Below are 72,089 nucleotides of genomic sequence, written 5' to 3'. Positions count from 1 at the left end.
TGTGTACACTCTTACGTTCCCCTTTCATAACTTGTACTGCTTGTACCAGATATCCCCATCACAGTGCTCTGATTACCCCATTAAGTGATGCACTAAGAATACTGGTCTTTAAATGGTCTCATGGCCATGCTAGATCATCATCAACACTTAAAGAAAAGTGAGTCATTAATTTATTGACATGAATTTATTAAATAGAGAATGCGTAAAAAGCAATCAACTTAGTGACACTTGGTACCCTCTAGCATCACCTTCGAGGTAGGCCAGATTGACGTACGCCTGCACATTATACCTTCAACAAAGTCCCTTTCCATACTGGAAAGGGCAAACTTTTCTACCACATCAGCGATGCTCGTGAATCCCATTCTACCTGGGTCTCATAGATCCTCCCATTTGTTCATACCTCTATTGGCTAATCACCGGGAGAGTAGGGGCCTTTCTTGGAGAGGTCTGTGTGGAGGGTCAAATACCTCATTGAATGTCCGAATTACCTACTTAAGAGAGGAGTCGCCCCTTCAATCTTATGCCCCTATCCAGTTGGCTATACTAAGCACATCTTGCCATGCCTGTGTTAAACCTTGTGCGACCTGTGACTATGGGATGGTTAGCTTCTTTCCCGCTAACAGGGTGTTAGTCCAGGAGAGGTTGGGGAGCCCAAGGCTCTTGCTTCCATTTAGTGCTAGCCAATACTTGATGAGGAGCACCCATGGTTGACTTCTTTTCATCCTCTTGGCGATACTGAACAGGAGCGGTCTCGCTTTAGGAGCTAAGCTTGGAATGCCAAGCCCACCTTCAGATTCTCTAGCTATGATGAAAGACCAAGCAATAGCTCTCTAGCCATGTTGACAAGTCTCCTTATCTCACAAGGTTGCAGAGAAAAGCCTCTCAATTCTCGTCCATGTAGCTTATCCAAAATGGAGAACTACGGCCAGAAAGGTGATTGTGGGTGTCAACATTGTCTTAATCACCAATAGCTTCCCAAGAAAGGAGAGTTGCATTCCTCTTCATGTCTCCACTTTGGCCTTGACCTTTGATTCCATCCACTCCGCCCTTTGTTTCGTGGTTAGGCCTACCCCTAGAGAGTAGCCTAAATATCTGAAAACTTGCCCATGCTTTATCAGCTTGAAGCCTAGGTCTTGCAGCTAAGGGGGAGGTTCATTGTAACACCATTTCAATCTTTGTTTGACTGATACGAGAGCCTAATAAATCTAAAAACCCGTCATATTCCTGTAGCACTGCACTGACTGACTGCAGCTCTGCCTTCACTATATTTGAATTATCGTCTATGAAAAATTGTGCAACAAAGTGCTTGCCACTAGGGATTGGAAGGGCATTGATTATGCGACCTTCAGCTCTAGGTTCCTCACCACTGGGTCTGTGATGATAGCAAAGAGCAACGGGGCTATTGGACATCCTTGTCTGACTGACCTCTTGATATTGAAAGGGGGGGATAGAATGCCATTGACCTGTATAACAGTAGAGGCATTGGTGAATAAGGCACCCACCATTTGCAAGAACATCTTCTTGAAGCCCATAACTTGAACCTCAATGATAAAACACCATCCTATCTGATCGTAAGCTTTGTCATAATCCATATTAATAAGTACAAAGTTAGACCTCAAGCTTAATGCATGATCTATTGACAGGATCAGGTCTAGAATCGCATCATGGATCCGTCGACCCTAAACAAATCCGTGTTATTGTGTATGAAATAATCTCCCAAGTATAAACTTAATCCTAAATGACAGTGCTTTCGCATAGATCTTATAGCCTACTCCCAACATCATGAGCGGCCTCCAACTCCCCGATCTGGCCGAGTCAATTGATTTTGGGACAAGGTTAATTAAGCCTCGGTTCATCAATGCTTGGAACTTTCCTTCCTTTTTGATCTTGTTCATCAAGTTGCAAAGATCTAAGGAACATACACTCCACAGTGATTGAATCACTTCCACTGGGGTGCCATCTATTCTTGGTGACTTTCCCTTGGCCATTTTGTCAACCACAAACTTTAGCTCTTCTTCAGAGAAAGGACGACCCATCATAACAACCTCCCCCTGAGAGACCAAGTCCCTACTTGGTTGTAGGAATGCTGCCAGCTTAGCATCGTAGTCATGAGGGAAGTCAACCTCCGAGCCTACAATAGAAGAAAGGTGTTTAATGAAAGCTTGGGCAATCTCTATACTATCCTTTAAGATCTTCTCGTTCCCTTCATCAATCATGGTGATTAGCTCTCTTTGCTTCTCAATTTTAAGTGTTCTAAAGCATATTGCATTAGGTGCATCTCCCAAGACATACCACGTGCTCTTCAGTTGGATCTTAGCTACCTCTACCTTGAGCTTCTGTAGAGTTTCTAGAAATCCTTCCACCTCCATTAACATTTAAGATCGGGTCTTTTGACTGTACGCGCAGTGAGCATAGTATGCATTCTCTAGCATGAGTGCCACCTTCCCATCTTTCCTGTCTCACTACAACAGCCTGCTTTCTACCATGCTGCTTGGCAAGGTCAGTGATGCTTCTTATGTTCTACGCCCACTTTTGTGCACGATTCTTCACAACGGTCCATTCTCAACCCATGTAGTCCTAAGCTACTCACAAAAGGCTTCTTTGTGCAAGAAAGAGACGTTAAACTTGAATAATGGCAGACCCTCCCTATCCTACTACACAATGGCTAGCCTTAGAGTGCATATGAGGGGTGTGTGGTCAGGATGAGCATATTCAAAGAGCATTCTGAGTCGGACATCTGGCATTGCCCACCACCCGCCCCAATTAAGGTAAATCCTATCAAGCCTTGCGGCCTGCCAGTGATCTCCCATTTGTTTGTTGTGCCACATAAAAGGAGGGGACAAGGAGGCTATCCCTACTAAGACTATGGCCACGTCAATTAATTCTTGCTCTACCTCCAGGTCATTCTAGTTTTCTCTTTCTTGTACCATCATCATACATTTTCCATGGGATCGATCCGCTCCCTGCAAGGTCATATTCCAATCACCTAGCAGCATTGCATTCTCATCTCTCCCAATAATAACCAAGCGCTTCCATAAGGCTGCCCTCTCAACGGAGGCATTAGTGCCATAGATGGAAACTAGCAAGAGTTTATCCCCCCTTGATCCGACCATTACCGCAAGCATGCTTCACCTCTTGCAAAGACTACCTTGGGCATTAAAGTCTCCTTGATGATCACTAAGGTGCCTCTTCGACCCTACTAGCAATAGTCCCCCAGCACACAATACCCCTTGAAGATGAGTTTCCTTGCCTCATCCTCCCCCAACTTGACCTCTTGCAATGCAAGTGCATCAAGTTTTCTCTACTTTAGCATGTGTCTAACAGCATCCTTTTTGGCATCGCTCCCCATACCTCTTATGTTCCAAGTGATCGATGTGAATCTCTACATTGGGCTATTCATAAATGATGATCTTGGTATCCTCGTTCTCTTCTTCTCCATCCAATATGGTGAAGATATTTCTATCCACTAGCGGTTTGCATGCAAACTACTTGAGAGATGGCTTTTTTCTCTTAGCCTTTGCATCTTTATGCTTCTGAGATATAGGGTTATCCTTCCCCTCCATCGCACCCTTACTCGACTTTTTGCATGTCGCATCTTGTTGGTTGCCGCCTAGCTCTTCTCTTTTCTCCTTCCCTTTGCCCTTAATATCTTCAATTTGACTAGGCTAATTCTTCTCCCCCACTTCAGAGCTAGCAACCTTTGACTACTGTTGCTGCCCACTCTTGGGTTGCTTGCTTGAGGTAGTACTCTAGAAGCAAGTATGAGGAAAGGAGCCAAACCGTACATTGACCAGTAAGTCCATGTTGTTCGGGTCACAATGAGCTCAATGACTTCTAGTATTTGCTTCTTCTGATCCCACAAGATGCAATCATGCTTCTTGGCCTTAATAGCACCTTCGCCAGTATTGCCACCTCTCCATCGAGCCATGCAGGAAGCCCAGGGAAGCCGACCCACACAGGACATTCAGTCTGCAACACTTTCTCTAGGTTGAAGTTGGCTTGCCAAGGCATAGTGTAGACAAGGTTGCCTTTATACCCAACTGAAGAGCCAAGTACAAGATCTCATTTAGCTTTGGAAGCAACAAGGGCCAGGAAGAACCCCTTTCCCACAAACCTGTACTATACCAAACATGCTTTGGTGCCATAGGTGGCATAGAACCACCTGGCATACTCCTCTTCCATGGGGGGGTTTTACCCATGAAGAACATGTAGATGTCGCAGAGGGCATATTCAGCATACCCCTGCTTGATGCAAGGCAAGGGGAAGGCCACAAGTACTTGTAGAATGTGCTTTGATCCATCAAGGGCAGCCTTCTTGTTGGCGCACACATGCCATTGTAGCTCTGGTTGCATACATGATGATTGGCATAATTTCCTATTATTGTCATATATTTCCTTAAGGTATATGTAAGTCAATTATCTTAAAAGGGGTTACAAAGGGGAAATCAACTATTTTAGCCATAACCTAATCTTGGCCCTAATAAGGATAAAAGGGTTTTTTACACACCATCAAACTTGATCAATAGGCACGGTTTCATGGAAAGCATAGGTTATAACAAAATCATGAAATAAAAAGTAGCAACATTTATTATGTAGAGGTAGCTATCTTAAATCATGCTATACCATAAATACTTGTTGCAATTTTAGTGAAAACTCTACATTAATACACACTCAAGTTTGCAATAAATATTTGGATGCAAATTCTTTTTTGAGAAAACAACCAAACTTAGCTAGGGGTGATTTTTATATGTTGGATTTCTTCAGCAACAGTACCTAAGACTCAATAGGATACATATTTAATGTTCATGCAAGGTAATGGACAAAGCATTATTCTACATAGTGTTGCCTGCCAAGGTCTAATTGTTAAGGTTGCAATAGTCCATATGATTTACAAAGAGAGCCCACCCTTACCAATACCTTTGCTTGGTCTTATGACACTATGCATATTACCTATAGCCCACCCATATGCCATGGTATTAAACCCTACGTACTCACTTGCTCCTTAACTATGGAGAGAAGTTCCACCTTGTCAAGCTTGAGATGTGGAAATTCATGTGCTATTATGTTTAGCACAAGGTTCCATAGTCTAGATTTGCAAAACCCCTTTTTGCAAAGTTGTTTACAAGTAGCCTTAAATTGTGAAGAGTTGTATCCAAGTGGTTATTTGAGTATAATATAGAGCCAACTTGTGATATGATGACCTTATGTGCCTAGCTTGTGGGCATATTGCTCGCACGATGGATGTATCTATTGCAAGCAAAGGGGGGTTTTTTCTTTTTGTCATAGGTCTTTATGATAGTAACGATGTTGTTATAGAATATTTCCATGATAAGAAGGTTAGAAAGGGATATATAATGCCCAGTGTCAAAAAAGAAAAATGAGTTGTCAGTAATGTCCGATTCCAATGGCACATGTCTATAGATAGCAAAAAGTAGGGTCAATTTTAAGAAAGATCGTGGTGTTAAGCACGTTGACCAAAAGCATATCACCATAGTATTTGAAGGTATGCGAGAAATGTTTATGGATATCATATCTATTTGTCTTTGCCAATTCCTTGCAGAAGTTCTACTCATAGCATGCCCAAAAAAGGTTACACCATAGGGGGGAATAACTAAACCCCAAGAGAATCCTACAGATTTGATATTTAATTTAATAAGACAATGTAATATGTGTGTTGTTGATGATCCAAGAGTTAAGATGTATACACTCTTGTAAGGATAATGTGGGATGTCTAGGATCTTTTGTATTAGTCCATCTATGTTTTCCTTTGTAAATGCAGAGCTATTCCTTTTTGTGGTGGTTGAAATCCCATGTAATTAAGGTACCAATGATTTTGATGAGTCCATGTTCATCATTATGAGGGATATTCTCATAACATTTAGTAATGTTTGCTAAGCACATGCTATAAATATCTTCGGGAATATTGATAAATGTGTCTAATCTAAAAGGATTGGATATTGAGTTTGATAAGAATAAAAATTTTATGGTTAAGTTCTTTACACAGTTTTGTCAACATCTCCTTGCAGGAGATAAGAATTTGTGAAAGTAAATCAATATATTGCATGTAAATGCAATTAGCAACATCAGTAAGCCATTTGAGATTATTTTTATGAGCTTTACAGATGCCCATAAGGAAAGGCATCTTGACCTTCTCTTCCTCTATTGGGAGTTGTATGAAATTGAGTTAGTTGCATATGTGATGGCAAATAGTGCTTTCATCTAGTGGAGTATTTTCAAAACCATGTCCATTGAAGAAGTGTTTCTTTGCTAGTTCAATTATAAATTGCTTGCAAAAGAATGATGGATTATTGGGCCTTTTATCTATCCTTGCAATTTTGAACTTGTTCATAAGTAATCTTAGGTCTTTATCATAAGAGTTGTCCTTTAGTATCAAGTAATTTTTATAGTATTTAGACTTTGAATTAATCAAGGCAATTTTCCTTATCAATTTTGAAAATTGCCGACAAGGATTCAAAGCCTTCAAATAGAGAATCCATTGCTTCATGGATCATAAGATTCGTTGAGGGAATGTGATTAAGTCCTTTAGCAAGTAAACTAGCTACTTGTGTTTTCTTGACAATGCTAATTTTCCATAGTACCAACATCGATAGAATTAGAAACTTAGGATCATATTCATGGCATTGGAAAAAATATGGGTTTGGAATACAAAAAGTATTTCTAAGGCAATAAAGTTTGTCTTTCAAGGAGGGGCAAAATTTCCATCCAAATCTAATCTAAGCAAATAGCATGAGGTAAATTGGGTGGTTAAGAAAAAGAGAAATTCACTATAGGCTTTCTTTGGCTTGACAATATCAAGTAAACTATTGCAGTAACCAATATGGATAGTTATCGTAGGAGGCTTTGTGCTTATAATAGTTCTTCTTCCATGATCATGTAGAGAATGATCCACAAGATTAGTCAAATAGTAGCCTCTTAGCCGTTCAACTACATTCTTCAAGTAGCACACCTTTTCTTTTAAGAGCTTGTGAAGTCTTAGTGCTATTATTGGAAACATGTCCAAAGACCGAATTCGACCACTTGCCAAAAATTTTGAGTCTATAGTGCCCTTGTGGGCACTTGCTACCACGAGACAAGGTTTGCCTTAGATGTCTTAGATCCACTGAAGCATTTCTCTATCAATCTTACCCCTTCACCCTTAATGTTTCCAAGGAAGTTATGCGAATTCCTATTTAGCATGAGATTCTTGGCTGCTGAATCACCATTTCATGAAGGTATGAGAATAGTAATGATGTTTTGATGGCATCATGTGCTTCTGTTGTGCCACCCATTTGAAGAAGAGCAACATGAATCCTCTTAAATTTTTTGTTGGGAAAATCAATTCAACATTGTGCATAATAGACCAAAGGCAATGATCAAACCAGAGAATGGAGTTACAATTGCAATCAAACTTTTGGCTTGCAAGATCATAGCAACATTTAGCAAATGGCATTAGATAGATAAAGACCCCATATATGAATTTTGCATCATATTTGCCATCAATGGGTTTGGTAGCTTTTGTTGAAACACAAAGTCCAAATGGTGATGTACATCTGTTGGGCTCAAAGAGATTCATAGTGAGGGGGTCCATTAAGTATTGTTGTCCTAGAGAGAGAGAATACCCAATCATGTGCTAATTGGGAGTAGTATTTCTATGCAGCAGCTGTGTCCTCTTCCCTAAGAAATAATAGTTGCATCTCACTCGGGATAAGGACCGTTAAAGTAAACACGCCATAGGACCAAGGTTGATGTCCACAAGCATGTAGGTAAATTTCCAACATTCTAGGTGGAATAAAAGCATCCACATAGGGGCTTTGATCATGTCTTTTGACCCACCTAGGACTGTCCCAAGTAGTGTTTAGGAATTTTGCAGCTACCTTTGTACATTCCATTGGAAGTAGTGTCTTCCATTGGGTGGTATGAGTGGGGGACTAAGTAGCCACATTGATGGATCTTTTATGGTGAGGGTTCTCCTTTGCAAACATGACATTTGTATGCTTGAAGAGGTTCTTTATGATATTCTTGGAGGAGTCAAATCCATTAACTTAGGTTGGACTCTCATCTTCCTTTATCATGATTTCCATGCTATCAACCAGTATTTTCAACTTGGAGATAGCCTAAGCAGGGTTACAAAGGCTGATATAATATTAGCTTTAGCCAAAAAGTAGTATCCAACTACATTAGTAATAACTTTTCCATACGGGAGTGACTCTCAAGAGCAACAAAATCCAATCCTATAATGATATGGTGGAACTCAAGTTGGTCAATGCAACATATGATGCCTCAGGTGAAGATTTAGGGTGGTGGTAGCGGCTCACAATACCCCATTATGGTGAGGTCATGATGCCATGAAATAGACTATAAACCCATCATAGTAGCAGGTTAGAGATGAATCTAGAATTTACACTCAAAGGGATAGACTGTTACATGTGTCTTCCCACAAGAGAGTGTTATCAAAAGACATTACTTTAGCATACATCAACTATAAACCAAATTAATTATTCATCTCATCAATAACAGCATTATTTTGAGATCAAAAAGTAAATTTGCTGCAACATCTGGCATTGGCAATAAGTTTTGAAGAGACAATTTGTATTAGTAGTAAATACACGCAAATACAAAGAGCATGGATTCCTTAAAAGTACACCAAGATATGGATAAGGAAGCGGATTGGTATCTGCAAGCCGATCGAAACCATAGATCAGTAAGAACTAATAGGTAGAATTGGGTTGCACAAAGTCCTCTTATGGTTGCTATCCCGTTTAACCCATATACAAGTTTTACCTTAGTGGAGTTCATACGATCATGTGTACTGCATGTATTTGTTGCTTGCTGTTGGCTGAAGAGATCGCTCGCAAACTGGAGCTTCGTTCCAGAAGTGGTAAGCAACCTGTGCTGAGGGGATTTGGTAGTGCCAAGTGAGGTAGAAGATGAAAAAAGAGGGAGGATGCAGAATGGATTACAGTTGTGCTCCCTTTATAGCCTGTGAGAATCATACATTATGTCTGGTTTTTTAAAAATCGGGGGTGGTGGGCTGTTATTCAATTACATGTATATCTATTTTTATTTTGCTAGCTCCGTTTATGTAGAGTAGCGGTGTACCATTAGCTTACTATTAGGAAGTCTATATCAGTGGTGTAGTCATAACAGACTACAGGAATCCTGGGCGGGCAAAGAATATACCACAATGGAGGCCTTACAATCAAGAGGCCAAGTGTATTAGCATAAAGGGTGCATAGCTATGGAAGGAGCTCGGCCTGAGTCACAATGATCACTCAGTCAGAAAAGGACGAGAAGCATGAATATCCAAATTTCAGCAACTAGGCAGGCTCATTAACCCATTATTATCCTTACAGTAAACACATATAGGAGGCGCCATCCTTAGTATTATCGGGTAGGGGAGATTTATGGCTACACAAGGCCAAACGCAACCAAGGGAGTAGCAATATCGGAGTTTTGAAAAAGCACAGACAGGATCACAAGCAACAGTTGCAATCCTACATGTCTTGGCTGCCTTTATCATCCATGACTATCCTGCAATCACCACCTATAGGAGGAGGTGTTGTGGATATTCTCAGATAGGGGGGGTGTAATGGGTACACAGATCATTATTGCAAAGGATGGTAATAAAAGATAAATAGACCATTGACAGCAGAAAATGGATCACAGGTGTTTTCAAAACGATTGGTAAAAGAGGCCATACTAATGCTACTTGATCCGATCAGCATCATGCCTAGCAAGAATAGGCCATGTCATATACATGGATTGATTTGCAGGTGCACGAAAATGTTAGCCATTCGTGGCATTGTGTGGGCCTGTGTGTATTTGAGAGGTGGTGTGTGTGGTGTAGCTATTATTTTTCATTGTACCTTAATAGATTTTGTTACTCTAGTAAGAAGTCAAAAGATCGATCTAGGCCACATGCCATTACAGTTCTAGTTGCATACATCAAGATTGGCATAATTCCCTACTATTATCATATATTTCCTTAGGGTATATGTAAGTCAACTATCTTAAAAGGAGTTACAAAGGGAAAATCAACTATTTTGGCCATAACTTGATCTTGTTCCTAATAAGGATAAAAGAGTTTTTTACACACCATTAAACTTCATCAATGTGCAGGGTTTCATGCTATGCAATAGATACTTCGTGTGATTTTAGTGTAAACTCTACTCAAGTTATTTATATCAAGTGAAAAAAACTACATTAATACACGCTCAAGTTTACAACAATAAATATATGGATGTAAGCTCTTTTTTTTAAAAACAACTAGACATTATATCAATTAGATAAGTGGGGGTACTTTTCATATGTTGGATTTCTTAAGCAATGTAAATGTACAAGTACCTAGGGCTCAATAAGATACATATGTATTGAATGTTGATGCAAGGTAATGGATAAAGGATTACTCTGTGTGTGTGTGTGTGTGTGTGTGTGTGTGTGTGTGCGCGCGCGCGCGCGCGAACATGCACATCACACTTGTGAAAGGTACAAGTAATCTGATAAAAGCTACAAATAAGCCTAAGCAAGCAACCTCTTTTTGTCTAAACCCTTGTGTGCTATATGGCAAGGTAAGGAGCTATCTCGTGCTAATTAGCACAAAAATGAATTGAATTAAAAGTCGAGATTCAACAAATCCATGTTCATAACTCAAAGCAAAAGATGTTTTGAAAACTTCAACCTAGCATTCATGCATGAGAACCTACACATCTTAACCGACTTCAAAAATGTAGGAATATTAGCAGTGTAGTATATCCTTACCATTATTGCGTACAATATAATTTGCTTCACATAGTCCCATCTATGTGTGTGCATCTCTTGGCACAAAGAACAATTTGAACCATGGCAAGGATCTCTCGGATTTGGCATCATGCATCAATTTTTGAAAATCATATCCAATATTTCATATGAGTCTACTATAATGAGATCTTGAACTTCAAGATTGTAACTGGTTCCATTTGAAGATGGGTAAAGAAATCCATAGGATCAAAGATGATGTGACCACGCTACCAATTCCTTTGCTAGCACTAATATTGGCCATCACACCTAGCTTCTACGCAAGCCACTTTTACTTGCATTGGTGGTGCTAATTTAAGAGCGTCCAATGCCTTGATACCATGGTAGAAAATACATTACAATGCGAGATAAACACAAGCACATGGCATCAACCAACCATAGATACATGTAAGTTGTTTCCCTAGACTTATTTACCCATATAGACTGACTAGCATGCCAACCACCAACCCACCTTTGTTCACTTATGGAAGGAATACGCATGTATATTGTTGGGCCAAAGGCTCCTCACCACATTGCACTCGTCACCAAGGGCCTATCGACCTAACAAATCCCACAATGGGGTCCTTTCTACCTTCACATCATCCTTGTAGGCACTTATGCTACCCCCATTGCATTTCTCTTTCCCACAGTTACATCCATGGCTTTTGGTTGTGCCAATATAGTAGACAGTTTGTATGGTATGGTCATAGTAGACTAACAAGAAGTCACATCTTTGAGAACTTGATAGTCTGTAATACTAACGTGCTTGCTTATTGGTAGATCATTAATTAGTTGATTTTGTTTATGGAACAAATACACTTGGGTAATTGTGCTTCTAAAATAAACTTTATACCAATTCAAAGTGTTGCCATCATGGACAATTGATAGTCAAACTTGGTTAATGCATCAATGGATGTTTCAACCCCTTCATCCTTTCAATAGGATGGGTATGCATCTTTGGAAAATGTATTTAGATCCTACTATATTGGCAAAGTAAGAGCTGATACATCAAGGATATGGAGGATAATCAAGTTGCAAACAAGTGCCAATATGCTTAAAACTACTTGAGAATCCTCAAGTTGATGCCTACAAAGTAAACATATATGATGAGATTCTGCACATAAAACATAGTTGCATCCCTATAGTTTTCTTGGTTCAATCGGTAAAAGAACATAACTTATTTTTGTCAATGGCATTTGGTGTGAAAAGTTAAGGTTGGGAAAACAATTTGCCCCGCGTATTGCAATCAGTTGGGCAGATATTTAGTGGTGATGTATGGACTATATTTGGCATCTTGGAGAGACTTTTAGTTCATATTAACCAAATATAGTAGCTTTAATTTGGCATGTTATGGCAGAGAGATGAAATGATAGTTAATGGCCAAAGATTGTGATCAAGCAAGGCCAATGAGTAGGACAAATATTGGTAAGATTTGTTTCTTCCATTACTCTTTGAATAGACCCAGTTAGCTAAAACCAACCGTTGAGAATCAAAACCAGATAATTTTACCATTTGCAGCAAGGAAACCATCTTGTCAACTATTGCCTGGAGGAGCAACTTGATCATATTCACATTAGGGGTTATTTATTGGTAGACCTCACAACCTTGCAACAAAATTGACTGGCATGTAGAATGCAGTGAAACTAAGCATAAGACAAGTCCCAAGGCACAATTTTTCCTTCTTTTTGGCCCAAGGACTACTGTTCAAAAAGCAAAGATCCTGTCAGCCTTTGAAACAGGTGAGACCTCAAGGCAAGATACTCTGACCAAGCCCAACATTTCCCCTAGAACCTGCCGACTATGTAAACTACACCTATGCAGTTTTTACTCTTTCGTCAAATTTGCCTAAATTAATGAATACTTGGATGCATAATACACATAATCCATTGATGTATTTTTGGATCCATAATACATAAGGAGTATCACAGAAAATGAGCATCAAGAGACACGAGATTTTTGCACTTATTCAAGCAGAACATGAATCAGATTTGGCATTTCATAGACACATGATTTTACTAAAATACTCCCTTATTTTAGTACACAAATGGAGTACACAACTAACTGTAAAAGCCAAACCCACTCAGCTCCCTTTGGTAGAGACAGTAGCATAATATGAATAAATTCTGAGCCACTGTATACGGAGCTGCCATAGCCAAAAAGAGTATTGGACGTCCTTACATGACCAGGGACTACTACGCAGCATAAGCATCACTCTACCATGAAGCTTGAAGGTCCACATTATAGAACACAATCACAGATAGCAAAAAGGTATAAATTACGGAGTCTTTTACAACATAGCAGGGCATCCAGAATCCAGCCTTGATCTGGAGAGAGAAAACTAGCTTTCTTAACCAATGGTGATCAGCTCTCTCTACAAGCTGCTTCTACTTATCACAGAGCCTTTGAGCCAGAGCTCACACATTTGGTAGTGTCATATCCACACGAACATATTGTCATCTACCAATCTCAGGAATCTATTGTCAACATCAATTTGGGCAGAGCATTCCAAAGTATCTTTCAAGGGACTCCGACCCCAAGACATTTAATGCTGAATGAGCATGTCCGTTTGGTGATACATGAAGTTCATATCGGATGAAACGCTGAAAAGAGATCAAAACCGTTACTAAATAGAACTCTTGGCAAGCTACCACGTATTGACATTAATCAAAGACGTCACTGCCACACTACTTTTCTTACAAACAACCATCAAAGACTTAAGTTACATACAGATAGTTGTGATATGGTCTCTGCAGAAGTGTCAACATGCCAGTCTGGTTCAAGTTGCCTCACAAATGAAGCCTTTCCTGCTTCTGTGCTGCAGAATAGTACCTGACCATGGTATACAAGATTAACCATGGATCATTTCATTTGGAAGAGAGAACACACACACATCCATATATGCCTATAGAGCGTTTTGCTGAAACAAAACAATTGGTTGCACTCCACTGGAAAGTATAAAACATGCAAACATGGGTATTGCAGACACTGATTACCAAGAGATTTTTCACAATGGACTCAAGTTGCACTGTAGGGTTTCTCACCCTGTTTGTATTAAGAAAACACCCCCCCCCCCCAAAAAAAAGCCCCAAAAATGGGATAGGGGAAAAAAGGGAAGGAAAGATAAACAGAGATCTCTTTTTTGACACATTCTCGTGTATAGATGTAGATGTACTGCCTTGTGTGGCAGAAAACAATTGGTTGCACTTCATTCTACAGTGTAAATTATCAAAAAAGGGGTATCACTGACTCTTCAATTATCAAGAGATTTAGTACTTCAGACTTTTCTCACTTTGTTTCTATTAAGACCACAAGTGCATGCCCACACACGGCCTCAATCCACCTCCACCATGCACAAACAATATAGTCGTTTGTTTGGAAGAAAAAAATTTGTTGCACCCATGGAAAGTAAATAATATGAAAACATAGGTGTGGCCAACCAGTTGATTACCATGAGAGATCTTTCAAAATGGAGTAATAATATTCCTCAACTTGAATTTTTCTCACCTTGTTCTTATTAAGACCACCAAGTGAGAAGAGACCAACTGCTTCCAGTGCTGCAAGTACAATAGCCTGTATAATGCAGAAAATAGTTATGCAACAGAGCAGTCAACACATATAAACATGAACATAATGGATGCAAAGGAACTCTACTCCCATCACCACAATAACACAGCACAACAGGCAAGGACGGTGGCGCTTTTACCCAATGCCTACTTCAGATTACATCCTACTAAAGAAAAGACCAGTAAAGCAATGCTTGAGCCTTACCATGGACCTGAGTTTCTTCTTTTCCGACAGCAAAAAAAAGCCAAACTCAAGGTATTAAAGAGGGTGAACAGAAACTTGAAGTAGGCTATTAAGGCTGGTCACACACTGCCCCAGACAGATGAGGCAGTGCAAAAAGAACAGAAGCATAACACCATCGGGTCAGCACAGCATTGGGCCCACATTCTGGGAAATGGACACATTTGAGTGGGGGAGATCCTCCACCCAAGGCTCACATCCATGCCCAAGTCAAATAGTGACAAGGCTCATTTATCAAGTGAAATATCTGGCTGACAGGATTTGGAAACCTACCCCTAAAAAATCCCCCCAGGCCCCTGCACTCCTAAGACCTAACCAGTGGGCCAACCACCTTTTGGTGTTGATATTATCCACAGACAGTGAGTAATCAACACTGCAGATGCTTTTCAAAGCGCCATGACTGTTCAGGCAGTGTGTAACCAGCCTAAGATATATCATATTACAAATTATGTGAACTTTACAAACTAGATTTTTCAAGAGGCCACAGAACTTCAGAAGTAGCCAACAATACCCACAATAAGGATATAGCTGACGAAATAACCATGGCAGCCAAGCCAGCATTCATGCTGATTAATGTGGCATGAGAAGGACGGAAGGCCCAGTAGCCTATAAACGAGCAAGAAAAACACTAAATTGGCTGACCTGATAAGTTGGGGAGGCATGGTACTAGGCCCCAATGGAGAGAGGGCAGAAATGGCCAATAAAAGCAATGTCAAAGCTCCAAATGTCCCCATCTAACTCAGACTGAGGCTAACAAACAGGTGGCATGCAGAAAGTAACAAATAGAGATAACATATACAAAGGAATAAACAAAGTCACGACAACACATGAAAGTACCTAAAGCTTGTTGCCTCCCATATGTAGAAATTTGGGTGTCTTGCTTATACACATTTACATTCACAGTAACAACATAAGCTTTAGAAAAGGTAATTGAATGCATATTCATTGCATACAATTCAAAAAGTAAAGGGTCCATCACAGGCAAGATTACTGTCAATACCAATGATATATTTGCTTCAGACACAAAACGCATCTATTGGAATGCAAAAAGAGTCAACTTTTGGCCCTTAACATGTGTTCAACACATTAATGACTCAGTTCCAAAGAATTTGTAACACAACAATCCGAGTACACTGGACAGTTACTTCATGTTCTTGGCTTGGGAGAGCAAATCTGTTTTGCTTTTCTGTTGAGGATGCTGGATATCCTTTTGATGCTTCATGAACTCTATTAGCAAGCAATTAGATGTCTGATTTACTCATGCAACATGAGACCAGATATTCAATATGCAGTTTCTCAGTTGAGCAAATTTATGTATAGCCCAAGTTCACAGCATTGTCGAGGGGTCAGGCATGTCTTCCATTAATTAAAAGCCACTCAGTCATTGGGACTGTTTTATCCATGTGGCTCATCTACTAACTCGCATGTATCTATTGATATTGATTGGGCACAATGTTTTGGCGTAAGTGTCGAATAATGGTGACTATTTCTTACTTGGTGATGCATGTGTATCATGGCTCAGCCACCCCATGGCTGAAGCATTGCCAACCATTGCTGGGGAAACCGAACCACCATCAAAGTACCCTGGGTGACCAACATTAGCATGCATGCCTTGTTGTCCAAAAAGCATTGGATTGGTACTTCCAAGTTGCCCTTGCATATGCATCAATTGCCTAGTTAGCATCATTTGCTTATGCTCATTACCCACAGTTGGAAAGTCATGCTACTACATTGGCTCTTCCTTCTATATATCTTGATGTCCAAAGCTCTTGAGGATGATTTCCTCTTCTTGTCTTTGTTGCCCTCCTTTGGGGAGTTCAAAAAGCGCATAAACCAAGGACTATTTGCCAATCGCACAAACATTTCAATTGTAGTTTTCATTATTAACTTGCGGCCCATGCTACCGTCAGACGTGCATGCAACAACGAAAGCATAGAAGACTGCACAACATAAGAGAGAAGGAACAGAGATTGCAAGAAAAGAGAAACAAAAGAACACTGCAAAGGGAGAACTAAAAGATATGCTTGGAAAATGGAATCCATATACCAAGACATTAGACAATTGTGTACAACAATGAGTCATTGGCTATGTAAGCACTAGCATCAGCTCCTACTCTCCAACAAGACCTACTCTAGAAGTCTACAAATGATGAATGAATGGGGATGGAACCAAAGAATAAATAGGCAAAAAATATATAATATATACACCAGGTCAGCCAACATTTGGGCCAATAAAATAATGAGGTTGGCAATAAGAATGGCAAAAACCCTCAAAGACAAGTGCCCAAAAAATGCACAAAAGAAACTCCTATGCCCAATCTACTAAACTACACCCAAGCTCACTCGTGAGCTTACTAGTCTATGAACATCCTCTCTCGGATCATGGGTGATCTAGTACAATGCAATATTACAATGATAATGACTCATCATAATACTTACAACAATGACCATTAGAATAAGACCATGGATACTCAAGCAATGGGTGATCAAGCCACCACCAAGGTGCCTCGAAGTGAAACTCATGCCGATGTCAATCATACCAACTCCTGAAAATAGAGAAGCATCATAGTAACTCTCTATGGCTGTCAAACATGCCTGGCAATAGCATATGTGACCATTAATTCCCCGCCTTTGGCCAATCAAACTACCAAAGTGTTCCCTTATGTGAGCTAGGAATAAAAGTCAATCCTATTCTCTGTCAAGAAACAACCCATCATGAAGCTGGGTGTCAATCCCAACTCCAAGATTTCAAAACTTGCTAGAATTCAATCAATGTGGAATATAAGTCCCTCTCTGGATCCGTTGCACCTACATACCTGCATAGATGAGGCTCACATGCCCCACCTCTCCACCCTCTTATACTCCCTCTCTAGCACTAGAGAACCATGAAGGATAACCGCATCACCAACACTAGAAAGCAGCGAAATGAGGGGGAAGCACGCTCTTCTCTTTCTCGCCAGAAGAAGAGCCCTTCCATGCCTTGGCCAAAGAAGCCAAGTCAAAGTCAAAGAGAAGGATGACTCATCGAAGAAGTCTGTATCCTACTTTCTCCTTCTCCCCTTCTCCCTCTTTCACAAAGTCGATGACTTCTTGCAATCCTTGTATAAGTAGCTCTTCTTCCCACAGTAATGGCATCGGGCCTTCGTCTTCATCTTCCAATCACCTCTCTGTGTAAAATGCCTTGTCCTAGCCAACATGACAAGATGGAAGCCTGCCTTGTAACCTGAAGGGTGCCTCATGCTCGAGAAACATCAAGGACATACGAGTGATGCTCACTAGCTACGAGCATGTCTAGGCCCTTAAAGCATCAATTACTCCATCAAACTCCAAAGGGACCCTATAGAGCAAAGTCCCCATTAGATAAGCCTTTGGAAGCGCAAATTGTATGTGTTAAAGTTGATTCTATAAACATAAAGTAAAAAAGTAAAAAAGTAAAATAGTATCCTTCAACTCGAACTTTATTTGCTAGAGCTAACCATAGAGGATCACTACACACATGGTCAATGGAGTCTCATACAACATCTACAACTTGTCTCACATCTTTGAAGCTATCCTACAAGAGATAACCACAAAAAGGACCTCTCTAAAAATACGTTGAAAAAGTGCAGAATATGCACACGCATCATCCAAATCCCATGTAAGCACAACTTTGTCATAGTTGTCACAGTCCCAATTAGCTAAACTAGGATCTAGAGTACTAGGACCGACACTAGCTCCAAACACCACACACCACAAACACCTCTACACAAGCCATGCTTTCATGACAACACTCCAAGTGAGGTAGTTAAGGCCATGAAGTTTACCATCAATGGAACAACAGGGAGGTGTCATTTAAAGAGAATAGAATGAGAAGATAAAGAAAAGAAGAGAAACAAAGAAAGTGCGACCAAACACAGCACAAACTGTACGGATCATAAGTTCATACGCAATGTAGAGAGGCTGATCACAAAAATCTACTACAACTAGGGAAAATCAGGTTAGACAACTGAAAATCAGCCAAACGAGGAGGAATCAAGAAGATTACAGCCAATAGACACTATCAAAGGCTAGTCTATTATAGCAGTCTTCTATGTTTTCACCGTGACATCAACTTTTGACATGGTATCAAGCATTCATATTGGGATTCTAGATGTTGTTTTGTAAGCGTTGGGAAGAACATGAGAATGACAATACTTTGAACTTAACCAACTCGATCAATTATCGATATGAAAATTAGAAGATAGAGAGAGTAAGAGAGAGAAAAGAATCGATACCTTTTTTGAGAGTCCCCTTTACAAGGATTTATTGAAGCAAAGCCATGAGCACCAAGTGCCTAAACTATATACAAAAGGGCTGATTTGCTACAATTCTGAAAATTAGAATTTTAAAACTCTAATTTACGCAAATTCCAAGTAGCAAGTTGATTTTCTTCTTTATTAGTACTTGAATTAGATCAAGCTAAGTAGAAAGTGCTTCTTGGATGAGAGATAGATAGAAGAGTACAAAGCATGTGACTGAAATTTCAGCATTAGAGTTTATTCCAAACAAAGAGAGAGAGCTCCAATATATACGTGTGGGTTTTAGGTGCTCAAAGATGGAAAGTAGAGTCTACAAATTACCAGTATAGAGACACTTGTCTCTTCAAAATGACACATGTCCTATTCTAGATGTCACATGTCACTTTTCAAGCTTTTCTAGAGAAAGAAGCTTCCAAACCTTCTACTCTAAAAATCTCTCAAATGGTTAAGAATTTGTGATAGCTGCTGAAAACAAAATTATTCCTTGAGAAATTCTGAAGCCTTTGGCGCAAACAAAATTTCCATTTGAGCAACTTCTAAAAATCATAACCTTGTAAATTTTAGGAGACACTCAATTTAGCTTCTGAAGAGCTTCATTACATAGGTTCACCAGTTCGTGGTTTGTTTCTTTGGTCATGAGCATTTGGTTTATATATGGGCTTCTAGTGACTATTTGAGTGTAAAAGTCTTAGTCATCTAAGTTTTTTGGTCAATCTGATTGCTCGACTAAACTTTTAATTTCTCTTGGGCATCTCATCAATGACAACCCAAGTATAATTATAGGGTGCTTTGGCCATCAACCACTCTTAAATAGAAAGATAAACATTAATCATATTTTACAACACTTAAATAATACAAATTGCCTTTCAAAGTACATGAGCATCAAATTAATTTGGAATCATTGAGCCAATATATCTTCATAACAATTGATATATAAAAGGTTTGTTATAATCTTTTGCTATGGAAAGTCTACTCTCACACTATTTTACTGTCGATCAGTCTTTCTCTATTTCTTGCAGCCTGGTTGACTAGTTTCTGGTTTTTTTCTACATGTTTCAGCCTTTAACCATTTGCACCTTTGTATTGCAAACTATGTTTAGGTTTTCTACATTCTATACGATTGCATTTAATGCTAACTCACTCTACATTTTTGTAATTTGCCTCTCTAAAGTTTGCATTTAATGTTCTTGCAAGCTGGGCAACAGTATTTTCTGCACAAGACAAGAGAAAAGAAAGAGAGACTGGAAAAAAAGAGAAACGGAAGAACACTCCAAAGGGAGAACTCAAGAATCTTCTCAAAAAATGGATTCCATATACCAAGTCATGAGACAGCCATGTACAAGAGTAAATCACCAACTATGTGGGCACTAGTATTGGCTTCCTCTCTACAACAAGACTTGCTCTAGAAGTCTACAAGTAATGAGTGAATGAAGAGGAGAGAGCCAATGAATAAATAAGCTAAAAATATGCCAAGTTTTGGATCACATCAGCCCGCCTTTGGACCAATTATATAACTAGGCTATACGAGCATTGGCATCAACTCCCTCTCTCCAACACGACCTACTTTGGAAGTCTACAAGTGATAAATAAATGAGGAGGAGACCAAAGAATTAACAGGCAAAAAATATGTCAGTATCTAGATTAATTTAGTTGGCGTAGGTGAAGAGGAGAGTGCTTAATGGAGTGCAAGATCAAGGCGTGCTAAAGAGCAAAGCTGAGAGTTAGAGAGAGTGAACACAGAGATAGGTGTACCAGATTGTGATGGTACACAAAGAATAAAGGAATGTATTTATATGTTAGGGTACATTAAGGGTGTGTTCACACCCGTAAGTCTATTTACATGGAGACGAAGGGACTTTACACCCAACAACCTCCCACTTAAAGGCCCGAAGTGGTACCTTTAAGCTAACCAACTCCCACTAAACAAATGCAATGCTCATGCTAAGCCTTTGCAAGATACTTAGTGGGAACATCTGCAGGGTTATCTTGGGTTTTGACCTTAGTCAGTGTGACAAGACCACCATCCAACACCTGCCGTATAAAGTGATACCGAACATCTATGTGTTTGGTACGTGCATGGAACATGGCATTCTTAGCCAGACATACTGCACTCTAGCTATCACAACCAAGCACTGGAGTACGTAAAGAAAGACCAAAATCCTTGACCAAACGGCCAAGCCAAATAGCTTCCTTAGAAGCTTCGGTGGCTGAAATATATTCAACCTCTGTAGTACTCAGTGCCACAATTTTCTGCAATCTTGAACACCAGGAAATAGCCCCACCAACCAAAGTAAAAACATACCCACTGGTAGATTTCCTAGTGTCAAGATCTCCTGCCATGTCCGAATCACAAAATCGTTGACTCTCTAGTATACCCTTTCCATAGAATATACATTTTTCTTGTGTATCTTTCAGGTATCTAAAGATACATTTCACTGGTTCCCAATGTGGCTTGCTAGGGTTAGACATGAATCTACTAACAACTCCCACTGTATGAGCAATGTCAGGGCGAGTTGCAACCATGGCATACATCAAAGATCCACAAGCCGATACATAAGGTATACCCTTCATGGCACTAGCAGTTGCATCATCCTTAGGGCAATCAGCTTTGCTAAGCTTTGTATGTGGCGGTAAAGGCACACCAAGAGGCTTAGCATCAGCCATATTAAATCTTGTGAGAGAAACAACAAACACTACCCTCTGTCTCTTTTAATGCACATGCCCAAAATGTGTTCAGCTGCCCCCAAAATCTTTCATAGAGAAGGTTGAACTCAGCTGCCTTTTAAGAGCATTCAAAGTAATCTTATGTTGTCCTGCTATCACCATGTCATCCGCATATAAAACCAACACAATAAGGCTTCCATCGTCAGCCTTTTTAGTGTATAAGTAGTTATCTGCATGACTGCGTTTAAATCCATAGCTGAGCATAAAGGCATCAAATTTTTTGTACCATTGTCTAGGGGCTTGTTTCAACCCATATAAGCTGTGTTTCAACTTACAAACCAAACGCTCTTTTCCTAGAATAGCAAATCCTTTTGGCTACTTCATGTACAGCTCTTCATCCAAGTCACCATGAAGAAAAGCAATCTTCACATCCATCTGATCCAACTCTAAATCCAAGGATGCAGTGAGAGCAAACAAAACACGAAGTGTAGAACGCATGCGTAACCTAAGCGGTCGGAAGGAGGGGTTTTGAGGGTGACTAATTGCTGATAAGATTCTAGATGCAACATTTGTCTTTGCAACTTCTTTTGAGGAAAAGCTATCATCATCCTTTTTATCATCTTTCTCTTTCTTACCCTGTTGTTTCTTTCTTTCTTGCTCTTTCTTGAAGTACCAGAAATCAGACTTTTTATGCCCTTTATGCCCACATTGATAGCATGTGACATCCTGTTGTTTGCCCTTCCTTTTGCTTCTGCTTTTGCCTTTGGCTGCATTACCCCTCTTTTCAGACCCGTCTCTTACATGGTAAGCTGAGCCACTGCTTTCACCACTAGACTTTCTTCTGATTTCTTCATTAAGAATTGAACCTCTAACACCATCAAAAGTCAAAGTGGGGTTGTTGCTAAGTGACACAACCAAAGATTCCCAGCTATCAGACAAAGTCATCAATAAGAAAATAGCTTTCAATTTATCATTGAAAGATACCAAACTAGAGTCCTGCAAAACTAACTCAAAACCCCTGTGAAAGCACTCAAATGCTCAGATGTTGGCTTAGACTCATCCAACTCCATGTTCACAAGTTTACACATAAGATGCACTTGATTCACACGAGTTGTATTTTCATACGTGTCCTTAAGCTTTTTCCATATAGCATAACCTGTATCAAGACGTTTGATGTCTATAAGTACATCATCAGATACTGCCATCTTAATGTATGCAATGGCCTTCTTATTAAGTCTAGCCCAATCCGCATCTGTCATAGCTACAGGCTTAGTCTCAAGAGAGCATATTCACAGTCCTTGAGAAACAAAATGCCTTGTATCCTATCCTTCCACAAGTCAAAGCCAGTGCCATCAAACCTCTTGATTTCAAAGAGGGATTTAGTGTCACTGCTGCTAGAAGCATTTGCAGCCATTTTTCAGCAATAAACCAGAAATTCAATGCTGCAATTTATGACAGAAAAAAATGACTGAATATTCAGCTGATTTTAGCCCAATTTTTCAGCAAATAATAGCAAGATTCAGTCCAAGTACATGTACAGCAGTAGAGCGAATGACTTTCAACAGCATGACTGCAATTTCAGCAAACATTAAATGCATACATCACTGCCAGGTAACTCCTACTTCAGCAATATCATCAAAAATACATCTGCAATAATCCCAGATCTGCAAATGATCACTAAGACTGCTGCAACATGAATAATCAGCAATACATCAACTCAATGGGAGCTGTCCAACATGTGTACTGCATATGTATGTTCTCGTATCAACTTCTAATACCCAAATCACCAAGAAATCTCTGCAATTTCTCCAAAATCACACAAGCGGGAGATAAAAATGCTCAAATCACTCTGCTTATAACCACAAGATTGCTTCAGCAATATTCCCAAAGTGCATTTCACGCATTAATTTTGCCAAAATCCACAAATTTCAGCAAAAGCCCCAAAATTTCACTAACCGATCTGCCCCAATTGCATTAATACAGGTTCCGGAAAGCATAAAACGGGCAAAATTAGCAAAATTTCACAAAATTTTGCAAAATCCCCAAATTTCTCAGGTCCAATTGTGCACCAATGTTAGCCAATCTGCCTCAACTAAACAAAATTTCACCAATACAGCAAAAGCCCTAAATTTTATGGGTCCAATGTTGAGAAATTTCACTCAAAAGAGTGAAATTTCAGTAAATTTGGCGAAATCCCCAATTCAAACACACACAATGTCTGCAATTTCTGACGCAGATGCCTCAATTTTGCATGAGCAGCATTCAATCTGAAAAGCCCCAAATTTCTAGGCATAAATATGCACAAATGTGAGTTTTGTGCTTACACGCACGAACCCCAGACAGGCCAAGGGGAAATTCAAGGAGAATTTTGGAGAAAAAAAACGAATTTTGTGACTTTAAAAAATGACATGACAAGGTCCGTTGACCTACCAGTCACGTCGCAACAATAGGCCCGTTGACGGAGACAAAGGGACTTTACACCCAACAATAGGCCAATAAAATAATCAAGTTGACCATAAAAATAATGGCAAAACTTCCTCAAAAACATGTGCAAAAAAATGCACAAAAGAACCTGGTGTGCCCAACCCATTAAACTACACCTAAACTCACTCATGAGCTAACTAATCTATCTATTAGCAATTGCATGCCTTGTCCAAGCTCTAGTATTGCATTTCTCCCTTCATTACATGAATTTTCAGATTGAGAGGCATCTATCATTGCTTGATCTCATTTTACTATATAAAGGCATTATAGCTATAATGCTTAGCTCATTATAATCAATACTAAAGTAACGCTTCTAACTTCCAATCGGCTACTAGGGGCCCACCAATTCAACGAAGTTGATGGTATCCCAACAATGGAACCATGAAACCAACCTTCTATTCTTCAAATGGGTGGTAATCACCTAATTATACACTGATTACAGCAAGTAAATAAATTCATTTAAACTAAAATACAAATGTTACCACTTAATTTTCGATAGTAGACTCTCGATTGGTCCCAAAACAGATGCCCCTTCCAATATTTCTTTAACTTATATTGCAATTCGATGCAATATACTAAGATTGCTTTGATCTTCTTCACTTTCAAATACCTCTTGCAGTCACAAACAACTAAAAAGCCTTCTTATCAATTGGCCCCTTGATTCACCCATGGATCGGCCTTCAATTGACACTTCACTAGTCAAATCTAGCCCCAAATCCAATTGGGATGGCTGGCTTCCTGAAACCTCTAGCAATTCCTCAAATTCTAACACCTAATTTTAAGTACTAAGCCTTCAATTTTTCAACATAAGACCCAAGATGGCTGCCAAACCCTAATTTCTACAATAAACTAGGGTGTACAGCAACAAATGCTCTATTTTCACCTTCTATGGCTGAGATCTACTGTGAATGGCTAAGAAAGGCCAAGGGAATGACTGCACGTGAGAGAGAAAGCTGAGGAGAGAGAAATCTCTAATTTCTATCACAAGAAAGTGCTCAAATTTGATGTTACCTTGCTGAAAATGGCTGAATGACTACAGCCCACCATCAATAGGAGCCCCATATGCAATCGCCTACCCTTGTGGACCCCAAAATTATCGTTGCTTGCCTATAGACAACCTACAAGAACTATCACACATCTCCAATGGCTTCCTAATCAGTTTAGTGGTAGCTCTTTGCCATTCTCCAATCGCTAGGCTACTCACTAATGGCTCAAAATTTGTAGCACTTCCCTCTCTCTTCCTCTCCCAAGCTCCACAATGCTGAAACGAGGCTCAGTCATTCCCCAATAGCCTTTCCCTCACTTGCATGGGCAAGTTTTGCCGAGTGGCAACCTTCTAATTAGATTTTTCACCCATTTACTTACTTTTTCAAATTAACAATACTAAAAATTAATTTTGGCCACTGGCCCTCCCCAAAAAATTAAATGTGCCCATCCACAATTAAATTGGCTAGGCCATTTTAATTCCCAAGTGGTCATATGCCTTAATTGACCCCTGAACTAGTATTAATTAATTAATTAATTAATACTTAGTTTCTAGTGTCACCACTGACTCTTATTGGCCAATTAAACTAGTATTAATTAATTAATTAATTAATACTTAGTTTCTAGTGTCACCACTGACTCTTATTGGACAATTAAATGCCCTAAGCCAAAATTGACATGAGACACCACCTAATACTTGAATAGTTTAACCTATTACAACTTTTGCCTTTGACACACTAACATCTCAACATCCTTGGCCCATCATTATGACTAAATTAACTTTCACATTACTCCTATACCTCATGTGTGCACATTTCATTAATATCTAAGCCAAAATGCCAAGCGAAACATTAAAATTTTGCATCCCTGTGACATAAAGTCTTGTTAAGATGCAACTTCATTGGTCTAGAAATTATAAGAATATCCTAGACTATATAGATGTCACGTCAATAAAGCTAAAAGATTAAATATAAAAGAACATCAGGAAGATGGGAGAGTATATTTGTGAATTTTATTGTAACCAAGATAGCCAAGTTTATTCCAACCAATCTGATCTAAAAACTCTAAAATTGGATAGAATGTTCATAGAAAACGTATAAATGAAATATGGCCTTTCAATAAATATAGTTTTACCTCACAATAATTTAATAACTATTTTCATAGAGCATTGTTTAGGGAGCCTAGAACAAGCTTAGAATGAGTATGTCACAACACAACATAGAAAAAAGTTGTAGATTTTTGTTCATTTGCATAATCAATTATCTATTGCATTTGTTTACTTTCTAATTACAACATATCTTTAAAAAAGTATCACAACTAGTAACTTTCTCATATATGCTTGAAATTGGTTATAAATGGCACTAAGCTACTCTTGTACCAGCCATTTGTAACCAATTTCAAGCATATATGAGAAATCTAAAGTAATACCAAAAGGGTGCCAAGCTTTTAGACCAACAGGTAATGCGTGGTACAAGAGTACTCTAGTTCTACATATGGATTGTCCTTGCTAAATTTACTATTAACATGTTAAAAGCACCAAATTTCCCGAGCAAATGTGCACCAAATTTGCAATTTTTGAGTCAAATTGTCCTATTCTCCATAAAACTCCCCAAATCCCAAAAAATCCCCAATTTTTCAATTAAAATTTCTTGTTGTGCTTATGCATGCGAACGTCAGTCTATGGGAAGGGGAGCAGACTATCATGTGATCTACGCCCAGACTATCATGTGATCTACGCCCGCTTGCCCACTTCGTCACGATTGACCTCGCCCATCACCTACTCACTAATCTCTCTTTTGTGCTCTCTCAAGTGGGCTCTGAAACCATGTGAGAGTGCGCAACGAAAGAAGGAACACGAAGGCACGAAGGCAAAGAGAGAAAGAGAGTAGAAAATGAAGAAAGAAATACTGCATCGACTGAAATGAATGCTTAATACAAGGATGTGGACTGATCAATCCCAACACACAGCCCAGAGCATCAATGAGGGCACCAGATCAGGTTGAGATGAATGGCAGCATCGATGTCAAAGAGGAACGGGAGATAAAGTGCTAAAATCTGCAGAAGAAGAATGTTGTGAGTGACTTTGGGCCCGGGGGGGGGGGGGGGGGGGGGGGGGGGGGGGGCAATATATATAGCCGTCACCCCCCATATCTGGCCAACCTGCAGCCAGCCAGCCAAAACTAGCCGACTAGCCCTAAATATGGCCAACCTACAGCAAGCAACCAGCCAAAACTAGCCGACTGGCCCTAGAATCTAGCCAACCTGCAGTAAATACCCTAAAATGGCAGCCACCTGAAAAAGAAATGCAAGCACATACAAATGCTGAATGAAGTGACAAAGCTCCTCTATCTCTTACCAAACTCTGACAAAAGCTCACAAGCTGGAGATGACTGACTGACATACTAAAATAGGCAAGACAACAAAAACAAGACCAAAGGAAATGTGTTCTCTAAATGAAACATTTTGTAGGATCGTTCAAGACAAATCATCCCCCAAGAAACATTTTTTAAGACTAAAAAATATTACATCAAATGTTCTGTTTCATGACTTCGTTACGTGAAACGAATCGAAACATTTCATTGGTTTCAGAGATTCACGTTTCACTAGGGTGAAACCCGTTTTTTGGTTAACTATAAGTTCAATATCTGACAATACATACTAAATTTAGTTATTTTTACTCTTGATAGCTCCCAACCCAAAAGGAAAAGCCATAGAGAGGAGACAAGTGGCATGACACTCATTACATAAGCTTCCAAGTATCCCACCATTTATCACACCTCATTATATCTAGTTAAATACATGTCTTGTGCTACTCTACCTTCCCTCTTTGCACCAAAAATGAGCTCATTTTCTTTCATTCTACATCAATTTTTCTTGTTATAAACCCATGTATATCAATTGAAGATAGCCCCAAAGTTGATCTCCATCATCATCCTCCACTTCATCATCAAATCTATAAATTTTTCTCATCTCACTATTGTTTTACATGACAACAATCAATAGATTCATTACAATACCATTTTTTTAAATGCACTTCCAATGAAGCATTAGTTGCCTCTAAACAAATATTCATGAAGCTTAAAATGCAAAAGCATAATATGATGCATGATCTATGATTGCATACTCTTACCAACCATGTTCCCAAATTGCAGCTTGTTTGCAATTATGTATGTGATCCCACCCCAGTTGGGCTGATATTACTTTGTCATGGGTCTACTGTAGTAAAGCAAATTGGCTTGTTTTTTGTGTGTCTTTCCTGGTTCAATTGATTTGCTTTTACGCAGAGGTATTAAGGGCAAGGGCAGCACTCCCTAATGTGAATTATCTCACCTCCATTTCAGCTATGCCTATCACTTTGACATCATTCTTGAAATTGAAGCAAATCAGTAATGTTCCTGCATATTATCAGTTTTCTATGACTATAGCTGATGAGTTATAATGTTGTTAATTATGTTGAGTCATTCTTGGTGAAGCGTCCTTTCACTGTGCACTTTACTCTCATGCTTGGAGGGGGGTTTCCCAATGCTCACATCCACTTTGAGTGTAGCTTACAAACCTTACAAGTTATACTTCACTTCATCTTGATATAGTGAAAGTACACATTAGACACCTTTAATGTCTGCTCTTCCATAGGAAGAGTGATGGTTTGATGGACAAGGAGGCTTCCTTGAGGTTTGAAACGTAACTATTTCACTCTCATCAAGTTGGCTGGAATTCAAATCAGCTAGTTCTGGGATGTGTAAGTCATTTCCAATCATCAGGTGATGTCAACCCATCAAAACTACACATTAATCAGTTCACCCTTGCTAATATTTGATTTCTTAATATTATCATAGCAGCCAGAAACGTTTAGAAACGAAACATCAAAAACGTGTTTCATAAGTTTCTGCCAAGAGGGGATAAAATAAGAAACGCGGGGTTTTTTATATAGGGATTTTTAATAGTTTTGACTAGGGAAAGAAATTCTAAACATCTATGGAACTCTCTCTTAAACAAAAAATGGCCAATTGAGCTTGAGTGATAATAGAGTCACTTGAGAATAATACGTTACATATCCATGATCCATTATTAACTTATCACGTATGTTAAAGTTAGTCTTTGGACAAGCTATACTATGGTTTAGAACTCAAACATTATGATTCATACATATCATACAAAGAAAATTGAAATTAACATGTAAATAGCCTATCTACAATATGGATCAAGTCAAGTTGCAACATAATAATTCCATTTCAAAACAAACTGAAAAAATGTCAAAATCGAGAATGCATCATAATATATCATAAATCTGACTAAAGTTGTTTAATATTCAACTCTCACGACAAGAATAGATACTAGATTGACAAAGTCCAATAACTAAACAAAATCATTAAAAAATCAATCTCTCATGTACCATCATATTTCACCCTTCCCCTCTCTATATTTGTGTATGCATCTACGTACAAAGGGTACAAATAAAAACAGACAGAAGAGAAGCCCAATAGAAAAATGTAACAATATGTGGGCAGTGTTACAACTTCTCTTCTTCTTTACTAACCATATTTGCTATTGTACCCAAGTATTATGAAGGTAGATAGATAGAAAAATAGATAGATAGATAGGTAGATAGATAGATTAATATATAGATGGATAGATAGATAAAGAGATAGATAGATACATAGAAACATAGTTATATAGATAGATCTAGTACCTTCTACCTATTACATAATATCATGGTATCCTAATATTTACTATCTATTCAATATTATCATGCTTACGGTACCCTAGCACCTGCTACATAGTATCATAGTACTGGGTACTTGGCACTATGATACTAGAGTACTAGGTGCTAGATACTAAGATGCTATGATATTATGTGCTAAGTACTGACTACTAGGTACTAAATACTAGTGTTCTATGATACTATATGCTAGGTACTAGGTACTAGGTACTATATGCTAGGTACTACGTAGCCGTGGTCGTGGTCGTAGTCATGGTCGTGGTCGTGGTCGTGGTTGTGGGTCATGGTCGTAGTCGTGGTTGTGGTCATGGTCGTAGTCGTGGTCATAGAAAAAGAGAGAGATGGAAGGAGAGGATAACAATCTAAGAAACGCCCTCACGAGTCATTACACATCATCATCATCATCATCATGTTTAACATTGCCCAATAGTTTTTGTCAAAAAAACCATGTTTTAGGTTCCAACTCACCAAAAAAGAAAAAAAAAACGCCCATGTTTTTTACTCTCAGAAACGTTTCGTGCTTTAAGAAACGTTTCGTAAGTTTCAAATTCAAAGAAACGCGTTTCTTAGCTGCTATGAGTATTATGCCCTTAATATGCACTCAAAGATAAACTTGAGGTGGTTTTGAATTACATTTCATTACTCTGCCCATCTCTTAGGCAGTCAATCTCAGGTTTGGTACTGCCCAGATATTTGGACCAACCTAAGGCCTGCAAGCAATAAGACTGCATCTACTTCATCCATTTCAAGACCCCACTACTCCCACTGCAAAGCAGTTACATTGGTAAGTATGCTCAAGCACATGCACTTGTTCCCTTATCATTGAAGCATGAAAATGTTCCACATGTTAAATTATGTGAACAACTGTTGATGTTGCTTCCTTTGTAAACAATATGACCAGGTATGACTATGCATTAACCTAATCTCCGGTACTCCTTTGCACACGTTTACTCAGTAAATTAATTAAATGCACCTCAGCTGAAGGTGGCACTGGTAAGATACCAAAAGTTATCCTGATACATAGCTCTTTTTTTTATGGGGAGTAAACTTCTTGCTCTTTAAAATTGCAGCCAAATACTTGTGCTGTGGAAGGTAAGAAGCTTGGAAAAGTATGAGAAACAAGTCGGAAATGTTACAACAAGCATATCAAAACTGCCACATATTTGTCACATAATTGAAGAGCACAAATCCTTAAATGCATTTCAGGGATTACCTCACTCTCATCATCAAGAAGCCGTGCCATGAGGTACAAATCACAAGCCTTTGCCAACTCCAAAAGAACATCGACAACAGCTGGTCTCACTACCGCATGCTTCTGCCAAATTAAAGCCAGTTAGAATATTATACACTGGCATTGTTTCAGCTACCTCAAGGAAAGATTATAAAACCTGCAGTTCTTCAGGTGAAGATTCCTCAAAGATAACTCCAAGTAATTGGCAGGTCATCTGAAACCAATATATGGAAGAAAACGTCAAATTAAGTACCTCAATAACCAAAACCCATGCATCTTCTTTAAAAGTTGATCACTTACACAAGTACTGCAAGCATATATGAGAACAATGAAGGGAACGTGGAAAAACTCTGGAAATAAGAAAACGATAGACCATCTTTCAATATAGCTGTGTTCATTTTTAAGACCAACAACAGGTCACAGCAACAAAAATTGAAATGCTATGTTGAAATACCACAGTAAGGTACAACCACACAAAAGTCCAAAGACATGAAAAATTTGCAAAAGGAAGCTTGAATAATTATATGGGAGAAGAAAATTGACCTTGATGAGGCACATATGTGAAAATTACAATGACTAGCAGACAATCGCATTTATGCGTACGTAGTGCATGTGATATACAAAGCTGATTGCTAAACCCATGGAATTGAAGGTATTCTCCATTTAGGATTGCATGCAACATCATATGGTTTTTTTGCTAGAAGGTAAATAAATCAGAACATAGCAAAATATCATTGTTGATATACAGTATATGTGAAATATCCTCACCAAGGTGTTTTAATTATACAAGTGGATTTGGGAAATCGATTTGATACGAACCAGTGGGATTTTATATCTCAGATTAGGATGAATTAGGGTGTGTTCAGAAAACAACCTTCAACACCTTGGACATAGGGTAGATCTTTTAGACAAGGCTTCCCTCTTAGTGATTCATTTGATTCATTACATCTGTTACTACACACCCATTGGTATTCTCACACACCCACGGATTCAAGATCATTACATTGGCTGCAATTGCCCTACTGCAAAAAAAAAGGTTCAATCTTACACTGATTACTCTTTTGCCATCCCCAATAACAACCCATGAGATATTAATTTTATTAAATACTTATTAATGCATTTTATCTGCAATTGGATTAGAAGTGAGGCTATAATTAATGTTTCCTTTGAAATCTTGTGGCTAGCATGCTTTGCTTTGGCCAGAACAAATTTTACAGCCACATGAGATCATCAAACACCTTGGCTATCTGCTCAGATGGAAAGTCACTATTAAGCAACAAATGGAGGATCACAACTCAACCTCAAGAAGAAGCCACTATCTCCATGTTTATGCTGGTGATAATGCCAAGGCTTGCCCGAACCTAAGAGAGAGGACATTATGCTATCTCTATGTTGGAGAAGATGCAAAGGCATAGCTACCAAGTCACGGTTGAATAATCCAAGGCTCTAGTGTAGGTAAAACTTGTAGATCCTAGGTGTCGGTGTCAAAAATTGTAGAGAAATAGGCCAACGCTCATCACCAAGGGATACGAATGCCTAAATGATGGTACAATATGCATGTGTAGGCTAAAAGCTTAAAATGCACATATCTTTGCAAAGAAAACTCGTATGAAGGTTTTAGCACTGTTTTTGAGCTTTCACAAGACCCCACACTAGGGGGTTCCTATATTTTAGAAAATTCCTAAAGTTTAGAATGTCCTTAAATTTTAGGAGTCTCAAATTGGCCCAAAAATGCTAGTCTTTTAAAAACAGATGATCTTCTAAAAATAGTAAGTTTTGTCTTCTAGTAGTGCTTACTAAATTTGGCTATTCTATTCTCGACAATATTTAACCCAAAAACTTGTCACACAAGCTTCTAAGTGTCCTACCACTTGTCCCACCTCATGATATGTGGTTGGGACACTTGTTTTGTACTACTTCACTTTCCCTTTTTGCACTAGCTCTTCTAGAGCCTTCAATACGTAGAAGTAGCCTCTATTACTCAATGGAGCACACTATGGAGACAGAGGTTGAAACTAACCTTCCTTCCGTGGATAGGTGGCAAATCCTTGATTACAACTTAATTACAGCAACAAACAATAAATGCAAATCTGAAAATACAAATTTACCTACTAATCTTGGACAATGCACACCCAATTGGCCCCAAAATTGGCGCAACTTTCAGTATTTCTTTAGCTTTATTGAAGAAGAAGTTGATTTACAATGGGATTCTCCCGATCCCCTTCGCAATCCAAACTCCCCTTGCTGTCCAAAGTGACTAGCACAAGTCTTCAATCTATTTTGCCCCTTGATTCGGACACTTAACTAGCCTTCATCCACTTCATAGATGACGGAAATGCCCCAAATTCAATGGCTGGCTAGTCCTCCACCTAAATTTAGCTGAAATTCACCTTCAACCCTGAAAAATCCAATTTACTCTAACCCTGGTTGCACCTCACAAGTGCAACATTTACTTAATAATGTGATTAAAAATTAATCCACATGTTAAGTGACGTTTCAAAAATACATGTCTTCATGACAGAGATAGTAACGACAACCACTCTCGATGGAGCGACTACAAAGCCAATAGTGTTGGTGAACATCCACTATCTTGTAAAGGAGTGGATTATAAAGCTAAGGGTTGTAAAAGCCACTGAATCCGAAAGTAGGTGGGAAAAACAACCATAGCTCATTGCAAAGATCTCTAGAAGGACTTATCACCTCATGCTGTCTTAAAATATCCTTTTGTTTGCAATGGCTTAGTGTGTGTTGTATGCATCTTTTGCCTTGAGTAAATAAATATGATAGCCGATGCAAAACAAATCTCTCACCCCTTGAACGACGAGATGGCACAAGGAGCACCTAGGTGGAGACCCATATGCTCCAATGATGTAGGAATAAAAGGTCCATAATAACAATCTTCCATGGAGTGATTGTTCTTGCTTCACTAGGTCACTACACCAAGTGGTTCTTGCTTACCTTTGGAGAAGTCATAGTGGCAGTATATCAAACTTGTAAAGGGGCGATAAGAGGGAAAAGAAAAAAATGATATCTTTCAAATGACAGAGCCAAATGAAGAAGAATCTAGACTCTAGAGTATGAGAGTATGCCGCTTTTTGCAAACTTTATTCACCTTTCCAAAGAATGAGAATCTTTAGCTCTTGGAGCACCTCTATTCTAATATCATGCAAATGTACACTTTGATACCATATAAAGAAAGTAGATTTGTAAGGAGGAACACAAAGTCTGTATGGCAGGCACTAAGACAAAGAACTCTAAAACACAAATCATGAATGAAATAATGAATCGTGACCAATGTTGATATAATGAAGTGAGTCTCAAAGTTCTATGTTTCTAGTACCAATATTAAGGCGAGCACAGTTCAGCCAATACCACCAATTGTAGCTTGGAGATGACTGCGCTATCCCGACTAGTTAGACAACAATGCTTGTGGATGAGAATGTCATGTGGAGAGAGTGAAACGCGATCCTCCAAACCAAGGGATGACGGAGGGAACATAGGGTGATAATGGAGAGCACTAGAAGGAGCAAAAAGCAATCCTCAAGAGTTTAAGTGATGATAAAGTTATCTCCAAGGGCTTTGTACCAAAACGCAAATGTAGACTGGCTGGAAGTAGCTGCCAAGAGGTGGGCAAATGGCTGGAACAAGAGCAGAATAATGTACAACAAACCATGTTGCCACCTATGGCGCGTGGATCGAGACACGCAGTGCTTGCTAGCAGCAAAGAGACACACACACACAGAGAGAGAGAGAGAGAGAGAGAGAGCAAAGTAGAGAGTAGTGAGGAGAGTGAGCACGACTTGTGGGTACGAGCACGAGTATACCTCTTCAGGTTTTTAGATAGATATATATATGAAAGTACAAGTGTGCTAAGGGTATGTTCACACCCGTGCACATATAAAAGGCATGAGGGCCCTTTATTCCCAACAACCTTCCACCTAAAGGCAATGTGCCTTAAGAGGAGAAAAAAATCAGCTAAGTCTAGGTATGTACAAAGCCGAAATACATATATCTATCCAACTCCCATCATCTATCGGCAATGAGCAAACGGCCCTGCTGGAAGACCCTTTGTGAGAAGGTCTACAGGATTATCATCTGTATGCACTTTGACAAGCTCAATGCTCTTACTGTCAAGTATATCTCTAATGAAGTGATACTTCACCTGTATGTGCTTTGTCTTTGCATGAAAGACGGGATTCTGTGCTAGCATGATAGCACTCTGACTATCACAATGTAGAACATGTAACTTTGTAAAGCCAAGCTCTCCCACCAGACGTAAAAGCCATAAAGCCTCATTGCGCATGCCTCAATGGCAGCCACATATTCTGCCTCTGTAGTAGACAATGCAACACACTTTTGTAGCCTGGAGATCCAAGAGACTACTCCTCCTGTAAAGGTAAACACATACCCAGAAGTGGACTTTCTGCAATCCGCATGACCAGCATAGATGTCTTCTTCTTTCCAAAGCAGATGCATAAGTCCTTTGTGTCTTTGAGGTATCTCATAATACCTTTTACTGCCCAATGCTTTTTACCAAGGTTTGACATGTATCTGCTAACCCTTCCCACTGCAAAGACAATGTCAAGAAATGTAGCAACCATAGCATACATCAAACTGCCAGCAGCTCAAGCATATGGTATCTTGGCCATTTCAGCCTTCTCATCATCAAATGTAGGGCTGTCCTCTGCACTGAGTTTCACATATGGAGGCAATGAAACCCCAATTGTTTTCCCCCCCTCCATATTGAAACACTGCAAAACCTTGGAGATATACTCATGCTGAGATAGATAGAGTAATCCTTTTGACCTATCTCTGAGTATTCGCATGCCAAGAATGTGATTTGCATCACCAAGACCCTTCATGTCAAAGCTACCATGAAGACTTTGCTTCAGTGAGTCCAAGGCATGAGTATCCCTGCTAGCAATCATCATGTCATCTACATACAGAACCAAGATAATCAAGCTGCCATCTACTGCCTTCTTGGTATACGAGTAGTGATCCACTTGACTTCTATGAAAACCTTGAGACTGCATAAATGTATTAAACTTATGATACTATTCTCTTGGTGCTTGTTTCAGCCCATACAAACTCTTTTTGAGTTTCCATGCCATCTTCTCTTTCCCTTTTGCCACAAACCCTGCAAGCTACTGCATATATATGTCTTCATGCAGATCACCATGTAAGAATGCATTCTTTACATCCATCTATATGAGCTCCATATCTTCAGCTGCAACCAAGCCCAAAATGGTTCTCAATGTAGTCATCTTGACTACAGGAGAGAAGATCTCATCAAAGTCAACTCTATGTTCCTACTTGTACCCCTTCGCAACCAATCTTGCTTTCTACTTTGGTGAGGAACCAGAAGTGACCATCTTGTAAACCCATTTACATGAAAGTGTTTTATGCCCTTTAGGAAACTGCACCAAGTCCCAAGTGCCATTTTTCTCGAGAGATTCCATTTCTGACAACATGGCTTTATACCATTTCTTAATGTCCTGCCTATCCATTGCTTTCTTGAAGCAAGACGGTTCACCACAATCTGTCAACATGACATAATCAGCCACATTGTTTGCACCAAGAATGAATCTATCAGGTTGTCTAGTAGCCCTAGATGATCTCCTAACCCAATGACCATTGTTTGTTAGTTGATGAGCTTTTTTAACTTGCTGTCCTGGCATTTCAGCCTGCAAATCAGCATTAACAGCTTGTTGTCCTTGTTGTTCCTGCACCTGTAGCGGCTCATTATCATGGGCAATAGCTGGCTAATCATTTCTAGCATTATTTTTTGCATTTGCAGATTCATTTACAGCAGGTATTTGCCGCTGTACAATGGGCACATTTTGTTGACCAAAATGTGTTTCTTCCCGAAATACAACCCTACGGACCTCCTCAGTCTTTTCAAGCTGTTTATGCATGAGATCTTTCCAGAAGGCAACATCATTGCTACGTACTACTTTCATTTTCTCGGGATCCCATAATCTATACCCTATTTCACCCTCGTCACCATATCCTAGAAAAATGCATTTACAGGACTTTGGCTCAAGTTTGCTGCGTTTTTCTTTACGAATGTGCACAAATGCTTCGCAACCAAACACTTTCAAGTGTACATATAAAGGTGGCTTGCCCGACCACGCTTCTTGGGGTAACAAGTGGCATACCACCAATTAATCAAGTGTACGGCTGTCATAACAATCTCTGCCCAAAAACCATGGGGTAATGCAACATGAGATAGAATCGTACGAACCTTATCTTGTATGGTCCAATTCATACACTCTGATACCAGTTTGTTACCCTTTATTCCCAACAAACCAAGCGTGCTCCAAGTAGCAAATAATCAGTAAGGCAGCATGCTGAAAGGCAAAACATAACTCTGAGTGACTCGAACGGGCTGTCATGAGCAAATGCAGATGTTGCTGATGTAAATGACTGCCGAGGAGCCTCAATGGGTATTGGACAGCCTATAAACTGCAAGATGTAGAGCATCTTGGGGCAAATAGTGAGCTAGATGACCTCTAAAAGCTAGTGAAACGTCTCCTAAGAATCCAACCTGCACATGAGATAGAACACAAGCCAGGACACAAGCCAAACTCACCATGAGAGGGACTAGACATCAGACTTGCCTCCTCCCAGCTATACAAACAAATGGCCTCACCCCCAAGCCTAGGAGATAGCAACACTCCACGTTACGACCGTATACCAAGGGTTTGCTTCCCATACCACCAAACCACACCATACCGGTGGACAAATGCATCAGCCAACCGGCCAAGAGTCCAAGAGTTGTGATCACACAATGAATGAGTACAATAGTGCCCTAAGTCCTATCAATAGGACTCAATTTCCCTAACCCTGAATGTCATTAGTGCATTTGCACTAAGTCACTCCATAACCACCGTGACCAATGCTACTAGCACCTATCCGAATGTCCAAAGACATAATACTTTCCCCAAATACACAAGACACGACGCTAGCCAAACTCACCATGAGAAGGACTGAACATCAAACTCACCTCCTAGTCATAAAGCCAAATGGGCTCACCCCCAAGCTTGGGAGCTAGCAACACTTCGAGTCACAACCGCATCCCAAAGGTTGGTATCCCATACCACTTGGCACCAACCCACACCATCCCAAGATGTATGAATGCATTGGCCAAAAAGCCAAGAGTCCAAGAGTGGTGATCAAACACAATGAATGAGCACAATAGGGCCATGTGTCCTATAAATAGGACTTGACTGCCCTAACCCCAAGGTGTCCTTAGTGCATACGCACTAAGTTACTCCATAACCACCGTGACCAATGCTACTAGCACCCATCTAGATGTCCAGAGACATAATAGCTAGGTGGCACTTAGGATGTGAAGACGCAACTGTAGAATGCTTGGGAACAAGTCACCATGCTCGAATGGGTATTGCCAAGCTTATAAGGTGATGACAAGCTGAGGGAGATGGTCGCCAAGCTGCGAAAAGTGGATGTGAGGCTATGGCAGCACTTTCAGAAGCTTCATGAACTATGATGTCCTCCGTGTCAGAGTATGGTCTGCAATGGAGAGTGCTGAAGAATGATCTGATGAAGAATGAATGCGAGGAGTGTAGAATGCCCACAAAATACCCTATGAATAGGGGACTTTGAACCATTTATCCACCATGTGAATTAAGTGATAATAAATACAACTAAAGCAGTTTGGGGCTGTTAATGGAGACCAAAATTAGGAATTAATGGATTGCAATTAAATGTTAACAAATTTGAAGATTTTGACTGCTTAGAATACATGTTGTGCACGAGCATCCTAGCTCTTCTTTTTAAGTATTTAAGTTGCTGAGTCTTACAGTTTTGCTGCGAATTGTGCTTACACATTAAGGGTTTACTGGCACTCGGGTTCCCAAAGAACAAAAGGCTGGTTTCATCCATCTTGCTAGAAGTTTTCTTTGAGCACAAACATCTCTACACAATCATGTTAGCTGTCATATATGTCAATATGAGTAGGAAGGCACATGGAAATTGGATTATAAATCATTGAAAATTGGTTTTTGGTACTTTTGAAGAGAAATTTGCAGGCTGCCCATATTCAACTCAATTAACACAAGATTGCAAGAGGGTATTCTCCCCTATTCAATGGTGCCAAAGCAATATCATAAGATAATTCTATGTGCAAGGAAAGCATATATTGGAGTTCAATTTTCTAAGAACCCTTAGAAATTCAAGAGCCTGTCAAAGCTTGTAACATTCTGAAAATGAGAATCACATATGTTACTTTCCCTTCATGTGCATGTCAAACACAGGGACTTCTTGTGCATCATAGGCCCATTGAAAGAAAACAAGGACTTTGTCATAACCTATCAAACCTGTGCCCCCTCTAATAATAATGGCAAACTTATAAATTGGAGACTTTTACATTAACACTCCGTGAAGCTCTTTCAGTACAGGTAATGATATCCATAAAAGTATGGTGCATTTTCACCTCCACCTTGGAAAGACGAGCATTTTGATAAGTGACAAAAATGGCAGAAAGCCAATGTTAGTAAACTTTGCAAAAGCCACTCACCTCTATGATTAGTGTTACATATGGGGCAAAAATTGACCATAAGTTGCATTATCTTGTCACAATGTTTGAGATACTTGTGATGCCACTAAGATCACCCCCAATCTCTTTTGGTACTGCCCAGTCACTAGAGATTTTTAGGTACACTTTCTCAGCAATTGCATGCCAGATTTACTATAGGAAGATTTTAAATATTCTTCTAGTTGTTTGCCAAATTTCCACCTAGACTTTCCAAACACTCAATATTCTTCAATCAGGTCAGATTTTGAGCTGTGTGGACCATTCAGGGTCAAAGGAATCATGAGCTATCGGCATTTAGTAGCTCCAAACCTATAGCTACTTTCAGCACTTGTCACAGAAACCTTGTTATGGTAGCTGCCATGCAGGTGATTTAGGCACTTCTCATATGGAGGTGTTTTACCCCACACTTTTTTTTTTGGAAGAGACTAAAGCCTTTTCTCCTTGCCATTAATAAGTAATGAACAAAGGTTTCACAAGAGATGCAAATGTTTGGCTAGTTTGTTTGGCAAACCCTTCAATGGATTTTCGGCTTGGCACTCAGATTTCTTTTCCTCTTCTGGATCGACTACATTCTGGACCTGTTCGTATCTCTTTTGTTTCAGATTATGTTATTTGGTAAACATGCCCTACCTGGACATTATGGACAGCATGCAATCATGCCAATTCTACACAATGTTTCCCTTCCACTTCTTCCAAAGTTCTTTACAACAATTTTTTTATGATTGTGTTTCTATTGGTGCTAATATACACATTTTCTAAACTTACTTTTTGCAGAGCTATTTCTTGGCAGCATCAAAATACTAAAAAGCCTACGATTTTCAACTATGTTAAATTTAATTACTAGTTAGAACCTCACAGGACAATTAGAGTGTGTCAGTGCAGTAGTTTCTAATGTAAACCATCCCACTATTGAGTTATATTGAAAACAAAAGAAGTGTTGTAAATACAGCTGGGAGAGAGCCTTGCAATGGTAGGATGAAACACCCTTTAAATAAAACCCTTTGGCTAAGCCTAATTAAGCCAAAACAGAAACCATATGAAGTCTTAATAAGAACATTGGAAAAGTCAACATATTGTGTATAAAAAAGAGAAAACCCTAACGAGGATCCACTCAAAAGAGACAAATTACAATAATCATCAAACTTCCCCGTGCATAACTTAGACTACTTGATCGATATATATAAACACAAATACGTATTTAGAAGTATGGTAACAAACATCTCAGGAAGTAAAGGGCAGACTCGGCCATGGTGAAGGCTAGTACCAGAGCTAAGAATAATTTCACCCTGGCACCTAGTGAAATCAATTAAAGTATATGTGACAATACCAGTCAAAGCAACTTTGTATATGGGTGCATATGTACATGCATGTAAGTTCAGATGCATTGCATTGCCAAAAGTATATAGCATGACCACATCTAAAAATTCATTGAAGTATTATATCTAGCCCCTTACAGTTGGATATCTTTTGGCTCAGGCAGGAGCTATTGGCTTGTAGATTACACCTCTATACTTTGTTTTGCAACTTGAAGTCAATATCTCCTCATATAGATCTTTTACAATTGCGGTTATCAGGGTTTAAAGTTACCAATCAATATATTTGGACCATATTGTGAACAATCAAATTGGTTCTTTGTGTTTTATCATGCTTTCCCATATTGCCGTCTGTTTTGGGAACCCTCAAACATTTAAACACAGCAAGCCATATCAAGTGTTTAATAAGAAAACTTAGTTTCTTACATCACAGACCAAACATCCAAAAAGTAATACAACCATACTTAGGTTTAACAAATAGCCCTGGCATACCTTCCTACCACCATTCAGCTGTCTCCTCACAATTTGAGCCAAAGTGAGCTGCAATAAGTCAAAGATCACTCTTCAAAACGGGGAACATGAACACGATATCAAACTTGATTTGAAATGGAACAGCTGAAACCAGTCCTTTCTATTTCAAATATACACAATAACCTTAATTGAAATCACTAGCTATCAAAAATAAGCTTTACAAAAGCAACGTGACTTACATGTGTGCTAAGCCTCTATACAGATCCTTTGAAAGGTGAGGCAACGAGGAGATTCCACTTCCTTGAAACTCAAATATGGACAATGCGAAATGCATTCATATGTTTTCTTCCTATTATTTCACATGCCTTATATTTGTCTTATGTTTCCTCGAGGCTAAGCTCAAATACAATCAATATGAGAGTAAGGATAAGTATCAACCACTTATATATCATGCAAATATGTAAAAATGTGTACATGATCACATGCATGCATATAATTCCCATGCAACAAAACCAACTAGTATATTGTATTACCAATTGGAGAGTGCACACGAGAGAGAGAGAGAGAGAGAGAGAGAGAGAGAAATGAAATGAAATGAAAGGATATATTAACGTCTACAAAAGGCCAAAATGACCTATGAGACCATGAGTTACAATGTATGCTGGTACAACTATTTGGACAAAATATGTAGCACAAAGCAAAATAAGAGAGGAAACTAACTATGGCTATGTGTAAAACATAGAGCTCTATCTAGTAACAATAAGCTCTAGATGGTACAATCTCATGTGGATATGGAGGGCCTAGCTCTAGCCCGAGTAATAATCCCCTGTATCTCATGTGGATATGGATTATTGCTCTAGCCCGAGCAATAATCCCCTGTATCCCCCTATGAAGGTACCATCGGTGTCTATGTCGAGACCTAGGACGTCTAGATTGGCTAAGCTGAACGGCCCAATCAATCAGTACTCCTTGTTTGTGTGTGGATTGTGGTGGTGAGAGAGTCTCTCGAGTGGACTGGGGATGTAACTGCACTAAAGTCTTCTAATTAACCTTTGCAAAGAAGTATGTGAGTTGCTTCTATAAAGGGCCTCGGTGTCCTGGAGCAGTTGTCCTCCTAAGGCGCATGTCACGAAGCCATCGTATCTCAAGGAGAAAGAAGCCAAGGCATCGTTGATTGGTAAAATCCATGACTCTGGATAGTGGTCCAAATCCATCTCTAAAGAGACAGTGGAAACGGCCACGGATCTCATAATATGCTCGACACCAACAAATGTAATGCTCCTTTCTCTGGCTCTAACTAACATATCTAGCATATGCACTCCTTTGGTGGGATGAATCTATATCTACCAGTCTCAATCTCTAGCTGACATGAGGAGGTGCGCAACTGGCCAATAGTACATCTAATCCCAGGGGAAAGGTGGGTGTCTAGGTATCTCGGGCAAACAATAAATCCATCATCTATAGTACGAAGAAAATGCTCGCTGTAGAAAGCCATCTTTGTCCCTAGCTCCTGCCTTGGCATCAACCATGTCTACCTAATATCCAACTAGGTAAGATCCATCCTAATGAGCCTGCGAATCTCTAACTTGCTCAAATCAAGAGATGGTGCATCAAGGGAGTACTGGAAAGGGTGTTACTTGTCCATGCTAAAGCCGTGTAGCTCAAACCAAACCAACATATGTGCATACCAACATGAAGTATCACCCTCTCTGGCAAGTTGCCTGGAGGAATCGAACCAACCGTGCATATCTGTGTCTGGGCAAGTGTCATGAAAGTATTTTTGAAACCTCACTTAACATGTGGATTAATTTGTAATCACATGGTTAAGTAAATGTTGCACATGTGAGGTGTAACTAGGGTTAGAGTAAATTTACTAGCCCCAGACCCGAGGAAATCACGAAATGTCAAAGGCAAAAGTTGCTATAAGTTATACCACACAAATACTTTGTGATATCTGATGCTAGTTGTTGGCCTAGGCCATTTATTTGGCCATGAGTGTCAATTGGTGACACTAGGGAAGTGGCGCTTAATGGTACTTAACGCCAATCTGATGGTCAAAGATGGTGCAAAGACACTCGGGAATGGAAGTTTCCTAGCCAATTTAATTATTTGCCAATCTGATTATTTTTCAAAGCACCGAAATAATTATTAGATTAATTTCATATTTAAAGACTGAAAATTAATATTTAATTATGGATAATGCTTGAAAAACCTTTTGGAAAGGCTACCACTTGTCAAAAATGCCCATGCAAGACTGAAAAAAATCCTTAGAGGCTAAAGAGAAGCATTTATGGTGTATTCAGCTGCAAGAGAGAGGGAAGAGAGACTACCGGTCTGATTTGCAACCATTGGAGGACCTTTTGAGACAGCCAGGGACAAGAGAAGACCAACCAACAGCAGGTGACAACATCTACAGGCTGTTAAGACAAGGCAGCATCACAAAATGACTAATTTCTTCAATTATTTGCAGCTACAAGCTGTTGACATAGCAGCAGCAATAAATGATAGATTCTCTTCACAGCTTCACAAAGAAAGTCTGAATTTTCTCTCCTCGGCATTCTCTCTCATCTCCCAACCTTTCTATAGCCTTGCTCGGAAAATTACAACATTGAGATCACCAGAGGCTCAAAAATTCCAGATTTCTCTACTGTAAACCCTAATCTGCAACAAAAATTAGGATTTAGCAGCAGCCTCGGGATGCATGCCAAAAACTAGAAGCTCCAAGTCTTGGATTCAGCAGGATTGAAGTTGTATTTAGCCTATGCAAGTGGAGGGACCAACAAATCATTGAATTTGGCAATTTTCCATCTCCATTAAAGCAGGTGAAGGCCAATTGATTGCCTGAATCAAAAGGTGAATCAAATTGAAGACTTGTTGGTCATTTTGGACAGCAAGGGTAGTTGGATTACCGAAAGGGATTGGGAAAATACCATCGTACAACTTCTTCTTCAATTGAGTTAAAGAAATACCGAAAAGGGCCCCAATTTTGGGACCAACAAGATGTCCATTATCCAAGATTGTAAGTTAATTTGCATTTCTCTGTTTTCTAATAAATGTTGCTGGTGTAGCTAGCTTGTAATCAAGGAATTACCACCCATCCACGGAAGGAAGGCTAGTTACATGGTTCCATTGCTAGGATACCACTCAATTCCTTGATTAGGTGGGCCTGAGGCACCTAATTGCAAGCCAAAGCTTTGTGCTAGTGCTCATTTTTATTCTCGACTGAGAAATTACAGCAATATGTCTTCATACAATGAGATGGACTCAAGTGGTAATAATACCTCTCAGTATGAGCATTCACATGGGAATGAAATAAATGCAATAATGCAATGTCTGACCTTCGACAAGGCTCAAACCATGGACAGCAAGCTGAAAATGTTGTTGGGCAAGATGGTGCCTTCAAGGTATAAGGAGGCTGATGACCAGCAAAGTGAAGAGGAATTTAATGACCAGTTCAAAAATCAGATGAGGACAGCAGCAAATCTCTTTGCTGAATTGGCAAAGGATTCTCAATTTACCCGATTTTAAAATGCTCCGCAGAAGGACAGCAAAGGCAAGAAGAAGAATACGTCTTCTATACCTTCGGGACAACGAGGTGCACCAAAGATAATGTCAAACTCTTCATTTGAAGCTCCCAAAGATGCTAATGAAACAAAATAGTTAGTACCTTTAGGGCAAGGAATGCAAATGCAAGGCCATAATGGAAGTACCAATCCAATGGATAGACCGCATACGAAATGTATGGCACAAATCCCTATGGTACACAGCAACCAATGCATCGTATGCAAGGCCCAATGTATTGGGGTATGGCTGGAAATATGCAAAACCCTATATATGGCAGCATTGGTTTGATGCCTGGGGTACAAAGTAGCATGTTTGGTATTGTAATTGCACCCCCGAATGCTTATGGGGCTCAATGTTGATTATGCAAATGCTCCATTTGGTGATTTTGATGTAAGTTCAACTAATGCACCCTTTTTGCAGCAGCCAATGTATGACAACTTTTCACCCAAAGGGATAGCAAAAGACTATGATGAGGGTGGAAAAGTAGTAAAGTTTGAGTCCTTCAATGGTGCACAAGATAGGTTGAAAGCTCTAACTTTCATTCAACAATTTGATGTAGTTGATTAAGCGAGGGAACTTCACCAAGTCCTCGAAAATTTAAAAGACCACTACTTTCTTGAAAGGAAATGCATTACAGAGATGGTCCACTCTTTTGATGCAAGGTAGAGCACCACCAATGTGGATACAATTCAAGCAAATGTTTGCATCGAATTGGTTGACAAGTACCTTAGACGGTGGACATCATGATAGCTTGGAATGAGATGGATGCTAAGAAATGTAAGAATTTGGAGCAATATAATAAGAAGTTTTGGGATGCATTGCTACCTATTACTTCTTATCGCCCCGTACCCCTTCATAACCAAGTGGAAAAATATGTTTGTGAGCTGCCCAAAGGAATCAAAGATTTTTGCATTAAATCCACCGTGTCTAGCATGCCTCAACTCATAGAGATTGTTGCTTCTAGAACCGATGCTTTGCTGCATGGGAAGGATTCGAGTTGCCTAAAGAATAGAAAGAAGGCAAATAAAAAGTTGTTTAAGGCTGAGAAAGAGGCAGATCTGAAAATCAGCCTGAAAAGAGGTCAAAATAGCAAAGAAAGGACTTGAAAACATTAGCACAATGTAGGGAATTGATGATTGCAAATAAATAGTGAAAATGCCATAAAACACATTAATAGCAAAGGGTTTGTATAGATTTGTTTCGTATAAGTATTGGTAACAGATACGGCTTGTAAATGTTATGGAGTTTGGATGAATTTTATTTGTGGGCAGGAGAGTCACATTGCAAGGGACTGTCCTAGTAGATAGTAAGCTGGAAAATCAAAAAATCAAGGAGATTCTAAAGAAAAGAAGCCCAAAACATCAGTGGGATTGATGCCGATATTGTTAGTGATTAGCCCAATGATAATGCTACTCAGTTGTATAGAGCATGGGGCAAAATTAGGAATCAACATGCATTGATTTTCTTTGATAATGGTGCATGAGCCAATTTCATCTCTGTTGACATGGCAACCCGTCTAGGTATCAGAGAGGATGAGATGCTACCCATGGGGAAAGTTGGAATGGCATATAAAGGCCATGCAAAGCCTATCACACCGCTCATTGGAAAGCTTTGATTACATATACAAGGATATGTGGACAGCGAAGAGTTCTTCATTGCTCCACTTAATTGATAGTGAAAGTGGCTTCGCAATCTAAGACAACTTGGTTAGCTCCTTCCTATTTTTGATGCATTGTTTGTACATCATTTAATTAGTATTGGAAATCATGGTGCATATTACCAAAGAGTATTGATGGAAGTGTGTGGTACTAGAATGTCCATGGTGCATTTTCTTTCCTATTTTCCTCACATCAATGATCACCTATGAACTATGAGATGGTGTAAGACGTGTTGGCACCTCATATGTGTTATTAACATGTGTTGGACCACGTGAGGTCTCTCTCAATCTAGGTTTTGCCTATTTATACCAATCCTAGGATCCACATTTATGAGCTCACATATTAGCATTCATTGTGGAGACCTTGGACATGAGAGGGTTGCCCTTGCTATAGACAAAAAGCTACCATTGTTGCTCCTCTTCAATATAATTATGGGCCATTTGTAGCTCATCATGTTGCACATTAGCAGTATGCATGTCATTTATATTGCATTCATTGTGCTTATAACATCACATTGATGGTTTATCTCTATGCTCATTGATCTTGTTCCTTCTTCACCTCCACATTGCATCATTTTGGCATACAAATGGAATGGCACAAGGACGGGATGAGGATAATAATCTAGGGAAGATAGGAATGACAATGGTTTGATATTAAGAACCGAGTATGGGCTGAAATTGGCTGAGAATGGGGAGGGAGAGTATGGCTGAGATAGAAGCATGAATGGCAATAATGGGTTAGACAAGCTGAAGAAGTTTTGCACTACTAAATATGAGAAGCAAGGTTACCAAATGTTGGTTGCTTGCACGCTGATAGAAAAGCTACACACAAGAAACAAGCAAAGCAGGCAATACATTGCCAAAACCCAGCCAAAAAAAGGCATCAAAATGGCCTAAAAGAGCCAAACAAGGGCAACATCCCATTACACGCATGCCCTCCCAAGTGGGACACAGCAATATCTTTCAAGGGCAGATTAGGAAACATTCCACTCTTACAATCCCCACATCCCAAGGTCCCCCTCCCACCCACCCATGATTATTATGGCTTTAACTAATGATATGTAGCTAAACTCACAATTGTGACCTTTATCTTCTCATGGTTTGCTTAGTGCCTCTAGGCACACCACACCTTAAGTGAAATCATGAATATGATAGTGAATCTTATTATGTTGTGTTTTGTCCCATATGCCTTTAGAGAATGCTAATAAAAACTCTCTCTTTTTCTTTCTCTCCTTCTCTCCCCCCTTCTTCTTGAGTTAAATCTCTTCAGCTCTCTTCAAGCTATGTTAGGCAAAATGAACTTGAACTGCCAACAGCCGTACTAATACAGATATTTTCCAAGATTGCAGTACTAGAACTTCCTAATTAATTTAGGAGGGTTATTAAACTGAGTCGCCTTTGATATGCTCAAGTTCAAGATTATCAAAGTTGATCTTCCCTCGTAGTAATAAATATTTAAAGTGATTTTCAGCATCATCAACTTGATCCCCCCCCAATTTGAAGGCATTTATTGTTATTTTCCAACTTGCAACAGTTGGAAAGAAGATGTGACGTATACTAAACTTCATCAATTTAACAAACAACGAGATCCTATTTAATCATATAGACTGATAGGAAAAACACATATACAGCAATTGGCACCATAAAAGCCTTGGACTTGTTCTTTTCATTCCTTCCATGAACAACCAGACATGACTCTTTTTGTTATTCCACTTATGGACATTGGCAACACTAAGGTTTAACAGGAGCTTAGATTAAATAGCATAGAAAAAATACGCACAGTTGCACAGACACGAGAACGATACTCAAGCCAATCAGAAGTAATGCATTACCCTAAGGTGAATGTCCAACCTGAATTGGGGTATCAGGTTCTCGAAGCACCACGCCACGTTGTGTAGGCTGTGTTTGAGAAAGTGAAACTGCACTTGATGCACCAGTTGCTGCGTCCTGTGATGTGCCAGAACTTGATGGACCTTCACGTTTTTCTGTCCTTTTTCGGCGGTTCCCAGGAGTTTTGAGATACTTCCATGTACACACCAATGCGATCGCAAACCCTGCAAGCGCTCCTATGGAGCTTGCGTGCTGCAAATCCCACAGATTATTGCTCTCAGAAAACAAGAACCCTGCAATCCCTCAGCCTCCGGTTGTAAGACAGCTCCTTTTATCAAAACTGAAATTATGTGGTCGCTATAAGATCGTCTAACTCGCAAAATTTCTACATTTGGCTGTAAACTCGTCAGATATCGTTCAAGGACTCCTCATATACAGCACTCACCGGAACTCGCTGTTACAAAGCATATAAGATGGCCTCCTCACAGAAAGAACTACTCGATGTTACACGATATGCAAGAATCAAATGCAGCTGAAGACAGGAGGCGGTTGGAACAGGGATTCGTGCTGTGACGAAAGAATTACCCGGGTATCCAAGAAGAAGGAGATGACGTGAGAGAGTTTGTGCGTTATGGAAGATCCAAGTCGACGGACAACCTGTAAAAGTTCTTCTCTAAAGGACTCGTCTCCCATGTCTCTTGCGTTCGGGGGGCCTCGGCAGACGCGATGGATCCAGGAAGATGGAGTGCCTAGGGTTTCCGCCTTACCAAGTTATGGCCTTTCCCCCTTGCAGAAGAGAGCGACGTATGGAGCTGTCGATGAACGGCGACGCCAATCAGCGATCGGAATACGAATGTGATGATCAGAAGAGCGAAGAAGAAAGAGAGGAAAATCGGCGAGAATATATCATAATCTCAATAAATTAATGGAAATAATTTTTATAAGCCAATTAGTAATCATGAGATGAGATGAGATTTGATAATATTGAAGATGGTCAGAATTGTGGAAAATCGAAGAGAACATGTTATATTTATATTAATAATACTATTGTTAAGGAAGAAGATATAAAAGAACATGTTATATTTATATTAATAATAGTATTGTTAAGGAAGAAGATATAAAAGAGTAGCTTTCTGAATACTCTTACCCCCCCCCCCCCCCCCCTCTTAGGATCCCTTTCTTCCCTTTGCGTTTTCTTCAGCTTCTAAACGGCCCAAAACAAAAAGGAGATTGCTAACCGGAGGGTTTCACCAACACTAGGGTAAAGGGCCAATAGATTGCCACCACACTTCGACATGGTCGTGAGAATCAATTCCGGGTATCCAACTTGTCTTCTACTAGAGTAAAATGATGATTGTGGATATGGAGGGAGGCTATAAGAGTATTATTGCTTCAATGAGTGATCATTAACACAAACGTGCTTCGTAAAAAAAAGAGAGAGACAATTAGAGTGATCGGTAACACGGACATGCTTTGTAATTTATTTTTTTAAAGGGTGACATCATGAGCCAAAAGAATAACAAAATGATTGCTAGTAAGAACTAATAAGAAGTTGTATTCCGAATGACCTGCCAATCGTGGAGCAAAAAATGCCATGATAACTTTTATTTTTTGGGCCGCATGAGGGGAAGGGGTAGGGGGGATTTATCCTTCTTTTGAGGGCCATAATCCTATCGGCCCCCATTCCCTAGTGACATGTGGGAGCATACAGTTAACTAGTGTTTGAGCAAGCAAGAGCCAAAGATTGGCTACAATCTTGCCATATGTGTGTGTGTGTGTGTGTGTGTGTGTGTGTGTGGGGGGGGGGGGGGGAGAGAGAGAGAGAGAGAGAGAGAGGAAAATATATATACATAATAACATCGTATGAACAAGCCCTATAGCCCCCCCAAAATGTGAAAGTAAAAATTGAATGTATATATAAGTACAATGAAGAAAATTAGTAAACAACATTGAATGGAAAAAGGAGTGAAAGAAGACTTAATAAGACCACTCTACATGTAAAGCATTCAATAGTAAAAGTTCACATATTTGTGTAAGTTCACTAATGAATCAAAATAACCAAAAATGCATCAATAGCTGACAAGACAAGAGGATCCAAAAAAAAAAAAAGAGTTAATATGTGCATCAAAATCACCCAAGTATGGCCATGTAAGCATTTAGAGAAAAATGCCAATAGCCTTGACTACTTTGGCTCAATAAGGGGCATAACATAATTTTGTCCAACACTTATCGCAAGACCAAAAACTTGAAAACTCCTAATATTCATGACCCACCTATTCCTGCACAACAAAAACTAACCACTCCTCACTAGGACCGCACTCTTTGGACCCTTGTAAAGTGATGACTCTCTCTCTCTCTCTCTCTCTCTCTCTCTCTCTCTCTCTCTCTCTCTCTCTCTCTCTCTCTCTCTCTCTCTCTCTCTCTCTCTCTCTCTCTCTCTCAAATACCTTCCCCATTAACTAGAACCCAAGCACGAAACTTACTTCTTGCAATATACAAATGATACCACTCTCTCATATTATTTTCCACAACAACATAATGCATGCTTACAAGAGAATATGGAAAATATTAAAGTTCCCTTTTAGATTATCTGCACATACATTCGATGAAAAGCAAAAGATAAAAGTACCATTGATTAAGAGCTCACAAACTCCTACAAGGTTGCCAAAAAAGAAATGTTAAAGCTCTTTAGTGTTTTCAACAAGAGTTGAAAGACCTCTGCACTACACCAATGCATGCTTGGGTGTCAAGGTGTGTAAAGCAAGCATGTGCAATCTCCCTTCCCTCCCTTGAACATAAATAACTAAGAATATACATAACTAATTATGTGCTTTAGCGAAGCATATGTGTATGCTACTACATATGAGATCTTTTTGGAAGAAACATGCAACTCTCTTGAATGCTTGAAATGTAGTACAAAAAACTCCCATGCAACTGGATATTTATGGTATGTAATTACCAATGCAACCATGTATATACTCGTGCAAGTAGACTATTAGTAGTACATCATGCGGTATGATCATAAGCCATCCCTCCCTTCATCCACTCCAATTTCCAAGTCCAAAATTGCATCATGGTTTATAAGATCAAATGATATCCATTGAATGTCTCATCTTAAAAGAGAATCCTATGGATTTCTTATTCTTATACTCCTTTTAAGAAGCATTGCTCGTGAGTAAACAAAGTGGTTTGGTTGATACTAACTTTTTGTGTGCTACTTCACGAGCAGGAATGCGCTATTGTGTGAAGAAGCCTTGCAAGGGAAACAAAGTTGTCATGTGGTGGTTTGGTTAATGTTTAGGCTAATTATGTCGTATGTCCTTTTTCTTCATTCACTAAGTTTTAAACATAGTATGTAATAATGGTTCCCATTAGAGATTCTTATCTAATGTGGAAAAATGGTAAATCACGAATGTGGGATAGGGTACAAAAGCATGAGGATGTTGATAATGACATTTTACATTTTTTGCTTTAAAGATAGATGAGAGATGTTGAAACTTGTAAGTTATTTAATCACCTAAAGTTATGCCACATTCTATGTTCAAATATTGTGATTGATTGTGTGAAATTGACAAGAGATAGCTCTTGAAGTTTTGTTTAGAAGTCCAAAGTTCCACCCTTCTTTATAAGATCAATAGTAGCATCTCTAATGTCTCCTCTTCAATAAGCTTAATCTCTTTAGCTTTGTTATTCATGCATTCCTCTCAGTCAACATTATTGACAATAGAGTTAATTTAGAGTGAGTAAAGAAACTGGTGTAGCTAATATATTTACTATTATAACAAGAGGTGACTTATGTCATTGAGGTTGTTTGTACATAAGTTTAATAGTGACCAATCTCAATGACTATGGAAACCAAGCATACAACACATGTTGCACCATCATTACATAAACCCACAATTATAAAATCGAGCTTATATTGTTTTCAATTCATACATAGGGTACCTAGCAATATCATTTTTATTTACGTGACCTATGACATGGTAGCACGAGACATGGGTCTTTTTGATGCGGCAAAATGGTAAATATATATTAATAAATATTAGAGTTTACCACTCTCTCTCTCTCCCCCCCAAATTCCCTATGTCTAATTCTCTCTCTCTCTCTCTCTCTCTCTCTCTCTCTCTGTGCCTTCTATTTTAGTTTTTTTTTCCTCTCCTGGTTCTCTCTCTCTCTCTCCTTTTTTTCTCTCCCCGCTTCTTCTCTCTCTCTCTCTCTCTCTCTCTCTCTCTCTCTCTCTCTTTATTCTCCCCCCTCTCTCCTCTCTTTTCCTTCTCTCTCCCTCTCCCCTTTTTTCCTTTTTTTCTTCTTCTTTCTCTCTCTTCATTCTCTTTTTAAAAGTTTTCTTCTCTCTCTCTCTCTCCTCTCTTTTCCTTCTCTCTTTCTCCTCTATTTTTTATTCTCTCTTTTTAAATTTGATCTTTTCTCTCTCTATAATTCTCTCTACATGTTCTCTCTCTCTTCTTCTTCTTCTTTCACTTTCTTCCCTCCCTCAATCTCTCTTAAAGTATGTAAATTTTATCTTTTTCTTATATATAATTCTCTCTTTATGTCTATATTCTCTCTTTTCTCCTCTCTCTCTCTCTCTCTCCGTCCCCTTTTCTTCTTCTCCCCTTTCTCCTAATTTTCCTTTTTTTATTCTCTCCCTCTCTCTCTTTTAAATTTTATATTTTTATTCTCTTCTTCTCTCTTTTAACTTTTATATTCTCTCTCTCTCTCTCTTCCCCCCTCTCTCTTTCTCTCTCCTTTCCTCTCTCTCAAAAAAAATAATTAAAAGGCTTTTCTCTTTTTTCTTTTTCCTCATCTCTCTTCCTCTTTTCCTCTCTCTTATTATTATTATTATTCTTCTTCTCTCCCCCCTCTCCTATCCTTTCTTTCTCTCTCCTCTTTTTTCTTTTTTTCTTCTCTCTTTAAATTTTTTTCTTTTCTTTTTCTTTTAAATTTTATCTTTCATCTCTCTATAATTCTCTCTGTGTTCAAATTCTCTCTCTTATTCTTCTTATTTTCTCTCTCATTTTCTTCTCTCTGACTCTGTCTCCCCTCTCTCCTCTTTTTTCCTTTTTTCTTTTCCTCTCTCTCTCTCTTAAATTTTATATTTTCTCTCTATAATTCTTTTTCTCTCTGTTCTCTCTCTCTCTCTCTCCTCTTCTTTCTTTTTTGCTCTTTGTGTGTGTGTGTGTATGTGTGTGTGTGTGTGTGTATCTCCTTATTTTAATTAAACAAAAAGTTTGCATTAAAAAGTGTAATCTGAGAGAGAGAGAACCTAGGCCCTACGCATGAGAGAGAGGGGTGGAGGGGGAGAAGAAAAATATTTAATTAAAAAAAGACTATTCTCTTTCCTCTTTCTCCCCCTTCTCTTCCGTCTTCTTCTTTTTATCTTTCTTCTTCTTGTTCTTCTCTCTCTCTCTTTTATTCTATCTCCTTCTCAAAGTGTGTGAAAAACTATGTTCGAAAATTTTTAAATTAAAAAAAGTTTTTAAAATATTTAATAAAAAAAGTTTAAATTAAAAAGTTTAATCTAACTGAGAGAGAGAGAGAGAAAGAGAGAGAAAAAATTTTGATTTAAAAAGAAGTTTGATTTAATTAAAGGAGAGAGAGAGAGAGAGAGAGAGAGAGAGAGAGAGAGAGAGAGAGAGAACCTAGGCCCTACACATGAGAGAGAGGGGGGGGAGGGGGGAGGAATTTAATTAAAAAGGGAGGTGAAGAAAGGAGGCTTTAATAAAAAAAGGAAAGAGGAAGAGAAAATGAGATATTGCATGTGAGAAAGAGAGAAAGGGAGGGGGTTTTGATTAAAGAAAAGAGGTTTGGAAAAGGGGGTAAGTTCGAGAAGCCCTCTAGAGGTTCGAGGCTTTCCGAACCTATAGCTAAAATAATATAATAGTAAGATTCACCTAAATCGTGTGTGTGTGTGTGTGCGCGCGCGCGCTCTCGTGTAATGATTTTTGAAATTTTGTATTTGTGTCTCCTTAATAAGGTTTCCAAGGGTGCATATAGAGGGACAATGGAAGGGGTCAATATTTAAGAGATACAATATAGCTCACAACACCTTGAGTTGTGTTCTAATTCATGCCATTATTTGTTCAATTAGTTAATCTTCCATAGATTGTCTTCTTTATGTTTTCATATATAGGTAAGATGGACTCAACCCCAACAAACAAACAAACAAATATTGCATGACATAACATGTTGGAAAAAGAGCCCAATAGAGGAAATGATGACTTACATCCATCAAAGAGTAGTTTGCCCAAATATGGACCATGGAATTTTGAACAATGTCCCTCATTCTCTTTGGCATAGTGCTAGTAAGAAAGAACATTGTCACTAATTAATGAGATTAGAATAAGTAGAGAGAATGTGGGCATGGGGTATGTGCCCCCTTTTCATAAAGACATGGAGTAGAAGTTAAGACCCCAAATAATGATTTTAAGGACATGTTTATAACACACAATTTATCTCTATTAACATTAGTATAAATTCTTCCCTTAAACATTACCCAAAACCAAAAATCACAAACTATTCACTAAGGGCCTACATGGCTTCTACATGAGCATGTGATAAAATTTACTCTTTTAGCAACAATTACTCAATAAGCCTTCAGAACGGGAACCCATCTTGATTTTTTTAGATAGAGTAGAGTTGAGCACAGTATACACTCCATGAAGCTTAAGATCAAGAGGGAGAAGAGACTATAAGAAGAAATAATTGATTAGGATTTAGAGACACAACTCGCTCAAGGCATGGAGACCCAACAAACCACTCAATTCTAGTCTTAGCTACTATGAGTGAAGAATCAAAGAAATATAAGAAGGTGATGATTTGCGGGTTCTCATTGGACAAGAGCCACTATCTATTTTTAAAAGAGAAAAAGTCTTTGAAAAAAATTTACAACACTCTTTTTTCTCATACTACATGTGATGCATGGTTCTCACCAAAGTTGTCTTAGGATTGTCCACTTGTCTCATCTCGACTCTTAATAGAATCTACTCGATTTATCACCCCAAGATTTTCAACTAAAATTTTAAATAGCATATTATTTACCTTTTGAAAGATGCCCAAAGTGACTAAGATTCTTCCATAAGCATTTCTTTGTTTTCATTTGCAATGCCTGAATTTCAAAACACCTATCTGAATTCATGCATGACCATAAAGTGAAAGTTAGATAACAAATTCAACATAGTAGGACTAATTGTTGAGAATTCGTACATGAGCACCCATTTCACTCTTTCCATCATTGCTCTTTGCACTCATCATTCGTAAACTCATTATCTATTCTTAAGACTCCAAGCTTCGATACAATGCTTTGACTTTGCGCAAAGCATATATCTTTCAATATTTGTTGTAGTCAAAAGTGTGATGTATGAACGCGATAATAGAAGCCTTGTTTTACGTTCACAATGTGCTAAAGAAGTTGTGGATATTTTTGTTTGTGATATCCTTTATGGGAAAGAAAGGTAAATGGTGGCACAAAAGGTTTCCTTTAGATGCTCTTTTGAAATTTCTCTAAAAGAATAGCATACTAGAAGTGCCATTAATCATTTGAAGCAATCTCTCTCTCTCTCTCTCTCTCTCTCTCTCTCTCTCTCTCTCTCTCTCTCTCTCTCTCTCTCTCTCCATACATACATACATATACCTAAAAATGCTAAAGATCAACCTTGAGACTTATTAATAGTCACAACAAAAGTAGCTAAAGGGAAAATTAAATTTGTTTTATGGTGAACAAAAAACCCATATCAAAATAAAGAAATTTCATGAATGAGAAACATGTTGCCAAAACACTCGAGGGTTCCACGACATGCAAATCACCTATATCACATGCATTCTTGGCCTATTTTAAAATACCCTTATTTGTAAGTTTTTTCTAAATAAAACATGCCCCCCTTTTCTATTCATTCAATGAATAAATCCTTTAGATAGCACCATTTTGTATGTATAAAATCTGTAAAATAGATCATTTAAAAGTCCCTTCGTTTGAACTCACATGATATACTTACATATTTATGAGTGACCACCCAAGCCAAAACATGTGCATGTAATGATCTCTCCCTCCATCAATTTTAGATAAATTCACTTGGATATCATATTGTGTATGGTTGCATAAACCCATGGATTGTCACTTAACAAGATGATATGGGCATTATTTTTTTACTTAACAACAAGGAGGATATCCACCTCCAATATCAATGGAGTTAAGATACTTGTAGAACCAATGAAAGAGGTAGCATCATCCTCAACTTACAAAATCAACACTATATACAACTGAACATCACCAAGACATCTCCAAACATTTTACACAAGGTTACAATGTTCACAGCATCAATACCTTTATCTAAGCATACCAAAATAACATAACTACTACTTGGACTCTCTTATGAACTAATAGAATATCACTATAGACATGAACTAATAGAACATCTAAAACAATATCATCCATAGTGCCATTGATCAAGGGATGCTAGAATAAGAAGAACCACCTCATAAAATATAAGAACCCCTAAAACTTGTCTATTTAATCATAATCCATTCACATATGGCATTGCAAAATACTAAGACTTGAGTATACAAAGTGCAAACAAGTTGAACCACCTTTAAGCAAGTAGGCAATAATTGTATAATATACTACCCTATCTCATAAGTTCAAGCTTCTTTCTTGTCTCTTATGTCTTCATCTTATGGTTGCTAAGTTATGTATGTGTGTGTGAGAGGAGAAAGTGAGATGAGAGTGTATGTGAGTGACGCTAAAAACCATCTCCTCCTCCTTGTCCTTGTCGTTAGTATCTCTACCATGTGGACCCTTACATTATGATCTAGAAGTGGAGTAAGACGATATTTAGATCTTAGAGTGTGCAATTGGCATCTACTAGGGCCACAAACTATTTGGTGATTTGTGGGAGGGTTTTTTATATATAAAAGATTAGACATTAGACTACAACATGAACAACAATGAGAGTGCAAATGCATTCCCTTCTTATTTCATTAGCAATTCCATAGACAATTGGTTATGCTATCCATGAATGACATTATGAATAGTTGAGCACTAATCCTATTCTATCTCCATTTGCTTCCATTGTTGGCACATAGACATCATAGAAATATTGTGAGCTAGACACACATAAGAGCCATTGTGAGTGGATTATGAAGTGATTGTGGTGAAAAGCTCATTAAAACCTTGAAAATGTTTTAGGATAAATAATACTACATTAGGGGAGTTTTAAGATCTCGAAAATGCCTTTTAGGAGATAGAAAGAGAGTGCTCTAGACCAATAGGAGCAAAGCCTCTATAATGGAACTTCTATTTTAAAAAATGCAAAAAATTATTTTTCAAAAAGATACATATATAATAATATTACAAATTTGTATTATCAATATCTATTTTTAGCCTCTTATATTTGTAATTATGATATTCTTTGCATTAATGATATACACTCTCTGTCACTTTTATTTAATGATATGACTGAATTAATGATAATGACATGTTTACTCTAAATTCAAATTAGTAAAAAGCTTGGCACATATTTTTTTTCCTCCTTTCTCTTGTCTCTCTCGTGTTTTTCCCTCCTTTGTGGTAGCCTAGTCTTCTGTGTGTGTGTATGTGTATGCGCGCGCGTGCACGTGCACGCGCGTGTGCATGCGTGCTAGCTATGGATACAGAAATTCGACCTTCAACAAGGCGTCCAAGCTCCCAAATCACATCCATGTCAATGTTTAACTCATTCCAAAAAGATGGAAGATGGATTCCTACAATCATTAGCAAAGGCTGTTGGATCACCATGCAACAGGCAAAATGTGGGAAAATGCAAAGATATGAGAGCTCGTTCATCTTTCCTTGGAAGGGTAGAATCTGAGATTTCAAGCTTGGAGTAAATAAAAATAGCATAAAAGAGATTTTGGTGCAATATGTGTTTATGCATAGAGAGCTATATTTGGAACCTGGAAGTTCAATCTTCCAATGCATAAACCAAATTGTAAGGATTTGATTCTTAAAGTTTTTCTTTTCTTGGACTTGGTTTAAGGTTTTCCATTATAGCATTTGTTCATTTGTCTTGTAGATTTCTATCCCTCTAATCTTGAGGAATGGCAACTGGTCGAGTCTATTGTTGATGTGATTGATGTGATGCATGGCTTGATTGGAGAAGAGAGGTACAAAGGTAGAAAGAAGACAGAGCTTGCAGAGAATGGAATATTTTTCTATGACCATTCTTATATTGTCTCCATGCAATGTAGCCAATGGGGATCAATATCCCCCCTTCCTTTACCAAAATTTTCAAGCTTCGAGTGTCCTTTGCCAAGTCCAGCTACTAGTGAGGGCTATAGATGTAAAATATTTTTTGATATATGGAGAGCATTAAAACCTAGTATCTCAAGTAGGCTAAGCAAAGTTACTTTGTTTATGCCTATTAATATATTTATTGACTTCTTTTCTAATGCTGAGATAATAAAATCAAAAGCTATGCTTTCAGTGAATAGTTTAGCATATGATCATGTTATACAATTTGTTGATAAGGGATGGGACACTAGAATAGAAGGGAAAATTATATGTAAGATAGATCAAGACTCTATAGCTTGTAAATATATGATTGCTACTCAAAATTTCATCCTTAGCTTTTATTATAGTAGATGGCATTATGTTGGTGGTAGTCTGGTTGCTTTAGACCAAAATCTTAATAATTTTAGCAAAGATTCTATAGTGGATCTTGATGTTTGGTACAATGAGGACATTATTTCAATCCTAAAGGTTAGATCATCATGTATGCTATATCAAGTGAGGATGGATTTATAGAATGAAGATATTGAACTACCGTACTTATTTGTGTTCCAACTTAATAACAAACGAGTAAGTTTTTATTTCATATTATATCCACTTAGGTGTATATTTGATTTCACTTATTGATTAATAAACATTTGTAACATATTTTTTTAAACAGATATCAACGAGGAGAGAGAAGAATATACAATGCAAGGATATTGAACAAAATATCTATTTACTATCAATATAAAACACATGTACAAATTTTTGTTAGCCGTCTCCATGACTTATACACAAGGGCTTACAATCTGAGGCAAAGCTACTTTTTTTAAGAACTTCTCTTAGGAGAAGGGACATCCTTTCTAGGAGTCCTTTTGCCTGTCTTTGATGCTTTGGTTGCCTTGGGTGTTGAAGGCATAGCTTCACTTGCTATAGTTACATACACCTCCTCTCCTTCAATGTCCAAGCTCCCACTATTGTCCATTCTTGTTGGTTGTATACAATTGGCCATTATATACTTCATGAGCTTTGCTCTTATATACCAAATGTGCTCACGTGTATAGCAATCCCTTGTAAACTATCATACATTTGTAAGAAAATAATTTTAGTTCATTGTTATTTTTTACAATGGACTATTTTGCAATAAAACTCTATCTTAAAGTTTAGTATGTTTCACATTACCTTCATAAGTTTATCATCATTGAGATAAATAAACTGAACCAATCTTCTGGCATTTACAATTACTCTCCAGTCACAAGAGTAACTATCATCCTGATGAAGACACTACAATCAACAATATAAAGTAAAACTAAGAAACTTGTTTATGGTAGTTTTTAGAATAAATTTTCTTTGTATGTTCCAACCATATTAATCAAGACCTTACCCAACTTGTCTATATTACATTGTTGCAAGTAAGTCAGAAGGCATGGGAGGCCTTTTCTCTAGCACTTCAATTAATATTTTTATAACTCTGTATCAAAAATGCAATAAAATTTAGAGTTATTACAAAAGAAATATCTAATATTTAGAGTACCTGCAACAAAAAGATCGAAATATCAAGGAGACCCTAGATTATATAACTTACAACTTGGTCTTTTCATGGCTTCCTTTTATAGAATTGATGAGAAACATTGCCTCTCCACACAGTCTATTCCAATTAGGCTCCAATGAGAATTGAAAACAAAAATATTTCAATAATCTAGCAAAACAAGATCTCATAAAATCTAATAAAATATCAAATTACTTACTTTTCATTATATGAAATTAGAAAAAGCTCCAAAGATTCAAAGTCAATTGAATTGAACCAATGGTCAAAAGCACTTGCATCAAGCTCACTCCTCATATATTATGAGATAGATGGATCAAGAATCTCAATCTTTTGTTGTATATCGAAGGGGAGCTCATGCATTACACATCTAGCAAAGGAATGGAGATAGTAAGCATCAACATAAAAGTTTATTGTTAGAAAAATATGGTGAGTAAAAATAAATGTTGGTAAACTATACCTCATGCCAGCAAGAAGAATCGATTCATTTACTTCTCTCACTTTATTCTTGAGAATTTGAACATAATCAGAGTCCTAAAATACCATATCAGATCTTTTGTTAATATTACCAAGTAAAAAGCAAGAAACATTGAAACCCTTAGGCTCAGCCCTTTCAAGAAGGGTAGATAACTCCTCTTCAAAATATGGGAGTTGTTCTGCTTCCTTTTCTTCTTCTTTCTTTCTTTTATACTCCATCCATTTATCTCCCTGCTCTATTGTGGCATTTTCCTCTTTCTCATATTATCTTGTGTCATTTACATGCGTAACATCTTCAACCTTCAGACCAGGATCATTTTTCTTCTTTCTATATGAAGGCACATTTAAAATATTGAAAACCTTCATATCAGAAAGAGGTACGGGCTCAAGGACCTTTGGAAACCTGTATCTCAATCTCCTGAGAATTATCATGCCTTTATCCATAAGCATAAGCCTATGTGCATGAGCAACACATATATAAGAATCTTGAAAAAGCTCAATCAAAAAATCCTTTGTAGCCTCCTGAATACAATTGAGACCTGCCCTAGTCCATCTAAAACTATGTTGACTATGCTTGTTATTGATTTCTCTGACAAGCCTTTGAAAAGACTGCTTTGGAATTGCATTATTCAGAGCCTTCATTGCACTTCTAATCTCCTTAAGGCACCTCACCTGCTGTGTGAGAACCTTCTTCTTGGCTTTGATTTCCTTGTAAGTTTGAAAGGCTTGAAGGATTGATGGATCTTTGAAGCAAGACATCTAGGATCAACTTTCTACTTCCTTTACAATGGCCTTAGTTCTAGCCATCTAAAACATCCAAAAATAAAAATAAAAAATTTAGGAAAGATATCCTAATCTCTCATATCAATTTATCTACAATCATTAAGAAGCAAGCAAACACTAATCACATATTCTGAATCCAATTTCAATCAAACAATGCACAATACGTATGAAACGCAAAGAGGCGTTTTAGACCAGGGAACTTAACACCATATCGTGTTTCATACGACACAAAGGAAACAATGCAGGTTCAAGTCGAATGACACGTGAGGATGCCTCACTTGGAAAAGTGAACATAACACCAATCACGTTTCATACATCACAAAAGAATAATGGCAAGCCTTAGTCATATGGAACATGAAGAGGCCTTTCATGGACAAGAGAAACCTAACATCCATCGCATTTCATACGTGCATATTCTTGCTATATCATTCAAAGAACAATATATGATATCCAATTACTTAGTAGCTTTACCTATTACCTTCTAGCAACATTTTTCATCTCATTATCAGGTAGCAAAATTTATATTTCAAGGAATTTATATTTGAAGTTTTATTATTCGACTCAACTTTTAGACTACTTTATGGGCAACATTATTTACCCTAAACATTTCGACTTTGTAATATATGTTATTCCAACAGACACATGCATTTGGAAGATATTGAAAGATCATAGAGGATATTGAAAGTTCTATAACCTGCATGTGCATGTGCATGACGTATGAAATGCAAGGATGGCTTAAATGGATAAGAAAAAGCTTAGACCCACATCACAACATAAACAATGCAGGCCTTAGTCGTATGAAATGCTAGGAGGTCTCACATGGACAAGAGAAACCTAGCACCCATCGCGTTTCATAAGTTCGGCATTCTTGGGGACGATTTAGTAGAAATTTTTTGTCAAGGGATTCAAAGCTTACTTATATTTTAGCAAGAAACTTACATTCTCGAGGGTTCGGTGTGTATACTGGGCGATGAAGCCTTCTTTAGTAGCCTTGCACTGAAGAATAATTTTGCACTGCAATCAAATTAGCATTGTGTTGGTCTGGTTGAGCATAGAGAGAGTTTTTTCATCGAAAAAACTCTTTTGTAGTTTAGAAATCGGGTTTATAAGGATGTTAGTTTACATGTGTGGCTAATGTAATGCGTAGTTAATTTCACACATGCGACTGCATTGCGTTTTTGCTTGGGAAGTTGTGCCACATGTCACTTACTTTTTTGGCATGATAGCACTTTCATGGCTCTGATTTTTAAGTTTTTTTTCATTTTCTTTTTCATTTTAAGCGCACCTTCTCGAATTAGCGCAGTGTACTTTTTTATCAAACGTGCGGTGACCATTGCCATATATATATATGAACACGAGTTTTGGTTACTATTTCTTTCACGTATCTGGTCTTGTCTTCGACCAGATATTTATATTGTAAGCATCACAAGCCAAACCAATCATATTCTTACAATAAACCATTTATTCTCAGGATCAAGGCTTGCAAATAGCAGGTATCACACTTTTCTTAATATTTTTTTGTGCAATCCTGAATTTCGAGGCATTGAAGATGTTTGCTAGTTTAAGAGGAGAAAGATCCATCTTGCTAGTTGGTTTAAGAGGAGAAAGATACATTAGGAACTTAGAAATTATGTACTGGTTTTACTTTGTTTTTCTATCAACATTCGTTTGGTACACATGTTAAATGATGTTGTTTTGATGTTTTTGACAGATTGTTTTGTTTAAATTTTTCGGATGTATAAAAAGCGAATTCATCAAGTTTTCTTATAAGTGACGTGTGAAATACGATTTTGTAAACTCTGAGATGGTCTGAATTAATGTTTTTGCATTTCATGAGTCGTAAATGTTAAATAAAGTTTGATTGATGAGACTTGGAATTTCATGCTTTCTCTACTGCATAAAGTTTTTATTCATTTCATTCATCTTGTATTTCCTAAAAATTTTTAGCAATCTTTCTTTAGTCTACTGGATATGAGAAAATGTGGATTTATATTATGCCCCCTTTTTTTCTGGTTTTTCTTTTGTGAGTAATCAGGATGACTAAAAGGAAGTTGTCTTTAGAGGGAATGGAGGAGGAGGATTTGGAGGATACCTGTGATGAAAATATGTTTGGTTTTCTTCATACAACTGGAAATTCATCTAGATTTATTTACATGAGAGATATGCTCAATGTTTCCTTTTATTTGCAAGAGCTTTTGAAGAATCTTGAAGATAAACTGAATGATTATAGGGAGTGTTATAATAGACATGTGGAAGTCCTAGAGATTGAGGGATTTGTCCATTATAGTGATGCAATGGAAGCTTCCAATGCTGCTAGAACAACTTTGCAAACAAGGTTTAACCTTATTGACGAAGAATTCAAGAAGTGGAAAGCAAATTGCCCTTTTCATTAGAATCAACAACAATGTCTTCTTGTACAGAAGGATGTTGGATTTCTTGTATATCTTCAATATATGGATAGTTATTCTTCAGATACAATACGAGAGAAGAAGATGGAGGATATTGCATGCAAAGACAAAGAAGTTGAAGGGTGAAATACTTCAGGAGGATATTGAGAACCACTTAGTGTAGGGATTTGATGATGCTTTGTTTAAAAGTGAGAACATTACAAAAGTGGAAGAAAAGGAGATAGAGTTGAGTGCAAAGATTGAAACAGGTCCTCTTGAATGTGTACCAACATTTCCCAGTTATCTCATCAACAAAAAGAGATATGTATTACTAAATGATATTCAACACCTTTTTTATCTTAGAGAAGATTACTGCTTGGCAATCCTTGCTGCATGGGGTCAAAATGATAAGAATTTTTTAGGTTGTGAAGAGGAATTGCTAGCAACTCTTGATGTTGAGGGAGAGAATTTTCAAGACAGTTCTGTAGCCTTGCATTCTTGTATTAATCAAATCGTGGAATATGAAAAGGGGGGACACCTACAGAGGAAGAGTACTTACAAATTCAATAGAGACTTGGTATTGATAACATGGAATATGAAGAGAAACTGAAGTCTCCATTAGAGGAGAAACCAAATAGTTTAATAAATCTATATGATGATAGTCTTCTTGAAGAAGATGAAAATCCTAAGGTATGAAAGATAATTCTAAGATATCCATTGTGATTTATATTAGAGTATGTTATGCATTATAAACAAATATTTTTGGATATTTATCTACTGACATCTTATACTATTGTGGTTTATTGTGTAGATAGAAATTGAAGATGTAGACAACTTTCTTGGAAGAGCCAAGGGCTCAAGGCCAAAGCTTGGAAAAAGTCAAGGCCTTGGTCATTATATTGGAAGCTTAAATAATCAAATAGTTGCAATTTATCAAGCAGGTTGTCAAGCTCTCCAAGCTTACTAATAATGGCTTTGAAAGCTATCTCCAAGGTGATTGGATCCTAAGTTTTCAATAGAGATTTAGACAATATAATTTTGGTGGAGAACGAAGAAGTTGTAAGAGTTTTTGGCTTCATGCCTGGATACAATGGATCTAGGGCAGAATACTTTGGAGTTCTTGCCTCTTATTTGCTCTCCCATATAGGAGATGCCAAGAATTTGAAGCTCCTTCCAGGCTATAGGAAACAAGAGTTCCTAAAATGTAGAGGCCTCATCGAGTGGGATGAAACAAAAGGTTCCCTTAGAGGACCTAGTCTCTTAATAACATCAGATATTGGTATTCGATGAAAAACCCAATACAATAAATCAAAATCCTATGTATTTACTTCGAATGCTCCTAGCCACCAGATGTTGTGTTCCGATTGAATACTAAATGGCATTGAGTGATTGTAATGATCTGATGAAAGTGCTCTATTCATCAAGGTAATAGAGACCCTCTCTAGTTTTGTACATTTTAGAATCTCACTTTCATTAAGTTTAACCACAAATCTAGCTACTCATTGTGTTTCTTCTAGTTACAAGTCATAGAATCTAATCATTAAGTATAGTAGGGTGGGCAAGTCAAGGAAAATATTGTTAAATTCATTGAATACAACTTCCTTTTTCTTGCCCTTGAAGCTAGCCTTGATGTGGAAAGGCTCACCTAGAATCTCCATTACCTTGTTATTCACTCTCCATCTAATAGTTCTAATCACAGATGGCCTTGGAAGTATGCAATTATGTACTTGTCCTTGCTTCATATTTGACTGCAAAAGCTGAAAAAGTTATATATAAGCATCTCAAATGATACCAATATTATATAGTGTCTTCTGCACTAACTCAATATCCAAAGAGAGATCCTTTATAAATGACTTCAAGCATTGTTTCTTTGCCTTTTTAAATTTCTTCTTTTCCAAAATATATTTTGAAACTATTGAAGGAAGAAGATGATAATAAAACAGAGATGCTTTCAAAGAATCTCTTTCACTTGCATTCGGTCGAAGAAGAGACCTAAACAAAATCAACATCAAAAATCAACACAATTAATTATAAACAAAGTTATATTTCATATTTTTAAAGTGGAAAAAGATGTACCTTGCTGCTTTGATTCTTTTACTACAACCACCTCCTCCTCGTCAGAGGCTCTCAATATTTCTAAGAGCCTTTTGTCGATTTCAAAGTCCTAAAATAGTTTGCTTTCGTTGATAAGATTTGATGCGTTTCTCCAACAAATAAATCCTCTGTTGATACCCTTCTAGCTTCTGCAGTAACTCATTGGTATGTTTTGATAAAATATGGTTCTCCAATTTAAGGACATCCTTTTCTGCAACCAAGTTTAGTGTATAGCCTAGAAAACCATTATAACCATCACCAATGATCCTAAAAAATGAAGAGCTATTATAGAAATGTGGAATGCTATTTTTGCTAGGATCTTTGGGATATAGCTTGCCATCTAACCAAAGATTAAGATTTTTCTTTCCTTCAAACCTGAGTATATGTTTCGTAGACTCTTTAATAGTAATGGGTTTTGTTCTCTTCCTCATTGGTTCATACTTACTATCCAACTCAATATGAAGATGATAGAGATGCCTTTTACTAGAGCTATAGAGATAATTGGATGACTAATCCAGAGCTAAGGATGTGATTAGAAGATTGGATTGAAAAAGTATGCGAATTAGAAACAAGAAGGAAAACAAAGAAAAAACTAGTAAGGATGGGAAAGAAAAAAGAGAGTGAGAATGGAAGGAAGTAATCAAACGTTGAAAAAATTTCAACTTTAATGAGAAAGAGTAAGATCTTCATTATGACAATCTTTGTCACCTTTATGGCCACCTAGATTTCTAGGTTTGATGTGACCACAAGAATATAACGACAATGAATTATTAACAATTTTTGATATATTTACTTGCTAAAATATAAAACTTTTTAAAATTAAAAAATGATTTTATTTTCTAAAATATTTTATCTCTTTAATATTGCTTACATGGCATTTTCGAGACCTCAAAACTCCCCTAATATATGAAGAAGAGAAGTAGAATGATATTAGAATAGAAGGTCTTTGTCTATTACACTAAAGTGTTGTCAAGGATCAAATAAGGCTTGATTGATTACAGTTGTTATGTTGTGATTAGAACCACAAAGTTGCAACATGATAAAACTTCTAACAATGAAATTGGATTCATTGTCTTTGTATGAGATTTATATTCAATATAGATTGAAGGATTAGGTTATCTTGAGCTTAGTGACATTGCTAAAATTGAAGATAGGGAGTTGACTTGTAGAAACCTTTACTTGCTAATTGAATCTTTTAACTAAACCACTTACGTTGCACTGTGACATGTGAGTGTCTCAATCCCATGACATCATATTCTAATGACTACATCAATGCTTTGGCATGATTAATCCCTTGTGAGATACACTTTCGTGTAACTCACACACATGATTGCCAACTTCAAGTTACATGGCAACTTGCAGTCATAGTAAAAGTAGGTAGTCACACTCATGAGTGGTAGGAAAAGCCCATGCGATTGGAGTCACATCATAGACATTGATTACATTGCAAGAGCTTAATCACATTGCATTCATGAAATTCTATCACATAACATTGGAATCACATTATAAATTTAGTTGGATTATAGCTCAAATGACTAACAATTACTATTAGATTTACGTTTTTCCAAGTAATTAGGCTAAGCATTTTAGTTCTTTAAGAGAGTCTCTAGGTTGATGATATTGCATTTTGAGAAAATTATCAAGCCATTTGCATAATCTCCCACATCCCTTTTCACAACTCTCTTTGTCCCTTTGCTCCCTTCTCCATTGTCTAGAACATAGTTCCCACTACTCATTGTGCTAAACATCAATGTAAATAACATCATAGGTTATGTGATGGGTTCTCCGCTAAAGTGGAACGCCTTCAGCAGAGGATGAATTGTGTGCAGGAAGATTTTACCCGCTATACTGAATTGGTGTCACCTCCTCCATTCCTTTGGAACAAATATAATCAGCAGAGGTTTGCCATGTACATCTCCTTGAGCAATGTGGATTTGGAACCTCCAGAGGATGGGTGGTCAAATCTTTGGTCTGTGGGTCTCTTGAGAGCAGTTTTTGATAGATTTGTGGATGAGGTGGTTTCCCATGAGGTTCAATTACAAGAAAGAAGAGGAAAAAAGACCAAAAGCGCAAGGGCAACCTTAAAAGTCTAAGGCAAATGCAAAAGGGGAAAGGCGCATTTTAAAATAAAAAGGCGCACCCTGAAATCTTGTAAAAGAGTGCCGGGCTCTCACTCGTGCAATTTGTAAATGTAGACAGGCAGTGGAAAGGAAGCTAGGAAGATAGAAGGACAATGAGAAAAGGGGCCTAGGCCAATGGCCGGCCATGTAAAAAAGGGGGATGACCACCCATGGAAATCAAGGCATGTATATAAAGTTGAAAAGTGAATGAGAAGCTCATTCTTGTGTGGGGCAAAAGCTTCTTCTTCTTCTTCTCTTGTTTCTTGCCTTCTTGCTTGTGCTTGAGAGAGGGATTGAGAGAGTGTGAGGGAGTGATTATGTGAGAGTGAGGGATCTTGGAGAAGAAGCTCTCCATCTTCTCTCTTCATCTTCTCCTTCTCTCTTCTCTTCTCTTGTCTCGCGCGTGGCTATGGAGGATGAAGCTCATGGGAGAGGGATTGAGGTTGCTTGAGCTTGCCTCAAGGATTGTGGAGCTGCCGGTGTGCAAGAGAGAGGAGGGTACTCGATCGAGCACTAAGGTAAGCTCACTACACCTGTAAGGTAGGCATTGCGCATCGGCTATGTGAGAGGTAGCCATGGCTACTCGGTTCGAAACACTTGAGCAATAAGTGGTCGTAGGTCTCGGGGTAGAGCTTGAAGCTCCCCTACATTTTGGTTCCGTTGCCGGGACCGACGGAATCGAGCCTTGAGCGCTGCGTGCATCAGATCGAGCATGGAAGTAGGGTTTGCAGCCTGAACCAATGCTCGAGATAACTAGGAGATTTAGGACGGGTTAATCCGTGGAACATGTAAGTATTTGGGTTTGTTGCAAGCATTAGATTAGGACTACTGTTCTGTATTTCTGTTTTTCATATTGCCTGCACTAGATTAAGGTTAGATTAGGGTAAGAAAAGAGAAAACAGGGGTTCTGGTTGTGCTGCTGGAAACAGGAAAATAGGGGCTCAGATTCAAGTTTTTGGGTGAAACATGGACAGGGAACTGGCTGTAAGGTTCGGCAGTGCTGGGAAAGGACCTTAAGAGGTTTGGGAAGCCAGGACAAATCTCATTTCTTTAGTTGGCCCTGTGAGAGAGAGAGAGAAAGAGAGAGTTTCTGGTTCACAGGACGAGGAAACGCGACCCTGATTCTAGGCGCATTCGATTCGTGCTGCTTCAGGTGAGTCTGGTGTATTCCATTGGTGCTCTAATCGGTTATGGGAAGTTTGTGGTGATTGAGTGCAGCAGGCATTAGGAAAAATTCAAACGCTCTGGAATCGCACCTGCCGCCAACACAATCGGACCAACCCGTAGTGGGCCAATCCCCAGAATCGGACCACCTGAGTTGTGGAGTCGGACCGTCCGACTCCCAAGATCGGACCGTCCGACTGAGAGAGAGTCGGACCAGACTAGTCCGATTGCCAGAATCGGACCATCCCGATCGGACGTGCCATATGGCACTCGGACTGCCCTTAGAATCGGACCATCGTAGTTGGACCATTGGGGCTGGGCTCGAACCAGTCCATAATCGGACCACTTCAAAAATAGGACCATCCTCCTGGTCTAATTCCAAGAATCGGACCAAACCCCGTTTGACTGTTAGAGTCAGACCAAATTGGTCCGATTGCCAGAATCGGACCGTTCGACTCCCAGAGTCGGACCAGACTAGTCCGATTGCCAGAATCGAACCGTCCGACTCCCAGAGTCGGACCAGCCCTGTTCGATTCCCAGAATCGGACCATCTTGCCAGTACAAAAAGATAAGGATCTTTTGCTGACCTTGCCACAGACCTGACCCCAAGATGCAACCGTGAGCACCCCCAAGACCTAGTTTGACCATTAGGACCACGGAGACTAATCGAACTTGGGGGTGCGGACAGACCGTAGGATAGCCGGGAACCGAGTTGAAAACTCAAATTAGGCTAAGAACGTGGGTAGAAACAGGGTGGGGTTTGCATTAAACACTTTTTGCATCGGCATTTCACTTTTGTGATCCACTAAACCTGCACAACAAGAAAAGAGAAAAATCTGTTTTCACACCAAGCACCACGCAAGCACTAAGCACAACGTGTGAGTAAGGAGCGCCACTGCTTTCAAATAACAAGGAACACATCTAGATACCTAATAACATTAAGGAATCCACTAGTAGGAGAAGACCCCAAGACTTCGACAGGTGCCTGAGCACCCTACTAGTAGTACCTGGAGAAAACACGAAGACACAAGAAACAACAAGATAGAGGAGTGGAAGCTGCCGGAGCTTATTGGATTCATCGACAATCTCGTGGAGCTGGAAGCAGAAACAATGTCGGGATTAAGAGGCAACCAAGGGGAAGACCAATTAGAATTAGGAGAATTTCCAACTTCGGTCCAGGAATTGATCCATGACTATGATCTACTCACCAGGACTGAGATCCAAGGTAGACCTGTAGAGGAAGTGGTGGTTAACCTGGAAGAAGAGAGAAGAGCTATCAAGAGAGCGTTGGAAGGCATAATTTCCTACAACCATGAGCAAAGGGCTAGAAGGCTGCAGCAAGACTTGGATATGTACGAGGCTAGACGAGTACTAGACCTAGCTAAGGCAGCCAAGTCCGGACCGAACGTAGAGAGGGAACAGATAGTAGAGGCTGGCATGACGTTGAGTGAAATGGTGGCAAAGCGACTCATGGACAATACATCTGTGGAACAAAGTGCTAGTGCCCTAGCCACCACGCTACTGTCAGGATTGGGAGTCACGCAAGGGGCTAAAGGGCAGGCTAGAATTCCCATAGTAGCGAAACAACTAGCTTGATACGAACCTAGCAGTGACCCGTACAGCTTCATGGAGCAGTTCGAGCAAGTATGTGAGGCAAACGGTCTTACTGACCCTGCGCAGTGAGCTCAAGCCTTCGGCCTGTGCTTAGGCGACAAGGGAGGACCTGGTACTCTAGTCTGGATGACGCAGAATGTACAAACTTCGCTCGCCTTAAGGGCCTCTTCATCAAGAGGTTTTCGGAGGCGGGGTATTCGGATAACCTCATTGTTAGGTTGATGAATATCAGTCAAAGGGAGAAGGAGGACGTTAGAGATTACGTCACTCAGGTGTGCAGTCTCTACAAGAGAATCCCTGCCAATGAGCAACCCACCGAGAGGGCAGTGTCTACAGTGTTCATGAACGGGATTCGGAGTGAGGAGCTCTACAAGGCTTTGGCCAGTAACTCCACCTTACAACGAGACGTGCTAGCTCGAGTCTTCGAGGAGGCAATACGCATAGATGATCAACTTAGGGAACGTAGCATGAGGACTACCAACCGAGACAGTGCAAGCCAGAGGGACCCTGAGAGATCAACCACCTTAGGGGAAAAAGCAACTGCTAGCACGCAGGACAAGGGAAAGAATGTAGACCACGACCAAGGGATGGTAGAGATGAGAATGGAGATTGCACGGTTGCAAGAGTTGGTTAGAAAGCCAGTGAGATCGCATGTACAATGTGTGTACTGCGGCAGCAATCACCTCCCAGTGGAGTGCCAAGATCCTAGATCTCGGTCGTGCTCAAACTGTGGTAGATTCAGACATGATGCAGTGCATTGCAGAATGCTGAGGAGACTTCCATATTGCAGCAGTACAACCCTCCATACTTAGGCAATAGGCCACCTAATTTCTTTGGCAGGGAAACCCGGTTAGCTCTTCCAGCACCAACTGACTCAAGACCTGTCGTACCTAGGCTGTAAATGAACCCAACTGGTATACCCAGGCCACCAGGGCCTTTTGTGACTCACCCACCTAGCGATGCTCCTGTTCACTTTGTGGAGGAGCCTAATGAGGAAGAGGCATATGTCAATCCTTATGTATCCTACGACGAGGAGGGCAACCCAGTCTTGATGGACTATCGACCAGTGCCGGTGATGGTTTAGGAAGAGGACGAGGGAGAGGCTTTGGAGGGCCTAGCTAGGATCCAGTCACATGCTGGACTTGTGGCCACCTAGGCCACATTTCATCACGTTGCCCAGAGCGAGAACAAGCTAACAAAGACAAAGCGGATCTCCGATGCACAGAGTGTGGAATCACACATCTGTCCTAGGAGGAAGCCATCAACGAGCGCTGCCAACATGCCATCGGTGCCTTTGGGGCTCTTTGGAGTTTGAAACTTTTGATAGTGAGGAT

General features: G+C 38.8%; 1 protein-coding gene across 2 annotated transcripts; it reads right to left on the bottom strand.

The window, feature by feature from the left end:
• Positions 1-12,875: 12,875 nt before the first annotated feature.
• Positions 12,876-49,229, bottom strand: PEX22 (peroxin 22). Of its 2 annotated transcripts, none has more exons than XM_087687916.1 (8): positions 48,985-49,229; positions 48,349-48,579; positions 41,298-41,345; positions 31,093-31,149; positions 30,918-31,019; positions 14,277-14,342; positions 13,500-13,601; positions 12,876-13,372 (listed from the first exon to the last, which is right to left on the bottom strand). In XM_087687916.1, the coding sequence occupies exons 1-8, from the start codon at positions 49,018-49,020 to the stop codon at positions 13,259-13,261; spliced, it is 756 nt and encodes a 251-aa protein (XP_087544042.1). In that variant the 5' UTR covers positions 49,021-49,229; the 3' UTR covers positions 12,876-13,258. The 2 variants fall into 2 exon arrangements, with proteins under 2 accessions (XP_087544042.1, XP_087544041.1); XM_087687915.1 differs by having other exon boundaries at positions 48,913-49,225.
• Positions 49,230-72,089: the final 22,860 nt, after the last annotated feature.

This window comes from Lygodium microphyllum, chromosome 11 (assembly GCF_053477565.2).
Source record: "Lygodium microphyllum isolate KBCC chromosome 11, Lygodium_microphyllum_v1.1.10, whole genome shotgun sequence".
NCBI classification, from domain to species: Eukaryota; Viridiplantae; Streptophyta; class Polypodiopsida; order Schizaeales; family Lygodiaceae; genus Lygodium; species Lygodium microphyllum.
Note: the sequence above shows the minus strand (reverse complement) of the source record. Positions and strands in the feature narration are given on the sequence as shown.

What these genes read in the sequence shown, in the direction of transcription:
- PEX22 (XM_087687915.1), bottom strand. Translation starts at nt 49,020, where the DNA reads ATGGGAGACGAGTCCTTTAGAGAAGAACTTTTACAGGTTGTCCGTCGA. An exon ending in AACCTGATACCCCAATTCAG is followed by an intron (nt 41,346 to 48,348) that starts GTTGGACATTCA and finishes GACTTATTGCAG; the next exon opens with CTCACTTTGGCTCAAATTGT. An exon ending in AGCTGAATGGTGGTAGGAAG is followed by an intron (nt 31,150 to 41,297) that starts GTATGCCAGGGC and finishes TATTGGTTTCAG; the next exon opens with ATGACCTGCCAATTACTTGG.